The sequence below is a fragment of the Ursus maritimus genome, unplaced genomic scaffold (genome assembly GCF_017311325.1).
Source record: "Ursus maritimus isolate PB19 unplaced genomic scaffold, ASM1731132v1 scaffold_17, whole genome shotgun sequence".
Lineage (NCBI taxonomy): Eukaryota > Metazoa > Chordata > Mammalia > Carnivora > Ursidae > Ursus > Ursus maritimus.
This window is the reverse complement of record NW_024424119.1, coordinates 33,379,081-33,451,169: the sequence shown is the minus strand read 5'-3', so window position 1 is coordinate 33,451,169 and position 72,089 is coordinate 33,379,081. Positions and strand designations below refer to the sequence as shown.

At 35.4% G+C, this 72,089-nt stretch overlaps 3 protein-coding genes across 4 annotated transcripts in view; all 3 read right to left on the bottom strand.

Annotated features, from left to right (window-relative positions):
* Positions 1-11,613, bottom strand: part of NIPSNAP3A (nipsnap homolog 3A) — an 18,675-nt gene extending 7,062 nt beyond the window's left edge. The window contains exons 1-4 of one of the 2 annotated variants that reach the window (XM_008707899.2): positions 11,411-11,609; positions 8,000-8,210; positions 6,003-6,161; positions 4,339-4,488 (exon numbers count right to left, since the gene is read on the bottom strand). In XM_008707899.2, coding sequence (XP_008706121.1) covers positions 4,339-4,488; positions 6,003-6,161; positions 8,000-8,210; positions 11,411-11,470 — 580 coding nt within the window. In that variant the 5' untranslated portion in view covers positions 11,471-11,609. Of the gene's footprint in view, positions 1-4,338; positions 4,489-6,002; positions 6,162-7,999; positions 8,211-11,410 lie in introns of both variants that reach the window. The other variant, XM_040631671.1, reaches the window with a different exon arrangement.
* A 22,983-nt stretch (positions 11,614-34,596) lies between these two features.
* LOC103678537 (olfactory receptor 13D1) lies at positions 34,597-35,532 on the bottom strand. Its single transcript, XM_008707900.2, has one exon. It carries the CDS (start codon positions 35,530-35,532, stop codon positions 34,597-34,599), a length of 936 nt encoding a protein of 311 aa, XP_008706122.2.
* A 15,775-nt stretch (positions 35,533-51,307) lies between these two features.
* Positions 51,308-52,420, bottom strand: LOC103678640 (olfactory receptor 13D1-like). Its single transcript, XM_008708032.2, is given in 2 exon segments — positions 51,308-51,328; positions 51,330-52,420. Coding segments are annotated over 2 exon segments (945 nt in total). The 5' UTR covers positions 52,254-52,420.
* Positions 52,421-72,089: the final 19,669 nt, after the last annotated feature.

The following is a 72,089-nucleotide window of genomic DNA, read 5'->3' as shown; positions in this document are numbered from 1 at the left end:
CAACATTAAGAAATCTGTTGCATTTCTATACACAAATAATGAAGTAGCAGAAAGAGAAATTAAGAAAACAATCCCATTTTCAATTATATAAAAAATAATAAAATACCTAGGAATAAACTTAACCAAGGAGGTGAAAGACCTGAATGCTGAAAACTATAAAACACTGATGAAAGAAGTTGATGATGACACAAACAAATGGAAAGATATTCCATGCTCATGGATTGGGAGAACCAATATTTTTAAAATGTCCATACTACCTACCCAAGGCAATCTACAGATTTAATGCAAGCCTATCAAAACACCAACAGCATTTTTCACAGGACTAGAACAAATAATCCTAAAATTTGTATGGAAGCACAAAAGACCCTGAATAGCCAAAGTAATCTTGAAAAAGAAGAACAAGACTGGAGGCATCATAATCCCAAATTTCACGATATACTACAAATCTGTAGTAATAAAAACAGTATGGTACCAGCACAAAAACAGATGCATAGATCCATCATAGATCAACGGAACAGAACAGAGAGCCCAGAAATAAACTCGTATTTATATGGTCAATTAATCTTCAACAAAGGAGGCAAAAGAAAAAGACACTCTTCAATAAATGGTGCTAGGAAAAATGGCCAGCTACATGCAAAAGAATGAAACTGCACCACTTTCTTTCACCATACACAAAAATAAACTCAAAATGGATTAAAGACCAGAGGTACCTGGGTGGCTCAGTCAGTTAAGTGGCTGCCTCTAGCTCAGGTCATGATCCCAGGGTCCTGGGATTGAGCCAAGCATCGGGCTCCCTGCTCAGTAGGGAGCCTGCTTTTGCCCCTCCCCTTTGCTCATGTGCGTGCTCTCTCTCTCTCTCTCGCTCTTTCCCACTCTCTGTCTTAAATAAATAAAATCTTTTAAAAAATGGATTAAAGACCTAATTGTGGGACCTGAAACCATAACTCCTAGAAGAAAACACCAGCAGTAATTTCTCTGACATTAGCCGTAGCAACATCTTTCTTGATATGTCTCCTAAGGCAAGGGAAACAGCAGAAATAAACTATTGGGACTACATCAAAATAAAAAGTTTCTGGGGTGTGCGGGTGGTTCAGTTGGTTAAGTGTCTGCCTTCTGTTCAGGTCATGATCCCAGAGTCCTGAGATGGAGCCCCATGTCAGGCTTCCTGCTCAGCAGGGAGTCTGCTGCTCCCTCTCCCTCTGCCTCTTCTCTGGCTTGTGCTCTCTCTTTCTCTCTCTCACTCTTGCTCTCAAATAAATAAAATCTTTAAGAAAATGAAAAAAAATAAAAAACCTCTGCACAGCAGAGGAAACCATCATTAATACTAAAGGACAATCTACTGAATAGGAGAAGATATTTGTAAATGATATATCTGATAAAATATATAAAGAACCTATATAACTGAACACCCAAAAAACAAATAATCCAATTAAAAAATGGGCAGAAGACATGAATAGACATTTCTCCAAACAAGGCATACAGATGGCCAACAGACACATGAAAAGATGCTCAACATCACTCATCATCATCAAAACAAATCTAAACCACAATGAGATATCACTTCAAATCTGTCAGGATGGCTAAAATTAAAAAAACACAGGAAACAGCAAGTGTTGGCAAGGATGTGGAGAAAAAGAAACCCTCATGTGCTGTTGGTGTGAATGCACACTGGTGCAGCCACTCTGGAAAACAGTATGGAGGTTCCTCAAAAAATTAAAAATAGAATTACCATAGGATCCAGTAATTCCACTACTGGATATTTACCCAAAGAATATGAAAACATGAATTTGAAAAGATATGCACCCGTATGTTTACTGCAGCATTAATTATAGTAGTCAAGCTATGGAAGCAACCCAAGTTCCATTGATAGATGAATGCATAAAGAAGTTGTGGTATATATATATAACGGAATATTACTCAGCCATAAAAAAGAATGAAATCTTGCCATTTGCAACATATGGATGGATATAATACTAATGGATATAATGCTAAGCAAAATAAGTCAATCGGAGAAAGACAAATACCACATGATTGCACTCATAATGGAATTTAAGAAACAGAACAGACAAAGAAAAAAAGAGACAAAGAGCCCTGACTCTTAAATATAGAGAACTGTTGGTTGCCAGGGGGGAGGTGAGTGGAAAGATGGGTAAAATAGGTGAGGGGAATTAAGAGTACACTTATCATGATGAGTACTGAGTAATCTATAGAACTGCTGACGCACTATATTGTATTCCTGAAACTAATTTAACACTGTATGTTACTTATACTGAAATTTAAAAAAATGAAAAATTAAAAAAATGTCAAATATAACAGGTAAGCCTTTTTATTTATATTGCCAATTTTTTGAGGGAAAATGAAGCAGATATGAACCCAAAAGTTTAACTCATTTTTCTCTGACCTAATACCATATCTATATAATGTATCCTTATCAGGTAAAAACTGGCATCTCATTGTTTTAATCTGAATCTTCTTTAATACATTTTTAGTAGTCATCTGTGTCTACCTTTGTAGAAGTATTTATTATTTATTTATTTTTTGCTTTTTGATTTCATTTTAGGTATTTTGGGAGGCACGAGGTTTGACCTTTGTATAATAAAATCATCAGTTTATTCTCTTTTCCCTTCATAGTTTCTTCATTTGCTTTTTGGCTTAGAAATATTGTTTCCATATACATTATTAATTAAATTCATCTGTACTTTGTTTTAGTAATTGTATGAATTCAATTTTTTAACTGAAATCCATAATCCATCTTGATTTTATTTTAGCATATTGTATAAGATAGGCATCTAATATTTTTTTCTCCTCTTCATATATTTTCCAAATTGAATATACATCTATTACATATATATTAGTAGAGGTTGGCTTCCTGAGCCATGATTAGCTCAGTTTTGGATATGTCAGGTCTGAGATGTCCATTGGACATACAGTGGAGAAGATGAAGAGGCAACCAGATAGTACAAGTCCTTCAAATATTTATGAGCTGTTCTTAGTCATTTATCCTTTCAGGTAAACATTACAAACATTTTTCAGAGTTTGCCACAAGAAAACTCTCTGAAATTCTGACTGGAGTATCTTTCAACTTTAAAAATTAAAGATCCCAAATAGGTATTTTATTAAATTAATAAACCACATGCTTATATCATATATATATTACATATACTTAGTGGAAAATTGGTAATTTTTTTTCTTTGGGCTTGTCCATGTTTTTAATATTTATAATAACTACATATTACTTTTTCACCCCTAAACAATCTTTCTAGCCCAAGTAATGTTATTTAAAAAAAAAAAAAATCACAGAGACATCTGAATGGTGCAGTTAAGTGTCTGACTCTTGGTTTCTGTTCAGGTCATCTCAGGGTCTTGAGACTGAGCCCTTCATTGGACTCCACACTCAGTGTGGAGTCTGCTTAAGACCCGCTCTCCCTCCACCCCTCTCCATCATTCTCTCTCGTGCATGTGTGCTTTCTCTCTCTCTCTAAAAATAAATAAATTTTTTTAAAAAATTCAAGAAGCACAAACTTCTAGTTGCAAGATAAATAAGTTTTGGGGCTGTAATATACAACATGATGACTACAGTTAACAATTCTATATTGTATACTTGAAAGCTAAAAGAGAGTAGATCTTAAAAGTTCTTATCATAAGGAGAAATAATTTGTAACTGTGAGGTGATGGATGTTAACTAAACTTATTGTGGTGATCATTTCACAACATATAAATATATCAAATCATTATGTTGTATACCCTAAACTTCTATGTCGATTTTATCTCAATAAAACTGGGAAAAAAGGAAAAAAAAATCATTAAAAGTACATTAGGAGGAAAATAAGGTGATGAAAGAAATAGGTGACTTTTTCAGGTTCCTTCCAGTATTTAAAATTTTATCATTTTGATGTATCAGGGAAAAGAACAGTTTAGTATTTAAAAAACTTTATGAGGTGAATAACATTCTTTTTTAAAAAAATATTTTTATTTATTTGAGAGACAGAGATAGTGACAGAGATAGCGAGAGAGAGCACGAGCAGGGAGGAGCGGGAGAAGCAGGCTCCCAGTTGAGCAAGGAGCCCTATGCGGGGCTCGATCACAGGAGCCCAGGATCATGACCCGAGCTGAAGACAGACACTTAACCGACTGAGCCACCCAGGCCTCCCAGGTGAATAAAGTTCTAAATAAGATGTAAAACAGGTTTGCTCAACCCTTAAAATTACAAAGCTAAAACTTGGACAATAAAAAATAAAATATACTCCATAATAAGAACAGAGACAAACTGATCAAAGGAACTTAATGTGGATCACCCATATATTTTGCAATTTCATAAGAAGAAATAGACAACTGTACCTCTGTTGAGCACTCCATATTCTGCATGGAACACTCCAACTAGTTTTGTGTAGCCTCGATTGATATGAGCATGAACTGCCCTTTTAAATGGGTCACCCCACAGAGCTGGCCCACCAGGTTTCATCTGAAAAGTAGCAAGTTCATAGATTCCTAGAATAGGGAGAAAAATAACTATTTTATAGAACACATTCAAGCAATTTCTAATCAAGTTCAGTTTGCTTCCAGTGGAAGGCTAACTATATATATAGATTTTGAGGATCATACCCACATACATGTTTATGTAGACATATTTACTAATAATTTGCATTGTTTTTCTTTGCTTTTATGTTTAAAAAGTCCTTGTCCCAGTTTAAGGGTCAGTTGTTAAATTTATCATACAGAACAAACAAAAATGGATGGAATCTATAGTTAAGGTATTATCTAAGCTATTTTTAGAATATAAAATTTGTCAGTAAAAGTTAGTGAGAATTTATGATGCAATAGTACTTTTTAGTTGCCTGAGTCATATTTTTATAAAAGAAATGAATAAAGGACGTATTTCCAGTCTCTTACAGTTCTATTCTTCTTACCAATTTCTACCAATTTATCTCTCTCTATAATTTCCCCTGTAAGATTCCATTTCCAACAGGAACAGCAAGCAAATAATGAACCTGAAGTGACTGTCTCCGAGTTCTGAGGAAAAAAATAATTCTAAAAGAGATGGTTTTATTACTCCTAAATATCCAGGTAAATATTTGGAAAGCATTTTACCTTCTGGATGGAAGTATAGACCAGGTGAAGAGAAGGAAACCAGGGGACAAGTAGATTTAGAAAGTGAAAGAAAAACATGCAAAGTTACTGAAGAATCATGAATAACACAGAGGAAAAGAACTAAGATTTGATACTTTCTGAGAAGCCAACTAGTTCATTTAGTTAGTGCTGAAAGCTGAGGGGGAGCTAAGAGGGTAAGTTTCTAAAGACTTTTCAAATCTCTTATAATCTAAAACACACTACAAAGTTGGGAATAATGGGGGAAATAAGACAACATTTAAATTAGTTTGCTTTTGCTAATCTGACCTTTGTTTAAAACTGGACTGAGGTAATAATTTCTTTAAGTCAGCAAGAAGTGAAATCAGCAAGAAGACAAATCTTTAGGAATTACTTTCAAACTGAGAAATAAGAAAGAGGAAGACATGAAAGTTAAGACTATAGTAAAGCAGCTTTGCAGTGCAGTTAACTCATTCCTAGTCAGTTTTATAAGCAAATATATACTTAAGATTTAAGATTAGTTGTAGTTTATGGAAAAATACTTTTATATTTAAAAGTTTATGTTATTTTAAAATTATGACAAAGTATCACATAGCATCCCTCACCTACCCACAGATGTGTTCTCTGCTCCCAAGGCCCAACTTCTCAACCTTTACTGACCATGTTAATGTTTTCTATAATATAGCTAAGCTTTAAGAATCAATAAGATACCAATATGGAAAAACACTTCATTATTTAATGGTCATTTCTTAAAAAGACAAGCTAAGAGCACAATCTATTTTTATCTGAACAATTAACATATGTTCCTATATTAAACAAAGATTAACTTCTTTTCCATTAGAATTTGAGTTTTTATAGCTTAAAATCTTTAATGTTTTCTCTATCGGAATCAAAAGTGACTAAGGGGGAGGACTTACCTTCTTTTGGAGGCTTTTCTGGTTTGCACCATGGCACCAAATAAGTAATCTCACTCTCTTGTTTATCAATAAGAGCCAAATTTGGAATGAGGTATTGTTCTTGCCATTCCTTATCTTTGGCCAATGCTTTCCGAACTTCAGTTCGATGAGCAAAATTATCTATGGGAAAAGGAGTAAGAAAACCAAAAATTACTGATTTAAGATCACCTGTGTTTCTTCTGTTTCATTCAGTTCACCATGTGTTCATCAAGGGCACAGAAGGACACTGTATTATATCACTAGAGATAACATACAGATGTGACATCTGTCTCCCAAGTTTCTCGTGGCCTGAAAGGGCAGTAGAAATGTAAACAACTAATGCTAATGTCATGTAGTGGGCTTTACAGACTCTACCACTTAGTAGGCAGTTAGGTTAACTCATGTTAAGGTATTAAATCTTTCTGTGCCTATTTCTTAATCTGTAAAATGGGGATAATGATATAGTATCTCCCTCTAGTGTTGTTAAGATTAAATGAATTAGTAAACAAGAGGAGCTTACAACAGTGTTTGGCACCTCCTTAGAACTCAAAACACATTAACTAGTCTTATTAATTTAATCGAGGCATTTAAATTATAGTGGCAGTTTAGGGTATTTTTCTATGGTGGTCGTGGTGATGGGTGATCAGGTCAAGATACACCTTGAATTACATTTAACGTAAATGAAATTAAGATGCACTTTGACAGCTATTGCTTTGAACCAAGAGCTTCCAAAGAAATAGTGCTGATTCTCTTATTGTCATCCCTTCTTTTTTACTCAGTACTATTTCTCTTCTCTGTTTCCCAAACAAGTACATATATTTGTTAACATATGGGCCTAGTACTACATTTAACTATTAAGGCCTCATAAGACTAATGGTAAAATAGTTTTCTATGGTTTATGCTGAGGATAAGGAATAATATCTATCCTAGAGCTTAAGTAAGTTTTATCAGGACTGTACAAGCAGTTTTTTGTTTTTGTTTTTTTTACTGAGATACAATTCAGTTGGTGGTGCATTAAAGCATAAATTGTGTCTTAATGGGGTTTGTTCTACTACAGTTGGGAAGACCCCTAAACTGTGGACATGCTAAGTATAGAATGAGCACTTTTCACATTAAAGTATTTTATGACTATTAACTTTGGAAACAGATGACCAAATACTAAATGAAATTATTAAAAGCTTTTGGATATCATGATGTACTACTGTGGACTTCAGGATAATTAGACAATGGAGTAACAAACATTCTTGGGATTCCAGTAACCATACTCCTTCCTCTACTAAACCAGGGGTGGATCAGTTTCAATATGGGAAGAACTCTAATTCCTTTTCCTTTACTTCCCTAAACTAGTATAATGACAGTGAATTCCTTGAAACTCTGGGGTATAGAAATAAAATAAAAGTGGTCCAAAACCTAACAGATTTATTATATCCTACAGAAGGGTGAAGCCTTCAAAGTTTACTATCATCTCCTATTACCTTCTATTTCACTAAAGTCCCTAGACATTTGAATAATTTCTGTTGAAACACTGATATCCCCTATAGCTTCAAAAAAAAATTCTACTTTGCTTTTATGATCTTAAGCCACTCGGGTTCTTGCAATCACTGCTTTAAATTTTTTATAAACCATCTTTACAAAAAGCTATTCTTAACTTTCCCTAAGAATTAGAGTGTGGTTCATAATTTTATGACTTGAAATCTGAGATGCCATTTTCTCACTGTCACATTCTCATATGCTAATAAAAGGTTCCAGCAATGAGTTACTATAGGTATACCACTGGGAGGCACAATCCCTTAATTTATTTTTTAGTATTGCTATTTAAAAGTTTTACTTCACCTGTATGTATTTATAATAATATGTATGTATTTATAGTACTATAGATCCAAGAACTAAGTCACTAAGTCGTGGGTAACATCTATCAGAATGAAAATCTGTACTGAATACTTAAGCTGATGACTCATACTTAAGCTGATGACTCATACCATACTTCCAAATATGAAACACTTTATTCATTCTGCCTCCAAATTCTACACTCCAGTATCCAACCAATTCAGAGTGAGCTGTCCGAAGATGAATGTTTTTCTTAGTATTTTCCAGGAACTCATTCATCTTTGAGGGCTTAAGATAATAGGTACGAAATTCATAGAGTGTTCCATCGTATTGTCTGGGGCCTGTAGCAAAGGATGAGCACACCTGAAGAAAGATAAGGCAAATTTAAATATTTTGGGAAGGTAGGGTTTATAATATTATGTTACAACCAAATCTGAATCTGGAAACAAGGGACAGTCAGTAGACTAACAATCTGTACTTCTGTGGTCCTTTCTCCATAGATAATTTGTTTAGAGAGATCAGTAAAGTGAACTACTTTTAAGTATTACAAATATATAGATACTATGTCCTTGTAGGTTGTCTACCTCTAGTTGCTTTTCCATGAGAACGTTCTTCTAAGAAGCCATTGGGGCAATTTCTTTACCCAAAAACTACAATTAGGATCCTAATAAGTTTTGCAAATAGTTTAATTATCCCTTATTTAGTCAATATTCCATCTTTAGTCAATATTATGTTATAATTAAACATTTAAAACAATTTTATAAAATATACAGTATTTTGGCTGGCACAATGAAAATGTGTTTACTAGCAGAAAATTCTTTTTTTTCTTTCCTTTCTCTCTCTCTTTTCTCTCTCTCTCTCTCTTTCTGGGTTCTTGAAATAATGGAAATTGCTGGTCAGGTCAAAGTATTTCCTAAATCCAATGAAGTAGACCACTGGTCAAAAAATAGGATAGAGGGGCACTGGGGTGGCTCAGTTGGTTAAGCACTGAATTCTTGATTGCCACTGAGGTCATGATCTAAGGGTTATAAGATCCCTGCCTCTAGCTCTGTGCTGAGCATGGAGCTTGCTTAAGATTCTCACTCTCCCTCTCTCTGCCCCTGCTCACTGTACTCTCGCTCTTAAAAAAAAAAAAAAAAAAAAAAGGATAGGAATTTAATGTAATAGGAAACTATAACCTATCCAATTGCATTGTAATATAGTCATAGAATGTGTAAAGCTAGAAAAAGGAAAAAAAGTCAATGAGTCACAATTGTCTGAGTCATTGTTTTGTTTTGTTTTTTTAAGATTTTATTTATTCACTTATTTGAGAGAAGAGTGCACATGAGCCAGAGGTGGGGGGTGAGAGTGGGGGTGGTAGTGCGGAGGAGCAGAGGGAGAAAAGAAGACTCCATGCTAAGGGTGGGAGCCAGAGGTGGGGTTAGATCCCAGGACCCTGAGATCATGACCTGAGTTGAAACCAAGAGTTGGACACTTTAGCTGCCTGAGCCACCCAGGTACTCTTGAGTCATTATGTTTTTAATTATAGATGCAGTCTGAAGAAGGGCATTTAACCCACCCAGTTATACCATGTTAATGGAAATGCTTTTTAAGAACCATTAGTTCCTTTTGTAATAGTCATATATTCACTATGCAAATTTTTAATTTGGTTCTCTGAGTGAACTGAACTTTCAGTGGGAAATGCTTTGCCAGAGATTATCCTCTGTGTGTTTATATGTGTATATATCCACACAAATACAGGTACATAAACACAGACACAGTCATATGGTATTCTAGTTTACAAATCCATCTTACATAAGTTTGGTTAGCATGTGCACATTTCCTAAAGCTGATTACACCAGCATAATCTATTATAACAGTTTTCATACCTGTAAAGCTATAGATGAATTTTGGGCTTATGCTGACTACCTGATACAACAAATCAAAAGCAGTAGACTTCTTGCTCTGACGTATATATATATACATATATATATATATATATTTTTACAAAGCACCATAGTATATGTATTTTACTTGTGTGTAAGGCTGAATTATAATCATCTATCTTGAGCTCATCCCGTTCATGTCTATGATGAGTTATATTCTTATTGTCTGACTGACATTTGCCATTAAAAACAATTGCAGCTGCCCCTACGTTTGGCAGACATTCTTTTTTGTGCCTTTTTACTACTCTAATAACAAAATGCTATGCAAATGAAAACTGCCTAATATTATAGCTTAAAAATATTATAAATAAAATATAAATGTATAAAAAATAGGCCAATGGGGTACTTGCGACAATTGCTTTTGTTTTTCAAGTATTTTGTATTTGGAGAACAAAGTAAGTGATCACAGGCACACAGTTTTATTGTTTTTTGCAGAAACGTACAAGAGGAAAGCTCAGGGAGAGGTTAAGAGCAATGAAGCAATGAGATGTGTATGTGTGTGTGTGGGAAGGGGTGAGGTGATTTTTGTTGAGGGACACTAGAACTATGCAACCACAGTACAGGACCAGTATGCTAGGGAAGGAAACATGAGTGCTTCAGGCTCCCTGATCTCCAAAAAAAGGCTCATTTTGCGCAGCACTGACTTCCAATTCACTTATGAGAACTGGCTGACATTTAATAATCAAAGTTCAGAATAAAGTTGTAAGGAATAACTCTTGGCCCTGCCCCACTAGAGTGAGAATCAGTTAAGATTAAAGACTGGATCGCTAATCTTGAGTAACAGGCCATTGCTGGTTCCTCAGTCTTCAGCAGAAAGTCAGTCTCTAGAGTAGTTTCATCCCCTTCCACTTGTGACCTTCCAGAAAAGTACAAGCTAAATAGCAAAGGAAAAAAATCTGTAGATTCACAGAATAGGCCAAGTCCCGACAGTGAATCACAAAAATCTATTGTGTGTTTTTCTCATCTAAGGTTAAACGTGTTTGTTAACATCCTGCTTGCCAGGAGGTTCGTGGCCCTGCCTGGCTGAGACACCGCCCGCAGGACGCTCCACCACCAGGGCCCTGCCCTCCTCTTCAAGGTTCTCTGCAAAATGCTCGGAAGTTGTGTACATTTTGTTTAAACGGTGGAGGCCGGTTTTTTCGCCAGCCTTTGGCTGACCTACTTCTCCTGTACCTTTTGTCTGGAGGGGGCGGTGCTTGTCAAACGACAAAATCAATAGGAAAGGTTCGACTAGCAAGGACCAGGCACTGGCCCCAACGTGGCAAACGCAGGGGCTGGAGCTTCAGGGGTGTCCTAAGGGCCGCCTGGCACCTAGGCCAGAAAAACCGTGTTCGCAGTTGCTCCCGAATTGTCCGGGAGGCGACACTGGCCACCGGACCTCCTCCGAGCTGCGCCCCGCTTCCTCCCGCGCGTCGTGGGATGCCCCGCCTCCGGGGCCTGGGACAGCCACTACAACCTCCCCGGTGGCTCCACGCCCGCAATCTGCACAGGCGAACCGGCTGGGCGCATGCGCGGCACTCGCGGCACTCGCGTCTCTGCGAGCAAGTACGGTAGCGCATGCGCGGGGCCGCGAGCTCCACGCTGACGCCCGCTCCCCTCCCCCAGGGCACGGCTTGGGCGCTTCTCCGCGGCCGGTACCTGAGGCGCGAGCGTCCGCGCAGCCAAAGCCCTAGTCAGGCCGCTTCGGAAGACGAGCATGGCGCAGCTTCGAGCGCTGGGAAGGACAGCCAGCCGGTACTCTTTCTTAGATTCCTCCCGTTAGGGCTTACCCTCCTGGAAAAGAGCAGCGACCGGACTCCTGGCGGACGCAGTCTGGGGCGGGACTCAGCTGCGTCAGCTCCGCCTCTGGTGCCGAGAAGTGCGGTGGCACCGCCCCGACCGCTCGCGTGCTCCGTGGCCCAGCCCCGGGCGCGTTCGGCGGCACGTGCTTTTTGGTCCTCGGTTGTTTCCTCAGACATTCCTAACCAAAAGTCAGAGGGGACACTGGAATTGGCTGAAGCCGGAGATCGTTCCTTTTGCACTTTTCTGAGCCCATCACCTTGTCTCCACGCGCTGTTGCGCACAGTCCTGAAGAGTTCGTGTGCAGAATGCGTGTGTTTGTCCTTTTAAGGGAGTAAGATGCGAACACGCGTAATGCTGTGCATTTAAAATCGTGGAGGTTTTTGCCGTGGTTAATCTTTAGTCGGGGTGATTTACGTAAAGACCAGGGAGCCTTCACTTTTCCTCATGAAGTACGTCCTCTTTCCCTAATCGCCACCCCAGCATAACCTCATAAGGCTTCTAATAATTTACGTTGTACTTCCCAGGAGCTCCCAAGAATGAGGGTGCTGAACCAGACGTGAAAAAGTGAAAGTTCAACATACACTGTTTAAAACTAGATAATTCTGTAAACCTGAAAAGCAGAACAGCTGACGTTATGATCTAGTCAGTCAGTAGTCCCTGTCTCTGGTTATTGGTCACCAAAGTAACACCTTCAGCATTTCATGCTGTTTCTTTTAATGCCTGTTTGTAGGCATTTTCTGCTATTTCTTTATTTTTTTTTTCAGTTATAGATAGTATCTATTGACTTTTATGCAAGAGGATTTAAGTCTCTATGTACCAGTCCATCAAAATAATTTTCCTTCCAGCGTTTAATGCTTACATTAAAAATAGTTATTTGATTTCATTAATTTACATTATCTACATTATGTTAACATTCTTGTTAATAATTACATTATTGCAAACAATGTCATATTACATTATTAGGACTAAGGAATTAGTTGTACTTTGTGCAAAGAGTTTTCAATGATCTATTCAGCAGAAAGTAGATTTTTAAAAATTGTAATTCCAGAGGGGATGAGTCAGTTTTTCTGGATGATGGGCATCAATTTCTAACTCATGTAGACAAAACAAAGCATCATCTGTACCCAGACTGGATCTTTAATGTTTAAATTTATTTTCTTAGCCTTTATCCCCTCTGGAATTAACAACTCTTTCACTTGTTCGACCCATATTTGTTAAATTTCTTTTATGTTTCAAGCACATTTGCAGTAACTGGGGTACAGAGTTGAACAAAAGCGAGAGTTCTTGTCCTCTTAGAACTTGAAGGTTAGGGGAAACAAAGAAATGAAGAGAAAATATGTCAGAGATTAATCAATACTATGAGGAAGAACAAAGTAAGTTCTGAAGAACAGAAAGTGTTGGAGGGAGGTAGCAGAGACTGTTAGCTGTTTATCATTATCCATTCTCCTTCTGTCCCCCTTTTTAAAAAATTTGCAGTAGAAACTGTGCAGCTTGGTGCAGGCATGTGACTGAGTCCTGGCCAGTGCCTTTATTTAGTGCATTTATGACTTTACTGTAAGTGATCTTAAGCAGTGTAGGAGGGGTGGTTCTCCTTTTTGGCCCTTTCTTATTTCTGCATGCTGAAATGTGGATATAATGGGAAAAGCTCTTGGATTGTGTGGTAGAAGCCACAAGCTGGAGATGGTAGAACAAGAGAGGAGAAGCCTAGGTTCTGTCACCAGGGAACACCATGCTAGGATCTGTGGACTGCCTATCTCTGGACTTATTTTACAAGAGAAATCATCTTCTAGTTTAAGCTACTGTTATATGGCTTAAACCTATAACTGTCATCAATAGGAGGGTGACTTTTATTTTTCTCTCATTTGTTTCTATTATTTTCTTTATACCTATCACTTACTAATCACCAAAGTCTTTGCCTAAAGTATACATTTTTTTCCTTCAATGTGATTAAAGCTATTAATCAGCTTGTCAGTTTCATCTAATGGAGTTATCTTTTGGAAATTCTTTGTTCTCTTGCTCCGCTGTGGACTAGTTGTTCTCTAAGGTGGCATGGTAGTACTTCTGGGATCCCCTTTCACTTACATCCTGGGAAATATCATTTGCCTCGTTTTGGATCTCCTGTTTTCAGGATATTGTCTTTTTTTTTCCCCTCCTGATTTTAGGAGAGGGTACATGGGAGTTAAACTTTTGAGAACTTCATCTCTAAAACTGTTTTTATTTTATCAACCCTCTTAATTTATAGTTTGGTTGGGTATGAAATTCTACATTGGCAATAATTTTTTCCTCATATTTTTAAAGTAATGCATCATTGCATTATAGCTTCTAGTGAAAAATTTATGCTACTCTGATTTCTGATTTTTTGGTATGTGACTTGATTCTCTCTGGAAGTTTTTATGTTTTTCTCGTTCTTCCTGATTTTCTGAAATTTCACAGTAATGTGCCTTGCAATAGATGGTTTTTTTGTTTTTGTTTTTTTAATTTATTATTTCAGTAGACCCTCTCCAATTTGGATACTCTTAAGTTATGAAAAATTTTTTGTTTCATGACCTTTGTCTATCAGCTTATATTTGGAGTGAGACAAAAAAATTTTGAAAGCTATATGAGTATGGGTAGGTCTTGTTAAGTAATGGGCTTTACTGTAATGTGACCTGCCTGGACCTTCAGTGGACTTCCCTCACCTCAACTGTTATTGTCTGTGAGTTATTTCTCTTGTCTAGTAAGATTTCCCCTGAAAAGAAACTTTCAGCGTCCCATCTGTGCGATATAATCTTTATTGCCAGGTTCCTGAAGTTGAGGAGAGAAGGCGGCCAGAGATCTCAATATTGGTAGTATCTTTCAGGAATATATTAATTAGCATAGGCAAATTTGCTTTTACAAATTAATACCAAAAGTGTATTATGACTCAAACTTATTTTTTGTAAGAATCCAAAGTGAGTTTTCCTAGTATATGGGCAGTTCTTCTATACATGTTGAATTAAGGACACAGATTTCCTTCAATTTGTGGTTTTGCCATTCACTAGAACCTCATCATTAATTGCTTCTAGTCAGCAAAAAGATAGAACCCCCAAGAAGATCTAAAAGGAAATGCTTACAACACAGGAGTAAAATTCACAGCTATAACTTAGAGATAGATGAACATTGTTAAGTGGTATCACGTGCCTAGGATAATCTCCTATTCAGTTTCTCACAGGCTTTGATTATCCTCAAAGTGCTGTAAGTTAAACGTTATCTACCTTTATAAGTGAGAAAGGTAAGACTCAGATTAAATAATTTCCCGAGATTCACTGCTGCTAAGTGGCTCAGCCAGGGTTTAAAGGCAGATTGTAAAACAAATCCAGTCTACCATTCATCTTTATTTATTTTTTATTTTTTTATATATATTTATTTTATGTTATTGCCTCATGATAAGTGTACTCTTTAATCCCCACCACTTATTTCACTCATCCCCCCATCCACCTCTCTTCTGGTAAGCATCAGTTTTTTCTTTATAGTTAAGAGTCTGTTTCTTGTTTTGTCTCTTTCTCTCTTTTCCTTTGCTTATTTGTTTTGCTTAAATTCCTCATATGAGTGAGATCATATGGTATTTGTCTTTCTCTGACTAACTTATTTCACTTAGCATTATCCTCTCTAGCTCCATCCATGTCATTGCAAATAGCAAGGTTTCATTCTTTCTATGGCTAAATTATATTCCATTATGTATATATACCACATCTTTATCCATTCATCTATCAATGGACACTTCACTGCTTCCACAATTTGGCTATTGTAAATAATGGTGCCATAAACATATGGTGTATATATCCCCTTGAATTAGTGTTTTTGTATTTTGGGGGGGTAAATACCCAGTAGTGTGATTACTGGATTGTAGGATAGTCCTATTTTTAATTTTTTGAGGAACCTCCATACTGTTTTCTATGTTGGCTGCACCAGTTTGCAATCCTACCAGCAGTGCAAAGGGTTCCTTTTTCCCCACACTCTTGCCAACACTTGTTGTTCCTTCTGTTTTTTATTTTAGTCATTCTAACAGGTGTGGGGTGATATATCATTGGGGTTTAGATTTGCATTTTCCTCCTGATGAGTGATGTTGATCATCTTTTCATGTGTCTGTTGGCTATCTGGATGTCTTCTTTGGAGAAATGTCTGTTCAAGTCTTCTGCCCATTTTTTAATTGGAGAATTTATCTTCTGGGTGTTGAGTTGTATAAGTTCTTTATATATTTTGGATACTAACCCTTTATTGGATATGCCATTTCCAAATATGTTCTCCCATTCAGTAGGTTGTCTTTTGGTTTTGTTGATAGTTTCTTTCACTGAGAGCTTTTTGTTTTGATATAGTCCCAACAGTTTATTTTTGGTTCTATGTCCCTTGCCTTACGGGACCTATATAGAGAAATGTTGCTATGGCCAATGTCAGAGAATTACTGCCTGTGCTCTCTTCAAGGATTTTTATGGTTTCGGTTCTCATATTTAGATCTTTAATCCGTTGAGTTTATTTTTGCGTATAGTGAAAGAAAGTGGTTCAGCTTCATTCTTCTCACGTGTCTGTCCAATTTTCCCAACACCATTTGTTGAAGAGACTCTTTCTCCCATTGTATATTCTTTCCTCCTTTGTCGAAGATTAATTGACCATATAATTGTGGGTTTATTTCTGTATTTTGTATTCTATTTCATTGATCTATGTGTCTATTTTTATGCCAATATCATTCTGTTTTAATTACTGCTGTTTTGTAATATAACTTGAAATATTCAATTGTGATAACTCCAGTTTTATTTTTGGTTTTCAAGATTTCTTTGGCTATCCAGGTCCTTTGTAATTCCATACAAATTTTAGGATTGTTTGTTCTAGTTCTATAAAAAATGCTGTTGGTATTTTGATAGGGATTGCCTTAAATCTGTAGATTGTTTTGGGTAACATATACATTTTAACAATATTTGTTCTTCCAACCCTTGAGCATGGAATGTCTTTCCATTTCTTTTTATTGTCTTGAATTTCTTTCATCAGTGTTTTATAGTTTTCAGAGTACAAGTCTTTCACCTCTTTAATTATGTTTATTCCTAGATATTTTATTATTCTTGGTACAAATATAAATGGGAATATTTTCTTAATTCCACTTTCTGCTGCTTCATTATTAATGTATAGGAGTGCAACAGATTTCTGTACATTGGTTTTGTGTCCTGCCACTTTACTGTATTCATTTATCAGTTCTAGTAGGTTTTTGTTTGTTTCGGCGGAGTCTTTAGGGTTTTCTATATATAGTATCATGTCATCTGGAAATTATGAGAGTTTTATTCTTCCTTACCAATTTGGATGACTTTTATTTGTTTTAGTTGTCCAATTGCTGTGGCTAGGACTTCTAGTTTTATGTTGAATCAAGTGGTGAGAGTGGACATTCTTATCTTGTTCCTGACCATAGAGGAAAAGTTCTCAGTTTTTCCTCATTAAGGATGATGTTAGCTGTGGGTTTTTCGTAAGTGCCCTTTATTATGTTGAGATATATTCCCTCTAAACTTAATTTGTTGAGGGTTTTTATCATGAATGGTTGTTGTATTTGTCAAATGCTTTTTTGTGTCTGTTGAAATGATCATGTGATTTTTATTCTTTCTATTATTAATGTGACATATCACATTGATTGTTTTGCAAATATTGAACCACCTTTGCATCCTGGGGATAAATCCTACTTGATGATGGTTTATGATTGTTTTAATGTATTGTTGGATTCAGTTTGCTCATAATTTGTTGAGGATTTTATCACCTATATTCATGACAAATTTTGTCCTGTAGTACCCTTTTTTTTTGTGGTGTCTTTATCTAGATTTGGTCAGGGTGATACTAGCCTCATAGATTGAATTCATAAGTTTTCCTTCCTCTTCTATATTTTGGAGTAGTTTGAGAAGAAGAGGCATTAACTCTTCTTTGAATATTTGGTAGAATTCGCCTGTGAAGCTGTCTGGTCCTGGACTTTTGTTTTTTGGGAGTTTTTTATTTGCTGATTCAATTTCATTGCTGGTAATTGGTCTGTTCAAATTTTCTGTTTCTTTCTACTTTATTTTTGGTAGGTTATATATTTCTAGGAATTTGTTCATTTTATCTTCATTGTCCAATTTGTTGGCATATAGATTTTCATACTATTCTCTTAGGATTGTTCATATTTCTGTGGTGTTGTCATTTCTCCTCTTTCATTAGTGATTTTATGTATTTGGGTCCTTTTTCTCTCTCTTTCTCTCTCTCTCTCTTTTTATGAGTCTGGCTAGAGATTTGTAAATTTTGACCTTTTTAAGAACCAGCTCTTGATTTCTTCAGTCTGTTCTATAGTTTTTTGGTTTTTGTTTTTGGGTTTTTTTTGCTTCTATATCATTTATTTCTGCTCTAATCTTTATTATTTGCTTCCTTTTGCTGGGTTTCTGGTTTGTTTTTCTTTTCCTAGCTTCGTTAGGTGTCAGGTTAGGTTGTTTATTTGATTTTTCTTGTTTCTTGAGTCAGGCCTGTATTGCTATAACTTCTATCTTAGCACGACTTTTGCTGCATCCCAAAGGTTTTGGACTGTTGTGATTTCATTTTCATTTGTTTCTATGTAATTTTTTATTTCTTCTTTGATTTCTTGGTTAACCCATTCATTGTTTAGTAGTATGTTATTGAACTTCCATAGCATTGTGGTCAGATAAAATTAAAGGTGTGACTTTGATTTTTTTTAATTTGTTGAGATTACCATTTTTTAAATTTTTATTTTTTTAAAGAGGTATTTATTCATTTGAGAGAGAGTGTGTGATCTGGGGGAAGGGCAGAGAGAGAGGGAGAGAGAATCTCAAGCAGACACCCCACTAAGCACAGAGCCTGATAGGGGGCTTGATCTCACAACCCTGAGATCATGACCTGAGCTGAAATCACAAGTTGGCCACTGAACCTACTGAGCCACCCAGGCACCCCAGTACAAAAGTATATTTAATATATCTTTAATGCATCTACATTTTAAAGAAAATAATAAAATGAGCATCTGTGCCCCTACCACCAAGCTTAGGGAATAAAATATTTCCAGCAACTTAGAAGCTCAATACATGTTCTTTCCTGGTACCATTTTCTCTATAACACCCTCCCAGATCTCCTTGAATTAACCATGATCTCAAATTGTGTGTTAATCATTATATTGATGTCTTTAAAATTTACATTTGTAAATAATACTATAGAAGATATTGTTTTGCTTTGTCTATTTTAAACATTTCTTTAAATGGAATCAGATTTTTAAAAAATTTTGTTACATAATTCTTAGCTTTAACTTTAGGCTTTTGAAAATCACCCATGTTAATATAGTTGTAGTAATTAATTTCTGTGCTCTTCCATTCCTTAATTTATGTGTCCATCTGACTATATGAACAAAGCTGTTTTTTCTTTGTAGATGTTTCCTGGTTCCAATGGAAGTATTTTTTCAGGGCAGGCATTCTAAACCTTTTTTGTGTCTTAAAACCCTTTGGAAATCTTGTGTCTATAGTCTCCAGATGTTTTTATTAATTTTTTTATTTTTTAAAGATTTTATTTGTTTATTTGACACAGAGAGAGAGAGAAGGAGAGAGAGAGAGAGAGAACAAGCAGGAAGAGCGGCAGGCAGAGGGAGATGGAGAAGCAGGCCCCCTACAGAGCAGGTCGCTCAGATGCTGGGCTTGATCCCAGGACCCCAGGACCATGACCTGAGCCAAAGGCAAACACTTAATTGACTGAACCACCCAGGAGCACCCTCCAAATGTTTTTAAATGTATAACAAATGAATAGGGTTACAAAGAAAATAAAGTATAAATTACAAAAAAAAGATACAAAGAAAACAAACTTACACAGTGTTATATGTCAATTATATCTCAAAAAAACTGGAAAACAAAAAGCAAATCTTCAAAAAGAAGTAGACATAGTTCTTTATTAGGGTACTAAATAGTAAGATCTATCAGTAGATATGAAATATAATTTTGAATTAGTGATAAGCATATAAGAAATTTTGATCTGTTAATGGAATTTGACAATATCTGATTTTTATTGGTTACAAAGTCTATCTTGCTAACGTGACTTGTACAAAAAATACTGTGATTTGTTGCTTACATTCATATTCAAAGGAAATGCTTATTTTCAGTTAGAAGTTGGTGACATTAAAGATGTAACTTTTTTTTCATCCAAGTTATCAGGCCCTCTGAATTCTATACCTAGACCCTTTGGGGATCTGTGTACTGGAGGTTATGAACCATTGCTCTAGTTTATATAATCTAGGAATAAAATTGCTGGATCATAAGATATGCACATATTTAGCTTTACCAAACAGTGCCAAACTGTCTTATAAATTTATACCCTTAACCACAGTGTATGAGGTTTTTCTGACCAGTTTTTTTTTTTTTTTAAGATTTTTTATTTATTTATTCGACAGAGATAGAGACAGCCAGCGAGAGAGGGAACACAAGCAGGGGGAGTGGGAGAGGAAGAAGCAGGCTCATAGCAGAAGAGCCTGATGTGGGGCTCGATCCCAGATTGCCGGGATCACGCCCTGAGCCGAAGGCAGACGCTTAACCGCTGTGCCACCCAGGAGCCCCTTTCTGACCAGTTTTTAATTATTGCTCATTTGGTTTAATGGGTATTAAGATGCAGTTTTGCATCTCACGTAATAAATAGGTATCAGTTTAAGGGTGGAAGAAATTATATGAGGTGGCAAAGGCAACAGTCCACTTGATCGTATTCCTGCATGGTTTTGTCCAAAGGTCCAGCTCATGCAGATCTGCAGAAGGAAGCAACAGAGGTGGAACCAATGCTGTCCCAACTGAGTAGGGAGGAAGGCAGGAGCTCTACATGTAAACTCCAGATGCTTGTATTTGGTGACATTCCTGGTAAGTACTTTTCTTTGTACTATTATATTCTGAGGCCACTAGATGGTGGTATAGACTACTTTTTACTTCATTAAAAGCTCAAATTGTGCAATTTTTGTTGTAATTTTTGAGTTCCGTAACAAAATATAGAGTGGAGTTAATTTACAATTCTTCTTTTTTTCCATATGGGATTATGTATTGGAGAGAAAAACTTTAGTGCAGATGAATTACCATCATAACTTTTGTTAATTGCTTTATTATTAATATAAATAAGTGGTAATAATGTGTCAATTAAATTTTCAAAATGTTCCTTAAGAAGTATTCTACTCATATCAGTGAATATTATTAAGCACCTCTTGTGTGTTGAGCATTGGATTAGATGCTGTGGGGAAGAAGAAAGACTGGATGCCTTTTCTTAAGTTTATGAACATGTCTTGATATTTCTGTATCAGCCTCTTTGCTGCTAGTCTTCTTAGAATAAGAAGGAGGAAAGATTTGCAAGCAGCTCAATATTAAATATAGTATGAATTTATTTAATGTTTCTATTGATAAAGTGAATTGTTTTTATTACTGAAACATAAAAATGTGAGTTTACTATATACCCATTATATATTCCTTTTTAAATATATTAATGGACTTAGTGTTTTGCATTTGAAAGTGAATTCTAGTACCAATGATATTTTAAAACCTCTTATTAATAAATGCAATTATTTTCTAAAATAGGCTTTGCAAGTCTATTGCTTTGAATAATCCTTGTGCCAAATGTAGTTGGGGAGAAATGTTATGAAGGAAGTATTTATGGATCTTTTGCTGTATGTTTTAGATTTTTATTACTGAATATGGCTGGTTTCTTTCCTTGGTGTAAGTTGAACCCCCTTTTAGCTTTAGGCATTTGTGGCACTTAGTTTGTGACACGTCTTTTTTTCATGAAGTTCCTCTTCCAAGTGAACACCCATTATCTAGTGCTCTCCGATGTATTTCTCTTCACCTCCACAAGTTGTCATAGTTTCTTACTAGCTGAATATTAATTTACTTTTTGATCTGTTTTGGCTTTGCTTGACTATCATTGATTGTTTTTGTAGAATCTTTATAATTTTTTTATGTTTCATTTATCCTCAATATTGTGTTAAGGGCCAGAGCATTAATGCAAGGGTCTTGCAGGCTGTGTCCAAACACTGGGGGCATGTTTTCTCTTCTGTCCCTTGTTAAGTCCTTCAGGATATGGTTTAGGATTTTCCCAAAGTCAGTTCATGATCTAAGTTCAAATGTCCCTCTATCTCTTAAGAAGGTTGGCAGACACGTAGTTTATGGGAAATCAGCTCTATTCAGATTGAAATTCCCTCTGAAAAACATCCTAAGTTGACTTCTCAAGGTAGCTTAATAGTACTCCTAGAAACAGGCTTATTATTCAAGATGATTTTCTTTTTATATAAAGACACTGAATATTAAAAAAAAAAATACAGTTCCCAGTTTTCCTACTCCCTTGGAGTCATCTGAAACTCCCCCTCAGCACAAAATAAAAACTGAAAATAGTGAAAAGTTAGAACTTTACATGCTGCCTCAGTATAAGTTTTATTCATAGTTTTTTTTTTTTTAATTAAATAATGGTCTTGAGCCTATAACTGTTTTGGAGTGAGACATGGTAGATTCATGTTACTAGAGTCTTCTTTATGAGCCCCTAATGGGAACTAGGGCCTCATTTGATTGTTTAATCCTCATTCCTATTTAGCTGCTTTTCTCATTTTTTAAGAGGTTTTAGTAAATATTTACTTAAAATTTTCTAGTCATATATCCCATTCCTACCTCTCTTTCAGAGAATGTGAGTGATACCTGTTTCCCAGATAAGAACATCAGGTTCTGATGAGTCTGATATCACATAGGAGCTGTCATGTATGTTATGCTTTCTACTGAATTCTTTATTACTCTCTTTCATTTTATTTTGTGACATTGATATTTCCATTGTACAGAGTAAAACAAAAGCAGCAAAAAGAAGCTCAAAGAAGCTGCTGAAGGTCAACAAAATGATTAGTTTAGAGCTGGTTCATTTTACTTGCTCTCCTATAATCCTGCGTTAGAAGTATCGATACCATAATGTAGTTATTCTTTCCCATGTTGATATTTAGATGTTTCAGTATGTTTATTTTATAAGTTATGCTTCAGTGAGTAACTGTAAATATCTCCTTGGGAATATACCTGTAAGTGGAATTAATGAGTCAACTTCACACTTCTTATAGTATGGATTTATACTCCCATGTCAGTGATTGGGATTTCCTCTTTGTATTCTTGATAATTTTTGTAGAAGTTTAATGTTCGCTTATCTTTTGGCAGAGAAATGTCTCATTGATTTAATTTATATTTTTCTGATTTCATGTGAATTGAGCATCTTTTCTTTTCTTCTTCTTCTTTTTTTTTTAAAGATTTTATTTATTTTAGAGACAGAGTGAGTGAGTGTGAGTCAGGGAGAAGTAGAGGTAGAGGGAGAGAGAATCTCAACTGGACTCTGTGCTGAGCTCAGAGCCCACGTGGGGCTCAATCTCACAACCCTGAGATCATGACCTGAGCCGAAATCAAGAGTCAACCACTTAACAGACTGAGCCACCCAGCCATCTCTGAATTGAGCATCTTTTTCGTAATTTTATAGGTTATACTGCTTTCCTTTTCTTTGAGGTCCTTGTTTATACCCTTTGCCCAATTATCTGTTACATTGCTCATTTTTTTCTTATTAATGTGATAGCTTTTTTTTTTTAATACTCTGGATGCTAATCCTTTTTTGGTGCATTTGTTACTGATACAGTCTTCCATTAGTGCTTTTATTTAAACCTTTTAATGATGCATTTTTGCCATATAGATTATAATCTTGAATTATTAGTCCTTTGTTTTCTGCCTCTTTTTTTTTGATCATTTAGGATCTACTTGTCCTATCACAGTACATAAAGACATCCTAAAGATATCCTGTATCTTATATTTTCCTCTCGATGTACAGTTTTACTTTTGATATTTGATCAGTCTCAAATTATTTTGGTAACACTGTGAGGTGAAGGTTTAATTATTTTTTCAATATTAGTAGTCCATTACCAAAGTATAATTTATTAAATGCTTCCTTTGTTCCCTACCGATTTGTAATACCAACTTATATCAAGTATCATTTATTTAGTATATAAACTTTCACACATGCCTGGGCTATTTCTGAATTCTCTACCCTACTTCATTGATATATTTATCTTTTTCTGAACCAGTACTATGCTATCTGAATTACTGTAGCTTTATCATCCATTTGACATTTGGTAAGTAAATATGTCATTCTTATTTTAACATCATTTTGGCTACTCTTAGCTTTCACTGTTCAATTTGAATTTGGGGGTAAACCAGAAATTTTTAAAAAATTCCCATTTCATTTTGGAGAAATTTACACTAAATTTATGGAAAAATTTGGGATGAATTAATATATTTATTTTTGAATTTCATAACATGAACAAAATATAGCTCCCCAGTTTGTGGGAAGTGTTCTAGGTGCTTTAGTGAAGATTTATACTTTTCTTTACAAATGCCTTATACAGCTTTTATAGATTTATTCATGGACACTTTATACTTTTGTTGGTTACTGTGAGATGCTTTTTAAAGTGCATTTTCTAAACAGTTGTAACTGCTCTAAAAAATGCTTTTGAATTTTATATGTTGATCATGTATTTAGCAGCCTTGCTATAGCCTTAGTTTAAATTTTAAGGTTTTTTTAAAATAATTTTTTCCCTCACTTCCTATGTAAACAACCTTATTTTTGGACAATAATGACAATTTCGTTTCTCCTTTTCTAATCTAACCTCTTCTCCTTTTCTTCCTCCTGAAGGGGTTCAGAACAAGTCTCCCCAAAATGTGCCACTTTGTCATGTGGACAATTTTTAATTGAAGGCATTTGAGATCCTGAGGGCTCAAGAGAAATTTTTGCCCCTCTCTTAACTATGTAGAAGAATCTAAATTATGAGTCTTTCCCAGAACAAGAATTATTATCAGAGATGAATTTTATCTGAGTGACTTATCTGTGTGGCAGGGCAAACATCTAATTACCAAACATCTGCCCTTTTTATTGCCCACTTCCCCTTTGAAGTCCTAGGCCCCTATCCCATTCCTTGGCTCAGAATGGCATATATACGTAATTTTATTTTTCCGCCTTTGAACCTCTCATATATGTGGAGTTCCTGTATGTATGAAATTAAATTTTATTTTCTTTTATTAACCTGTTTCATGTCAGTTTAATTCTCAGACCAGCTGGAAGAATCTTTGAAGGGTTGAGGAAAATTTTTCCTCCCGCATTCCTCTTCCTCTTTCCCTTTCTTATTTCTTTCTTTCCTATTTTCCTTTCTTCTTTCCTTCCTTCTTATTTTTCTCTCCTTCTTTCCTTTCTCTCTCCTCTCCTTTCTTCCCCCCCTTCCTCCCTCCTTCTCCCTTACCCAATTCCTCTTCTCTTTCCCTCTCTCTGTCTTGTGCTGCATAGGATTTTTGTATGATGTTGAATTTGGAACTTCAAAGGGAAAAGGGAATTTGCTAGTTATAAGTTTTTGAGAAATACCCTTTATCAAGTTAAAGAAGTTTTCTTCTGTTTTAGTTTGCCAAGTTTTCTAAAAAATGTATGAATGCCTTTTGAATTTGATGAAAAGCTTTTCCTACATTTACTAAAATAATCGTTTGTTTTTATCCTTTAATTGCTATTGTGATGAATTACATTAAAATATTTTCTAATGTTAAGACATTCTTGCATTCCTGAGATAAACCCTACTTGGATGTTCAGCATCATTATTTTGTACATTGTTAGATTCTGTTTGCTACTATTTTATTTGTAATTTTTCTGTTTATGTTTATAAGTAAGATTGGCTCATAATTTTTTTCTTTCTTATACTGTCCTTGTTCGGTTTTTGTTTCAGTGTTTTATCAAGCTTATAAAAAGAGAAGACCTTCCAACCACCTTTTTATATTTTATGAAACAATTTCTTTATGGTAGGGGTTACCTGTTCTTGAAAAATGTATTAGAACTAAGCAGGGAAATTGTTTGGGCCTGGTAAAATTTTAAACTACTGATTCAGTCTTCACCTATCTTTAGATTGTTCCATTTTCCCTTTATATAACTCTTTGAATTGGATTCTTAGTGTATTAATTTTCAATCTTTCTTATTTTCCAGTACATGTATTCAAGATGGTAAATCCATTCATTCCACCAATTTTGATAATCATATTATTATCATAAGTTATAAATATGTTGAAGTTTCTGTCATGATTCTTTTTGACCTATCAGTTATTAAAAGTATTAAAAGTTTGACCTATCAGTTATTAAAAGTTTCAATGTTTCCACATTTAAAAGACATTTTTGGACTTTCTCTTTTCAATATTTTATTTTTTTATTATTTTATTTTATTTAATTTTTATTTCATCTCCTCTTCTCTCATTTATGCTTAGTAAACATACAGAGAGTTTCATGTGTACAACATAGTGATTCGACAATTCCGTACATCAGCTGGTGCTCATCACAAGTGCACTCCTTAATCCCCATCAACTATTTCACCCATCCCCTCCCCTCCCGTCTCCTCTCTCCCCTCTCCCGTCTCCTCTCTCCTCTCCTCTCCTCCCCTCTCCTCTCTCCTCTCCCCTCTCCTCTCCTCTCCTCTCCTCTCCTCTCCTCTCCTCTCCTCTGGTAACCATCAGTTTGTTCTCTGTATTTGAATCTGGTTCTTGATTTGTCTGTCTCTTTTTTTCCCCTTTGCTTGTTTTTTTTCTTCTTAAATTTACATATGAGTGAAATCATATGGTATTTGTCTTTCATTGACTGACTTATTTCACTTAGTATTATACTCTTATATATTCCATCCATGTCATTGCAAATGGCAAGATTTCATTCTTTTTTATGGATGAATAATATTCTGGTGTGTGTGTGTGTGTGTGTTTGTGTTTGTTTGTGTGTGTGTATACACACATACCACATCTTCTTTATCCATTCATCTATCAGTAGACACTTGGGCTGCTTCCATTGTTTGGCTATTGTAAATGATGCTGCCATAAACACGGTGCATGTATCCCTTTGAATTCATGTTTTTGTATTTTTGGGGGGTAAATACCCAGTAGTGCGAATAAGAGATTGTAGGGTAGTTCTATTTTTAACTTTCTGAGGAACCTCCATAGTATTTTCTACATTGGCCGCACCAGTTTGCATTCCCACCAAGAGTGGACAGTGATTCCTTTTCCTCCACATTCTTGCCAATACTTGTTTCTTGTGTTTTTTATTTTAGCCATTCTAACTAGTGTGAGGTAGTACCTCATTATGGTTTTGATTTGCATGCCCTGATGATGAGCACCTTTTCATGTGTCTGTTGGCCATCTGTATGTCTTCTTTGGAGAAATGTTTGTTCATTTCTTCTGCTCATTTTTAAATTGGATTATTTGGATTTTTTTGGGTGTTGTGTAGGTTCTTTATATATTTGGATACTAACCCTTTATTGGATACGTCATTTGCAAATATCTTCTCCCATTTGGTAGGTTGTCATTTAGTTTTGCTGATTGTTTACCTTGCTGTGCCTGTGATTTTTATTTTGATGTAGTTCCAATAGTTTATTTTTGCTTTTATTTCCTTTACCTCAGGAGACCTATCTAGAAAAATGTTGTTATAGCCAACGTCAGAGAAATGCTTGCCTGTGCTCTCTTCTAGAATTTTTATGGTTTCAAGTCTCACATTTAGGTTTTTAATCCATTTTGAGTTTATTTTTGTGTATGGTGTAAGAAAGTGGATCAGTTTCATTCTTTTACATGTACCTGTCCAGTTTTCCCAACATCATTTGTTGAAGAGACTGTCTTCCTACTGTATATTCTTTCCTCCTTTGTTGAAAATTAATTGACCATATAATTGTGGGTTTATTTCTGGCTCTTCTGTTCTGTCCCATTGATCTGTATGTCTGTTTTTGTGCCAGTACCATACTATTTTGATTACTACAGCTTTGTAGTAGAACTTCAAGTCTGGAATTTTGATACCTCCAGCTAGTTTTTCTTTTTTCGATACTGATTTCTAATGTTGCATTATGGCCATGGGTTGTTGTTTGAATGATATTAATTGCCTGGTATTTGTTGAGACTGCTTCTTTTTCTAATGCATCATAAGTTTTATAAACATATTGTATTTAAAAACATTCTCTACTGTTTGAGGGTGGAGTGACACAGACACATTTGTATGATTACTATAATTTTTAAGGTGTTTGTTTAACTTAACATAATCTCTACTTAATATCTCTACAATCCTCCTGATAATACCAAGGGCCTTAAAATGTTGATCTTTTATTTCTAACCCCTCCTATTATCTTCCGTATTATTTGTTTCATTTTTACCTTGTTTTTAAGTCCCCCAATTGCAATTGCTATCTCTTGCTGTCTTTCGCTTTCACTCTCTTTTACAGTGACAGTTTGGATTCACTCACAAAGTGGATTTGCCACTTTCTTTATTTCCTATTGTTTTTTTTAATTCCATTCCTTTTATCTAGGGACAATTCCTTTCTTTTCTGTGGAAAAATCTCTTCATTTTTTCCAAAACTGTCTTTATTCTCAAAAGGTAGTTTAATTTAATACAGAATTCTGGGTTTTCAGTTATTTTGCTTGAACAATTTGAAGATATATTTCATTGACTTTGGGCCTCTATTCTCACTGATGTCAGTTTTAGTCTACTCTTAATTTTGAAGCATTTGAGAAAAATAAATGTCTCATGACATTAAGATATAGTAAGATCATCATTAAAAATAGAGTCTGTTTCATCTTGAAAAACTTCAATAAATATTCTATGTGGAAAGCATCATGACATTCTTAGACAAATTTCCGTAGTTCCTTTCTGACACTCATTTTACTCATTTTATGCTTAATTATAAACATGCTTATATATTTATTGTATATTAATTTTAAAAAGTGTTTTCCTTGTAAATATCACACATTTTAAAAATACTAATTCAAAATGACTTTTCATAAGTTAGATTTTGAAATTTAAGTGCACCTGGTGAGTCATACTATAAAAATCTAAACTGTATTATACACACAAAAGAACAGAGAAGAAGATATCTTTTGCATCATCTATACAGAGAACCTTATTCTGGGATTATCGGTTTCCTTTTTGTACTGTAAAAAACGTACATTTTGGATTTCCTAATTTGACATCTTAGAAAATTAAAAACCCAGTGAAAAAGAGACAAATACCAAAATAATTATATAAAGGACAAGGCAAAATAGATTTTAAGGGAGTACTCGTGCTCTGTATTTCTTAGGTTTATACTAGCCTAGGAAATTTTACATTTTAAAACTACTTGTCTTACTATAATGGTTAGATCATTAGAATGTGCAGATGTATACGTCGTGTGCAAAACCGCATTATGTTTCAGTAGGTATGACATTAGTATTTGCCTTAAATTTATTTTCTAAGATGTCAAATTTTTTTGGCTTATGTTCCTGAATTTTAATCTACTGTATGAAAAATTAAGGACATTAAACACAGAGATATCTAAATTTACAGGCATTTATTTCTTTATGAAAACACAATTTCGTTCTGAATCAAGATCAGTATGATAAATAGTTCTTATAATTGTTTTGACTGGTTTGTTTCAGTAGTTTCTTTCATTTGTTCAGTCACTGACTTGTGCACTTACACTGTCTTTCAAAATGCTATGAAATTTAAACCTTTTGTTGAGAAGTGTAACATTTATTTTCAATAGTCCTTTTGTCACTAATACCAGTAGTGTGTATTACATCAAGTAATGTCTCATTTTCCATTTTTAAATAATCTTATACATTACCGCATGCACATTAACATATTCAGTAATCACCAGAATCATTATTATAATGCAACCACTATTAATGTATGTTGTCTTTAACATACAGTGCCTCACATTTATAATCAATGTTTGTCTCACATCTGGTATGAATATGAGCAGCATAGAAGAGAAATAGCTCGTCATTGTTTGAATGAACTTCAACTTAATTTTTAGTAAAGTTCCATTTAAAAAAAAATGTCCTGGAAAATGTGAGTGATTATGTACCTTGGTCATTTTAAGAATAGTAATGTTACAAGATATATAGGTGATTATTATGTGAATATACAGGAATGGCATTTAAAACTTTATGGCCCTAATCATATTGAAAAGGTGTAATTGCAGAATAAATGGTAGAAAGAACTAAATTTCTTTTGCTAAGGTCTGTGCAATCTGACTTTCTTGAGGAACTAGTAGTTCTCTCAGAAATAGCCAAAACACATGAAGGAATGTGACAATAACACATCATACCAGAAATGTTTGCTGTTTCCTTTTTCCTTATTGCCTTAGGGCCTGATTCTGGTAATTCTTCTGATATATTTCTTTTCTTCCTCTTCTTTTTCCTCTCCTTGTATCCATCCCCAAGGAATAGCAACTGAAACCCTGACAAGAGTTCAGTATAGGAAATTAAATTTCATAGGGACCATTAAAATTTATTTTTAATTTCTCTCTTGTAATAGTTGTAAATAACTTATTAAAAAGTTTTGCCTTTTTAAAATAGTGGAACTTTTTCCTAAGTTAATTTTAAGAGAATTTATAATGGTACTGTTTTTTATCCAGTTTCTACCCTTGCCTCATTCATTGATACATGTATTCAAGAGCTGTATTCTAACAGGATTTGTATAATTTTTTCCCACCATTGAATTATGAAAAATTTCAAACATAAAGCAAAACTGAAACAATTTTACTTTGAACATCATACATTTATTAAGTAGATTTTATCACCAACATTTTATTAAATTTATATCTAAGTGTCTGTTCATCTTTCTATTCCCCCATTAAATCAATGTCATTTTTGGATGCATTTCAGAATAAACTGTAGACATCATTACCCTTTTTCCTAAATACTTCAGCACGTGTATCATTAGGTAGAGTTTAAACCTATCTGTGTTTACAGTTCTCTTTTAATTTAAAATTTATGTACATTAAAATCATGAATCTTAATGTGATATTCATAGTTTTGACATATGCATGCCTGTCACTCAAATTCCTATCAAGACATAGAACATAAATGTAACTTTAGAAAATTTCCCTCATGCCCCAAACCAGTAGATACTCAGTTTAATCCCTCTCCCACATAGGCAGCCACTGCTCTGATTTAAAAAATACCACTGATTAATTTTTACCTGTTCTAGAACTTCGGTATATACTTTTCTAGAAACAACACTCTGGCTGCTGTGCAGAGAATAGATTGTAGGAAAACAAAAGTAGAACAGGGATGTGATTCAGAAAGCCATTGTAGTAGCTTAGGTGAGATGATGGTAGTTTGAACTAGAGTGGTAGCAATAGATGTGGTCAGATTCAGGGTAAATTTTGAAGATAGGGTTGGTAGGATTTGGTGGTGGATTGGATGTGGGTGTATGGCATTGCCAGTTCCTGAGATGTGGAAGATAAGGAGAAATAGTTTGGGGATAGGAAAAATCAAGATTTCTGTTTTGAACGTACTATATTTGAAATGCCTATTAGATTAGATCTCAGGACATATATAGGAGTCAGTATTGTACATATCAGTATCTTTTCATTTTTGTCATTATCAAGCTATAAGCTCGTTAAACTAATTAAGGGATTATATGTATGTACAGTGGTTACATGGACTCATGATTTATTACAGTCAAACTTCTGATGTCTAGAACGAACAAAACCATATATATGACAGATGGAATATTATTTTAGCCAGGATTATTGTTAGTTGTATGTATCACACATAACAGTATACTGCCCGTATTATATGAAAATTCTATTTTAAAAACTAATAGACTTTATACAAAAAGCAAAATCCAAAATATCAATGTATTGATTGAAGCCCACTCTGTTAATATTTGTGGGACTAGTAAGACAAATAACTCACAGGTTCTGCTTCTAATGACATTTCAGTAACAACCAATATATTGTGTACATAATCAAAGGGAATATATCTTCACATAATAAATACCCCAAAGTTGAAATAGATTGCTATAGGAATATAACTTGGTAGAAGAGGTAGAATCTTGTCAGCACAGTAATAAAAGGCTTTAATTCATAGAAACTTTTTTGAGGGGCACTTTTAATTTTTATAGATAGGTTAAAATGAGGACAATATTAGATGGAGATAATGGCATCAGCAAAGATGCCGAGGCAGCAGTCATGAGGATTAGTTAGGCAATGGCGAATAGGCTTGTTTACCTTCAGCATGAGAAGACAATCGCACATTCATTCATTCATGAATTTATAAATGCTGAATGCATGCCTCTTGTAGGCAATGAGTCCGTAAAATAAATATTACTCATATCTTGCCCTCAGGGAACCCACAGTCTATTAGAAGAGACAGACATGTCCGGGAAAAGCTAAGGGGAGAGTATATTATTCATTGCATGGTATTAGTCAAGCACTGAATAAGACATTTTGTTTTTTTATTTTTCTTATTCAATACTCATAAAACCTTCTGAATAATAGTTCCACTATTTAGAGACTGAAGTCCACATTTTATGTCAGGACAAATGGAGAATCTGATAGATTAAATTTATAATCTTAGTAAATTGGAGAATTAAAAGTTTGTAAAAGCCCTATGTTTTTTTGCTTATTTTTAACTATGCCACATTGAATAAATAAAATACACCGTAATAAGAAGTATAATAGAAGTGCACTTAAAAATCTATGGAAGAATGGAAGACGAAGGGGAAGAAACTGCTTCTTCCTGGAGGAGCTGATAAAGTGGTAAAAAAGTGGCATTTGTGAAACATGATGAAAATAAGAGGTGACATAAGTAGGACAAAAATTCTTGGGAATTTTAACAACTGTTTGCACATAACTTAGACCCCTATTTCTTACTTCTTTCAAAACCCACCTTTCTCCAAGTCCCTTGTCCTAGGAGGACAGACTCTTGTTTTACTTAAAGAGGCTATTGTGATCAAGGAAGGGTGAGATGGGGGGAAAAGACAGGGAGACTGGGTTTTAGGAAGTGGTAGAGGTAGATACCCAAGAGCAGTTGTGGGCTGTAATGCAAATGGAACTTTTATTAGATTGCTGTGGTTTTGGAAGTTTTTAAGAAATTTGAATAGGGAATGTTAAAAGTACTTTAGATTGTTGGATTCTATTTCTTTGTTAAGAATGAACTATGTGGATTCCAGATTGTAATAATACTTCTAATACTAATAATAGAAGGCAGGCAGTGGTTGGATTATTTCTTTCTTTGGGTTTTTGTTGAAAGTGTATTGATATATTTTCACAAACAGAACATATCACTCAAGGTATATTGTATATTGGGATTCAGTATTTCTAAATCATTGCTGTTTTTTAAAAACTTCCTGAAGATCTTTTCTTGTAGCTCTAAGAGTAGAAGCTGCAATCTGCTTTTGGGGTAAGCTCACTCTCCATTTTGAGAAGGACCATGCTGAGAAGTGCTTTGAGTTACACATCCATTCATTTTTATTGAGAGAAGTACTGATTCTTATGGAGGACGGAAATGAATAGAAACTATCAATCTTGTAGCAGGACAGGAGCTAAAGAGGAAAATGGACTTTAGAGGGCCCATATGAAGGGGGATGGCTAATAGATACCAAGAAAACTAATATTTAATACTGATTTATTTTTCATAGTAATCATAGTCCCTTTATGTTATGTTCAAGCCTAAATAAAGGTGTTAAACATAGTGGTCTTTTGAATGTGGATATTTAGGAGATTTATGTTTATTCTTTGTGGGCAAAATGAGAGCTTAAACAACACAGAGGTATACAAGATTACCAGAGAGGAATGATAAAGAAATTTAGAATAGTCCGACATAAAATGAAAACCACAAACTAGGAAAATGTAAATACTCCTCAAAAATTATTCGGTAGGGGGGGGCGCCTGGGTGGCACAACGGTTAAGCGTCTGCCTTCGGCTCAGGGTGTGATCCTGGCATTATGGGATCGAGCCCCACATCAGGCTCCTCTGCTATGAGCCTGCTTCTTCCTCTCCCACTCCCCCTGCTTGTGTTCCCTCTCTCGCTGGGTGTCTCTATCTCTGTCGAATAAATAAATAAAATCTTAAAAAAAAAAATTATTCGGTAGGTGACTGAAATGCCTGTAGGCACACGGAATAGAAATTAGATTATTTAGTTGTTAAAGGAAGGAGAGCCCCTGAAGGCTGGAGAACTTGGGACCGTTTAGGGAACATATCCTCATGTATTTTGCCTCAAAAATATGAGTGAAAAGAAGGAGTACAAACAAATGCTTTAGTTAAGACTGTATGATTGCAAGTGATGAAAATCCAACTCAAAATTAGCTTTTTATAAAAAGGTAATTTATTGACTCATATATCTAAAAAGAATAATTGTGAACTGACTTTAGGCACAGCTGGATCAAGGACTTAAAATAGCAGGATCACACGAGCACGCGCGCGCGCGCACACACACACACACACACACACACCCACACCCCCACCACTCTCCCTTCTTCTCTCAGTACCTCTTTCTCTCTCAGATAGGCTCCCTGCTCTTATTGACAGAGATTGGCCCAGGCTCACATTTTACCAGTTTAGCAACCTTAGCAGGAAGAGTGCCTCTTTTCTAGACTGAGACAGCGTTCTTGGATTGAGTTTGATTAGCCTGGCAGGGCTCACCTGCTGTGCTGAATGAATCACTAACTAGAGGAATTTGCTTTTGTTTGAAGCTGTACCACTATTTCCAGAGGGTAGGGTCAGCGCCATCCAGCACACATAGACTCAGAGGGTGGCACTACTGAATGCCAAAAGAAAAAGTGCATTCTTTTACCAGAATAAAGGATACTAGACAACAAAATAATAGATGTTCAGTTCAAAGTGACTGAGAAAGGAGACCAGGAAAACAGAAGGAAAGTAGAGAAACAAAGTAGATGGAGAGGGAGAAACGAAAAGGAGGAGGAGGAAATGGGGAAGAGAAGAGAGAAAAACAAGGAAGAGAGAGAGAGAAGAGAGGAGAGAGCTTTATCTTGAGGAAAAGCCATGTGCCCTGTATGGGACCAAATGGCAGAGCTGCATACAACCTGGAAACTGCAGACTAGACACTATTCAGAAGGCTTACGTGAGAATTCTGTCTTGAAAAGAATGTAAGTCCTGTATTTGGACTTACGAACAGATAGGTTCTCTTAACATTGGGTTCAGTGACTTCATCTGTGAACACAAAAGATCTGATTAGGTCTCACACTGAGGACATCACAGGCCTTAAGACCATTTATATTTTTCATAGATGCAGGTATCTGCTCAGGACTTTTTTCACAGCCTCTTTCACCTCCTTATTCCTCAAGCTGTAGATGATGGGGTTCAGCATCGGGGTTACGACTCCATAAGACAGTCCAATGATTTCATCAGATGCTTTTGTGTCCTTTGACTTGGGCTTCATGTACATAAAAAGAGCTGAACCATAGAATAATATAACCACAGTCAGGTGGGCTGAACAGGTAGAAAAAGCTTTCTTTCTCCCTTCAGCAGAATTAATTCTCAGAATGGAAGAGAGGATAAAAACATAGGAGATGAGAATTAACAGCAGAGGAATCACCAATAAAACAATACTTGCCACTGTCATGATAAGCACATTCATGGAAATATCTGAACATATGAGTTTAAGAAGGGCCAGGATCTCACAGGTAAGATGGTCGATGACATTATTCCCACAAAACGGCAATATCATTGTCAGGGCTGTTTGCACTAAGGAATTCAGACAGCCTATGATCCAGGACCAAGCAGCCATGTGCACATAAAGCACTCTGTTCATGATGATGGGGTACCTCAGTGGGTTGCAGATGGCCACGTACCGATCATAGGCCATCACAGCCAGGAGGACACACTCAGTGGAGCCCAACCCAAGGGAGACAACCATCTGCAGAGCACAGCCAATGAAGGATATGGATTTTGTCTCGGATCTAAATATGATGAGCATTGGAGGAATGGACGATGATGTATAACAGATGTCCAGGAATGAGAGATTCCCAAGGAAGAAGTACATGGGGGTGTGGAGGCGAGAATCCAGTATGCTGATGATAATGAGGAGGCTGTTTCCCAGCAGAATTATCACATACATGATGAGGCAGAGCATGAACAGGAAAAGCTGGAGCTCTGGGTATTGGGAAAGTCCCACCAGAAAGAATTCAGTCATAGCTGAATAATTCCCCATCTTCATGTGTCCATGTCACTGTAAGCGTTGAGAAAAGGATATGATTCGGGAAATAAATTTCAGGTGTAGATTTATCAAATCACTTTCACTTCCATTACTTTGTTGTATTCTTAGCCTCTGGAATCAGCAAGGATAGGGATATTACATTAATTTTATTAATGATGAAACAGGAACTGAGAGATCAGCACTACTGAGGCTCACACAGCAGTGAAAGCCGAGAATTATGCTGGAAAGTTTCAGGCCTCTAATGAATAAAATTTAGGGACAAACTGCTTTCAAATGTAGATACATAAGAATCTCTTTATTAATGAGTATTTTGAAATGTAACTGCATTCTAATAAAGCTGGATGTAATTTGAAATATGTATCTTCAGTACCTTGACACCTATCCTCGGTATGACTATTTTAAGTTACGTAAATTTTTGAGGCTCAGCTGCTAGTCTCAGCAAGTAAAATTGGGAGGGGCAGGGAAGCTATAACTCTTTGGCAGTTTGTTTTGAGAATTAAATTAGATAACATCTATAAAATAAGATGCATAGTAGGTGGTTCCAGCATGTCATCTAAAATTATAGGCGATATAGGGGCACATATACTGTAATGTGTAATAGGGGTCTCATTGTGAGTACTAGACTTTCAAAATTGATACCGGATGCAGAATGCTCATGATAGTTATTTTATGCTTTTAAGAAGCAAATAATTTATATGCTCTATAACATGTTCCAATGTGAAAAAGTTATGGGACACTTTACAAATTATTTTATCAAACTAAAATTGCCTTTCTACCCAGAACTCTTAAAACTATGATCAATCCCATTTATGAATGCATATGCAAAGAATAATAAGTATATCAAGCTACATACTAAAATGATGTCATTTATTTTTATTAATACATGAAATTCTAACTTAATGCTTGGAAATCTATCACTTTAATATACTAAACAGATAATAAAAATAAAATATTGTCATCTAACTAGATGCCCCAAAGCAATGATAGAACATAACATTCATTCTTGATAAAACCTCTTAGTAGTCTAGACCTCGGAGGATAAATCACTAAGATGGTAAATATTCTCTCTCTTAAACTGTTGGTCAGCGTAATTTCAAATGGTGAGATGCTGGACCTATTTCCCTAAAAGTCCTTCAAAGATGTATTATTATTATTATTATTATTATTATTATTATTATTATTACCACCTAACATTTTCCCCTAAAACATCCAATGATAGAATAGAAAAACAAGAATAAATGGCATTCCATGTAATATCATATGTCAAGTTCAGTCATGCTTTAATAGGTGCTATAATTTTTTTCTTCTAAGGTACTGACATTCTGGCATGTCATGATTATGGTATACATATGAGAAGATAAAATGTCACAAGTAGTATCACCAGTGTAAATTGTAGTCTTAGAGACGAGTAAGGATAAGGGACTGTGCTCATGATACAATATTACATGAAGAAAAACAAGTTTCTTAATAAAATAATATAAATGGTTACAACTAATATAAATGGTTACAAATATATATACATATTTGTATAGAAACTACTCCAAAATTTTAACTGTAGTTTCTTCTGATATGGGATTTGGGGCATTACTAATTTTCTCTCTACTCTTTATATTTTCCAGATAATTCTTTTTTTTTTTTTTTAAAGATTTTATTTTATTTATTCGACAGAGATAGAGACAGCCAGCGAGAGAGGGAACACAAGTAGGGGGAGTGGGAGAGGAAGAAGCAGGCTCATAGCAGAGGAGCCTGATGTGGGGCTCGATCCCATAACGCCAGGATCACGCCCTGAGCCGAAGGCAGACGCTTAACCGCTGTGCCACCCAGGTGCCCCTTCCAGATAATTCTTAATCTATATTTTATGGTTATAAATATCAGAAATAACATTTTCAAATTTTTCTTCAAAGGAGATAGTGGCTAAGACATCCAGAGATTCTGCCCCAGTTTTCTTTAAAACTCAAGTAGGAAATAAAATATGGACAGGAAATTGCAGAGGGACTTTATGTTTTTTTATATGACATAAACTAATGGCATTTAGTGTTCCAAGTTTAATTAGTCTCACACATACATCCACCATCAGCAGACATATTAACTCAAATATTGCAAAAGGATTCTAGAACTCACCATTTAAAATGTGACCAAACTTAGTGGTACAGATAGGATGCAGTATCTCACAAGAAAAAGAGGAGATATACCTGGTGGGTAGGAAGGAGCATGGGAAAACATCAGGAGCTTCTGTTACCTATGCTTTTTTCTTTCTGCCATAAAGGGTAGAATTCAGTTTCTTGTTCTCCAGGTTTTGTTCATCTCTTTCCAAAGTCTTGGTCATTAGATAGGTCCTTACCATTGGGCATCAACTATGGAAAGAAAGGAAACTCTGCTTGAGGACTCTGGATTGTGATGCATTTACTCTTCTTCTGCCCATGTTTACTAACAGAAGAGGGTAGTAGTTTGTAAAGCACAAGTACTCACCCATGCTCCCTGATTTTAACCCAATGAACTTTTCGAAGCAGAGCATGGCACACTCACCATGGAAGATTTCCTTCAGAAGAAATTTTCAGCACTGAATATTGCATTCTATATCCTGTATCCAATTTTTCCTACTGTTTATAAAGCACTTTTGTTCTGTATAATACAACATCTCTGGCAGGAGATCCTTAATGCTTGTCCAAGTAAATGGCCCTCTGGGAACTTTAAAAGGTGTTGATAAATAAGCAGTACTGGGTGAGTTAGAAATAGGTCCTCTTATCCTTTTTCAGTATGATCTTGAAAATTATCCTGAGTTCTGGTTTTGTTTTGTGCTTTACTAACATTGCTGTGTGGATACCAAATGCAGTTCTTCGTTGCTGGTAGCACAGCTGAAGCTTTAAGCTCTTATCTTGTAGGAGCCTCTGTCTGACCTGTAGACTCCCTTCTGGGGTTGATTAGAACATGCAATCTAATAATTTCTAGGGCTGTGCCATGGAAGCCTACTGTGTTCCAAGTCCTCTTGCACTTTTCTTCTTATTGCAAGTAAGTTCTATTTTAATTGAAAGAACAGTTGTCTTAGAGTCAGGGACCTAAAATACAGTCTTGGCTCTGGGGCGTAATAACCATACAAACCTTGAGTAAGACACTTAACATGAGCATGATATAAAATGGGGTAACAGTACTTATTTTGTAGAGTCATTGTAAGAATTAACATGATGTACTTGAAAGATCTTGGTACGGAGGGAGTGCACAATACGTGTTAGTTTAATCTGAACTCCCAGGCTACGATTTTTCATTTTCCATGGTAAAGAGAAACAACTAATTTAAAGTGATGTCCATAAGTATCCAAGATACTTTCTTCACCCACCAATTCCTCTTTCCCAAGATTTTCATTGTTTTATTAAAAACTTTTCAAATAAAATAAATGGTTTAGAATTCCTAACTCCCTTATCTTCTCTTTTCTAAAAAAAAAAAACTCTTCCCAACTCTGCTTAAGTCTACCTCATTTATGCATCAGCGTAGGATCCTCTAATTCTCCATTCACGATAGATACCATGGTTTATTGGGACTACAGTCTTCAAAACAAAGAAGCCATTTTAGACACAAGCATGGATCCCTCTATTCAGCATTCCTTTTCCCCAGTGTTTCACTAACTTTTTCTGACTACATACAAAAGTTACTGTTGCTATTCCTACTTAGATTTGTTAGAATCTTAACTATCTTCTCTAAGAGCTGTAGTCATTCTATTAGAACCCACAAGCAAGTATCCCACAGTTCAGGTGCCTGCTAGTTGTAAGGGGGCAGATCAAAAATAAAGCTTTCATCCCCAATGGAGATTCATGTTATAAATTTGTGTCAATAGTCAGTCAAGCTGCCACAAAAGTACTCTAACCTCTAGGCCCTAAACATTCCAGAGGGCACACCAGTGGCTCTGGTAGCCAATTTAATTAAATACTCCTTTGTTTTCTTCTAAGAGACTCTCTAATCCCAGAAGTGATTTAAAGTTGAACCCGTAAATCTTGCTGAAGATAATAACTTTTAGATACATTAGAGATAATGTCCAAAAGACTTTAATTGTACCTTACTTATTAAAAAGCAATTTTCTTTCCTCTTTGAGTTAATTTTTCCCCTAATTATAGAAATGATACCTATTCACTGTGGAAAATTTGGGAAATAAAGAAAAGCCTAATGGATAAAATGAAAGTCACCCTAATTTCAGATATAACTGTTGGTATTTTGGTTATTTTTATGTATGTACTGAATATAGTGAAAACTTGAGAGCACAGCGCATTTCCTGCTTTAAAACTTGATGCTTAAATATATATAGTTATTTTATTAGACATTTTTAATGAATATCATAGTTTTTTATATAGTGCACAGATGGAAGGGGAACACATGAAACAAGTGGAAATGAAATTGTTTCCTGTTAGATTCTTAGCAGTTTTCCACTTTTTTTTTCTTTTTGGCTTTTTGAAGGTAATAACAGTGTTGGAGGACCAGAAACAGAGCTTCCTTCGCTGTCTGTTCTTTTTTTTTTTTTTTTTTTTTTTTTTTTTTTTTTTTAAAGAGAGACACAGGCAACACAAGCAGGGGGAGTGGGAAAAGAAGAAGCAGGCTCCCAGCGGAGGAGGGCGCCTGATGCGGGACTCGATCCCAGGACCTTGGGATCAGGTACTGAGCCAAAGGCAGATGCTTAATGACTGAACAACCCAGGCACCCCCAGGTTTTAGTATTTTAATTCTCCCTACATTTATCTTCTTCCAGCACTTCCACAATTGTATAGGCTTTAGTTAGGAGAACACTCACTTTAGCAAGGAGACTTCAGCTCATCTAGAATAATTACACCATGAAATAAGGGGATGAAACACATAATTTTAAAAGAGGAGCAATCAGTTCTGTTTCAATTATATAGCATGTGGTTCATTTTTCCTTGGATGTTATATAGTTGTGGATTTTGTTTTATTTTTTTAATTTAGGTATTTAATTTTTCTCAAATTTATTTTGGGTACAGTGTGGGGTAGAGTTTTAATATTTTTTCAGTATAATTAGTTCAGTACCCGGGCACCGTTTATTTAATAGTTCATCCATTTTCTCCTGATTAATAATGCTATTTTATATCAAATGCCACTTCATTTGGGATATAAATTAACTTCCATATATAGTTAAGGTATTTCTGGATTCTCTGCTCTGTTCGTTTGATAGACTTGTCTTTACCTGAACCAATACCACACTATCTGATGTACTGTAGCTTTATGATCATTCTTGATGTCTCGTATAATGAGTCTGAATTTCTTATTCTACAGCATAGTTTTGGCTATTCTTGGCTCTTCATTCTTCCATGAATTTTAGGATCAACTTGGCAAATGTAAAAATCCTATTTCATTTTGTTTGGAATGACACTGAATTTTTAAAAATTGGGGCAAATGAATATATTTATTTTTAAATTTCCTAACATGAACAGTATAGAGCTTCACAATTTACTTGGATTTTCTATTGTGTCTTTTAACAATTTGATATTTTATATTAATTTTATTATTTAATTTAAAATATTTTAGAATTTTTATCAGAATCTATTTTTAACCTATTATTTAATAACATGTTTTCTAATTTCAGATTCAAAAGACATTTTGGGGGTGATTATATTTTCAATATTTATTTCTAATGTTTTTTTATTGTGGCTGGAGTTGAGATTTGAATATTACTCTGGTGTTTATTGAGACTTGCTTCCTTTCCTAATGTGTTAGTTTTCATATATTTCATTTGGATTTAAAAATATCCTCTCCTATCTTAATTCAAAGTTTCATATAAGTGTGTGTGTGTGTATGTGTTTTATTGCTTCACTTATTAGTTTAAGGCAGATATTGAATTATCTCTTTTTTATTGTAGATTTATCTTTTTCTTGTAATTCTGTCAGTATCCATATGTGTTTATATTGAAGCTGTGTGGTAAGACAGATAAGTTTCAGGACTATTTTTTCTTTCTGATATATTCTCTGGTAATGCTTTCTGTCTCAGGGTCCTTCTAGCCTGATTTAATAGAAACAGCAGCTTACTTTTGTTGGTGTTGATATGGTGCATCTTTTCCCATCATGTTAATTTCCAACTTTCTATTTACATTTTAGGAATTTCTCTTGTAGATAGAAAATCACTGAGTTAGTTGCATTTTCTGCTGGGATGAAAGGTGAAGTTTCACACTAGAAAACAGGTGTATGTCATTCTGCACAATATTAGTTGACACCTTCCAACCAGGGCCTTTGTAACGTTTAATGTGAATACTTATGCTTTTGATTTTTTTATCCTCATTTGGTGTTTGTTTTTAATCTGCTATGCTTTTGAAATTCTCTTTCTCCTTTTTTTGAATAATTTTCATGCCTTCTATTGAATTGATGAAATTTTCTTTGCTGTCTTTTATTAACAAATTTGGAAGTTCTGTATCTTATTTCTGTTGTTTTTATGAGTTCCCTTACCTTTTTAATGATGCTTGTTTAACTTAACATAGTCTCTACTTAATATCTCTGCAATCCTTCTGAGTAGTATAAGGACTTTAAAATGTTTATCTTTGATTTTTGATTCCTCAATTATCTTCCATGTTGTTGATGTTTAAAATGTCATTTTTACTTTGTATTTAAGTTCCTCAAATTGTTGCTTTTTTTTTTTTTTAAGAAACTAGGGACAATTTGGATTTACCTACATATCTACTAATTTCTTTGTTTACTATGATTTTTTTCATTCCACACCTTTCAATTGAATATAATTTTTTCTCTGTGGGGTGGTGCTACATGCGGTAAGATCTCTCAGTCTTTGTCTAAAAGTATCTTTATTTTGCCTTTTCTCTGGAAAGGTAGTTTAGTTTGGTGCAGACTAAGGTTTTTAGTTATTTTCTATGAACAATTTGAAGATATTATTCCATTTCTTTGGGCTTTTTTTCTCATTGATGGCATATACTCCATTAAGAGAAGTCTGTTTTACATTAGTTTTAAATAACAGTGAATATTCTCAGTAATGGCATCATGCCATTCTTGACTAACATCCATGGTTGCCTATTGGGCACTGACTTTACCCTTATAACTTCTTTAATATAAACATGTATATACGTTTATCAAATACTGATTTTACAAAATTATTGGCCTTATTTTAAAAATTATTACAGATCTGTTAAATATGGATTTAAATATACTTTTTACATGTGTTAGAATTTGAGATATAAGTGTGCCTACTAATTATAACATAAAATCTAGACTGCATGGCATACTCAAAAGAAAAAATAATGCTTTGAAATTTGAAACTTTGGATCAGAGAAATAAAATTTGTATTCAGTAATCCCTTCATCACTAATACCAGTAGTCTTTATAATGTTGACCAAAGTCTCATTCCCTTTTAGAAACAAACTTATGCTTTTAGCATATATACTCAGTTGAATCTTTATTAAAATGCTACTACTATTTATGTTATATTATCTCTAATCTTTAATTTCTGATATTTATAGTCATTATTCCTTCTACACCTGGTGTGAAAATATCAGTAGCATAAGGGAAAAAAGTTCATTTTTCATCCAGTTTATAGTTTACATTGTTTGAGTGGAACTTCAACCTCTTAATATTTATTCAAGTTTCAGTTTAGAAATGGCTCTGGGAAATGTGAGTGTTTATACAACTTGGTTGTTTTAAGAATGTTACAATGTTTAGCAGTGTTATAAGATTTAGAGATAATTTTTCTTGTGGATGTATAGCAGTTTTCAACTGTGGTGATTTTGCCCCTTTGAGACCTGTGGTAGATTCCAGAGACACTATTGGCTGTCACGTTTGAGAGGGTGAGGGGAGGGAGGGCAGTGCTGCTGGCATCTAATGTGTAGAGGCAAGGGGTACTGCTAAACATCGTATAATGTATAGGATAGCTTTCCATGATGGGACATTACCCAGGCCAGAATATCAATAGTGCCAAGACTGAGAAACTTTGGTACAGAGGAATGCCATTTTCAAAAACCTCTTTATGGACTTAGTTAGGGTATGGAAGAAGAGGAATTAAAGAGTAAAGGCTGTAGAACCAAATTCCTTTTGTTAGGGTCTATACAATCTGACATGCACTGGGGAACTAGTAGTCCCTTAGAAGTAGCTAAAAACAGGAGAAATAATCATGCAGACAAAACATCCTGCCAAAGAAGTTTGCTGTTTTTTTCTTTTTTCTCATTATCTTTGATTCTGAGTTTTATAAATTTCTGATATATTTCTTTTCTTCCCTGTCCTTTCATTCTCTCTATCCCCTAGGGATAACAATTAAAACTCTGACTACAGATCATATAGAAAATTAAGTTTCACAGGGACTGTTAAAATTTGTTTTAAATTTCTCTCTTGTAAGAGTTATAAATAACCTGCTAACAAATTTTGCCTTTTTAAAGTAGTATTATTTTTTCCTAAATGAAATTTAAGGGAACTTATAAGGACATCATGTTTAATTTGTTCTCTATCTTTGAATCAGTAGGCATCTATATTGTATCATTCATTCAAGAGCTATGCCCCTGATAAGTTTTGTGTAAAATTTTTCCAACGTTTTATTATGAAAATTTTCAACCATAAGGAAGGATTGAAAGAATTTTAAAGTGAACACTCATTTATCCACTGACTAGATAATTAAGATTTTTTAAAAAAGATTCTATTTATTTGTCAGAGAGAGAGACATACACACAGAGTACAAGTAGGGGGAGTTGGCAGGCAGAGGGAGTGGCAGACAGAAGGAAGCAGAGGGAGAAGCAGGCTCCCCTCCGAGCAAGGAGCCTGATGCAGGACTCGATCCTAGGACCCTGGGATCATGATCTGAGCCAAAGGCAGACACTTAACCACTGAGCTACCCAGGCATCCCTACCATTAATATTTTACTATACTTACTTACTGTATCTATGATCTATTCTTCTCTATATTTCTCAATCTATCTTACATTTTATGCATTTCAAAGCACTTTGCAGACTTTAATACACTTCTCCCTCAGTATACATATCATTAATGAGTTTATTGTTAACTAGAATTAAGTTTTTAGTTGCAGTTTTTATTTCTATTTAAAGTTTATATAAATGCACAAACAAGTAAAATGTACTGTTTTGTCAAATGCATACAGCTGTGTCATCTAAACTATCAAGATAAAGAACATTAGTATAACCTTAGAAGAGTTCCCTAATGCCTCTTCCAGTCTTTCCCTGTCTCAACTCTGCCAAAGTAGCTACCTTTCTGATATTTTAATACCATTGATTAGTTTTATCCTTATTAGAACTTTAGTATGTACTCTTTATTGTTTAAAGTAAAATCCTTTTTTCTCCCCTGGGTTTTCAATTATTTTGCACATTCAAATAGGTGTACATAATTAATGTATACAACATGAGAGCTTGGAGGTGAGTGTACACTCATAACACCTTCATTACATTGTGTGCCACAAACCTGCCTGTCACCTCCAAAAGTTTCTTCCTACCCTCTTATTTATTAATAAGAACACTTAACATAAAATCTACCCTCTTAGAAAAATTTAAAGTAAACAATAATTTAAAGTATTGTTAACTGTTGGTACTATGTTGTACAGTAGGTCTCTAGAACTTATTCATCTTGTCTAACCAAAACTTTGTACCCTTTGACTAATACCTTCCTGATTTCTTCTCCCTCCATGCCCTGGTAACCACCATCCCATTCTCTGTTTCTGAGTTTGACTATGACCTCTGTAACTAGATGGAGGGGGATGTGAGGCAAGAGGATATAGTAATTAGGATTTATATGGATATAAGTGGTAAAGGCTAATTAAAATTAGTCTTACAGAAAATAATTTGATTCATATAAATAAGTTATACAGAGGTGTGTCTGATTTTAGTCATTGTTGGTTTCAAGAGTTAGAATGGCATCCTTAGGCATATTCTCTATCTCTGCTCTACTTTCTTTCTCAGTCTGTCCCACATTTTGACAAGGAAGACCAGCAGGAGCTCTAGGTTTATAATTCTAACCATTTAGAGATCATTACAGAAAGAATAATTTTTTTTTTTTCTGACACCAGGGCAGCACTTTTAGGATTGTGTCTGATTAGCCTGATTCAGGTCACTTAATAAACCATACCAATCACTATGATTAAAGGAATAAACTTAAAAAAAGTTAATTCATCTTTGGCAAGTCCTATTTCCATGCTTACCCCTGTTTTCAGAGGGTTGGGACATCCCCACCCTGTACAATATGAACTGAGAGTTGGGGACTGTTGGTCTCCTAAAGAAAAATATACATAATTTTTCTACATATTGTTCAGGTCTATAAATTCTATAGCATTATTATGCAGGATGTTGCATAACAAAAACAACAGATATCCACTTCAAAGACACTGAGAAAGGAGAGAAAGAAAAGAGAAGGAAGAAGAAAGGAAATATATGGAGGAGAGAGAAGAGGGGAAGTGGGAAAAGAAAGGGAGGAGAGAGAGAGATTGAGAATGAAAGATTGATTCATTTTGATGAACAGTATCATGACCTTCATGGGAACAATGAGCAGACCTGCTTAGAGCTGGAAACCCAGCAGATAGGCATTATTTAGAAGATTTACATGAGCATTTTATGCTGAAAAGAGTGGGAGTCCCATATTTGGTTTTGTAAATATACAAGCTATCATGACAGTAGGTTTTATATATTCATCTTGGAATACAAAAGACAAAATCTGGAGACTAGGGGGGAGGAGTCCAAGATGGCAGAGGAGTAGGAGTAGGAGACCTGTAAGCCAGCTACCGGAAAGTGATACAGCAGTGGAGTGCAAAATCAGAACTTTTAGAAGATAAATGAAGCAGAAGGAAGAATTAGTGATATAGAAGACAAAATAATGGAGAATAAAGAAGCTGAGAAAAAGAGATAACTACTGGATCATGAGGGAAGAATTTGAGAGATAAATGATACCATAAAGTGAAACAATATTAGAATAACTGGTATCCCAGAAGAAGAGGAAAGGGAGAGAGGGGCAGAAGGTATATTGGAGCAAATTATAGTGGAGAACTTCCCTAATCTGGGGAAGGAAACAGGCATCTGAGTCCAGGAGGCACAGAGAACCCTCCTCAAAATCAATAAAAATAGGTCAACACCCTGATGTAAAATAGTGAAACTTGCAAACCTCAGAGACAAAGAGAAAATTCTGAGAGGAGCTTGGGACAAGAGGTCTGTAACCTTCAAGGGTAGAAACATTAGACTGGCAGCAGACCTATCTACAGGGACCTGGCAGGCCAGAAAGGACTGCCTGAGAAAAATATGCAGCCAAGAATACTTTATCCAGCAAGGCTGTCATTCAAAATAGAAGGAGAGATAAAAAGCTTCCAGGACAAACAGAAACTAAAAGAATTTGTGATCGCTAAACCAGCCCTGCAAGAAATATTAAAGGGGATTCTTTAAGCGAAGAGAGAGCCCCAAAGTAACATAGACCAGAAAGGAACAGAGACAATATACACAAAAAGTGACTTTACAGGTAATACAATGGCACTAAATTAATATCTCTCAATAGTTACTCTAAATGCAAATGGGCTAAATGCCCCAATCAAAAGACATTAGGTATAAGATTGTATAAAAAAGTAAGACCCATCAATGTGCTGTCTGCAAAAGATTAATTTTAGACCCAAAGACACCTCTAGATTGAAAGTAAGGGGGTAGAAAATCATTTATCATGCTAATGGACATCAAAAGAAAGCTTGAGTGGCAGTCCTTATATCAGACAAATGAGATTTTAAACCAAAGACTGTAATAAGAGATGAGGAAGGATACTATATCAAAATTAAAGGGTCTAATGAGAAGTTCTAACAATTGTAAATATTTATTCCCCTAACATGGAAGCAGCCAATTATATAAACCAATTAATAACAAAATTAAAGAAACACATTGATAAGAATACAATAATAGTAGGGGATTTTAACATCCCACTCACTGCAATGGACAGATCATCTAAGCAGAAGATCAACGAGGAAACAATGGCTTTGAATGACACACTGGACCAGATGGACTTCACAGATCTATTCAGAGCATTCCATCCTAAAGCAACAAAATTCGCATTCTTCTCAAGTGCACATGGAACATTCTCCAGAATAGGTCACATACTGGGTCACAAATCAGGTCTCCGCCAGTACCAAACGATTAGGATCATTCCCTGCATATTTTCAGACTGCAATGCTTGGAAACTGGAACTCAATCACAAGAGGAAATTTGGAAAGAGCTCAAATACATGGAGGCTAAAGAGTATCCTACTAAAGAATGAATGGGTCAACCAGGATATTAAAGAAGAATTTTTAAAAATCATAGAAAGAAATGAAAATGAAAACACAACTGTTCAAAACCTTTGGAATACATCAAAGGCAGTTCTAAGAGGGAAGTATATAGCAAATACAAGCCTTTCTTAAGAAATAAGAAAGTCCTTAAATGCACAACCTAACCTTACACCTAAAGGAGATGGAGAAAGAACAGCAAATAAAGCCTAAACCCAGCAGGAGAAGAGAATTAATAAAGATTAGAGCAGAAATCAATGAAATAGAAACCAAAAGAACAGTAGAACAGATCAATAATACTAGGAAGTAGTTCTTGAAAGAATTAATAAGATCAATAAACCCCTGGCCAGACTTATCAAAAAGAAAAGAGAAAGGGCCCAAATAAAGAAAATCATGAATGAAAGAAGAGAGATCACAGCCAACACCAAAGAAATACAAGCAATTATAAGAACACATTATGAGCAACGGTGTGCCAACAAATTAGGCAATCTGGAAGAAATGGATGCATTCCTAAAGACACATAAACTACCAAAACTGAAACAGGAAGAAATTGAAAACCTGAACAGCCTGAAAACCAAAACCAGCAAGGAAATTGAAGTAGTAATAAAAAAATCTCCCAAAAAACAAGAGTCCAGGGCCGGATGGCTTCCCAGGGGGATTCTACCAAACATTTAAAGACGAGTTAATACCTATTCTTCTGAAGCTGTTTCAGAAAATAGAAATGGAAGGAAAACTTGCAGACTCTTTCTGTGAGGCCAGTGTTACCTTGATCCCAAAACCAGACAAAGACCCCACCAAGAAGGAGAATTACAGACCAATATCCTTGATGAACATGGATGCAAAAATTCTCACCAAGATACTAGCCAAAAGAATCCAACTGTACGTTAAAAGAATTATTCACCACGACTAAGTGGGATTTATTCCTGGGCTGCAAGGGTGATTCGACATCCACAAATCAGTGTGATACACTACATAAATAAAAGAAAGGGCAAGAACCATATGATCCTCTCAATAGATGCAGAAAAAGCATTTGACAAAGTATAGCATACTTTCTTGATTAAAACTCCTCACAGCGTAGGGATAGACGGACCATACCTCAGTATCATAAAAGCCATATACGAAAAGCCCACAGTGAATATCATTCTCAATGGGGAAAAACTGAGAGCTTTCCCCTAAATCAGGAACATGGCAGGGATGTCCACTCTAACCACTGCTGTTCAACATAGTACTAGAAGTTCTAGCCTCAGCAATCAGACAACAAAAAGAAATAAAAGGCATCAAACTGGCAAAGAAGTCAAACTCTCACTTTTTGTAGATGACATGATACTCTGTGGAAAACCCAAAAGAATCCATCCCAAAATTGCTAGAACTCATACAGGAATTCAGCAAAGTGGCAGGATATAAAATCAATGCACATGTATCAGTTGCATTTCCATACACTAACAATGAGACAAAAGAAAGAGAAATTAAAGAGTCAGTCCCATGTACGACTGCACCCAAAACCATAAGATACCTAGGAATACATCTAACCAAAGAAGCCAAGGATCTATACTTATAAAGATTTTTATTTATTTATTTATTTATTTGACAGAGATAGAGACAGCCAGTGAGAGAGGGAACACAAGCAGGGGGAGTGGGAGAGGAAGAAGCAGGCCCATAGAGGAGGAGCCTGACGTGGGGCTCGAACCCGGAACGCCGGGATCACGCCCTGAGCCGAAGGCAGACGCTTTAACCGCTGTGCCACCCAGGCGCCCCCAAGGATCTATACTTATGAAACTATAGAACACTCATGAAAAAAATGAGGAGACACAAAGAAATGGAAAAACATCCCTGTGCTCATGAATTGCAAGAACAAAGATTGTTAAAATGTCTATGCTACCTAGAGCAATCTCCACATTCCATGCAATCCCTATCAAAATACCATCAACTTTTTTCACAGACTGTAACAAATAATCCCAACATTTGTAGAGACCCAGAAAAGACCCCAAATAGCCAGAGGAATGTTGAAAAAGAAAACCAAAGCTGGTGGCATCACAATGCCAGACTTCGAGATCTATTACAAAGCTGTAAGCATCAAGATAGTATGGTACTGGCACAAAAATAGATACATAGATTAATGGAACAGAATAGAGAACCCAGAAATGGACCCTCAACTCTATGGTCAACTAATCTTTGACAAAGCAGGCAAGAATATCCAATGGCGGGGGGGGCGGGGAGACAGTATCTTCAACAAATGGTGTTGGGAAAATTGGACAGCCGCATGCAGAAGAGTGAAACTGGACCATTTCCTAACACCATACACAAAAATAGACTCAAATGGGTGAAAGATCTAAATGTGAGATAGGAATACACCAAAATTGTAGAGAACGCAGGCAGCAACCCCTGTGATCTTGGCCACAGCAACTTCTTGCTCAACATGTCTCCAAAAGCAAGGGAAACAAAGCAAAAATGAACTATTGGGACTTCATCAAGATAAAAAGCTTTTGCACAGCAAAGGGAACAGTCGACAAAACCAAAAGACAACCCACAGATTGGGAGAAGATATTTGCAAATGACAGATCTGATAAAGGGCTAGTATCTAAAATCTACTAAGTAATTAATAAACTCAACACCTACGGAATAATTCAATCAAGAAATGGGCAGGAGACATGAACAGACATTCCTCCTAAGAAGACATCTAATGGCCAACAGACACATGAAAAAATGCTCAGCATCATTCAGCATCAGGGAAATACAAATCAACAGCACTATGAGATACCACATCACACCTGTCAGGATGGCTAAAATTAACAAGTCAGGAAACAACAGATTTGGCAAGGATGCAAAGAAAGGGGAACCCTCTTATATTGTTGGTGGGAAGGCAAGCTGGTGCAGCCACTCTGGAAAACAGTATGGAGGTTCCTCAAAAAGTTGAAAATAGAGCTGCCCTACGACCCAGTAATTGCACTACTGGGTATTTACCCCAATGATACAAAAGTAGTGACCTGAAGGGGCGCCTCATCCCAATGTTTATAGCAGCGATGTCCACAATAGCCAAACTATGGAAAGAGCCTTGATGTCCATTGACAGATGAATGGATAAAGAAGATTCCATACAATGGAATACTACTTAGCTATCAAAAAATGAAATCTTACCATTTGCAATGATGTGGATGGAACTAGAGGGTATTATGCTAAGCGAAATAAGTTGGTCAGAGAAAGACAAATATCATACAATCTCACTCATATGTGGAATTTAAGAAACAAAACATTGGATCATAGGGGAAGAGAGGAAAAAATAAAACAAGACAAAGTCAGTGAGAGAGACAAACCGTAAGAGACTCTTAATCATAGGAAACAAACTGAGAGTTGCTAGAGGTGAGTGGTGAGGGGATGGTGTAACTGGGTGATGGGCATTAAGGAGTGCACATGATGTAATGAACACTGGGTATTGTGTAAGACTGATGAATCACTAACCTCTACATCTGAAACAAATAATGCATATGTTAGTTAATTGAATTAAAAAAAAAGACAAGATCTATTTACCCATTTAGGATATCACATGTCTTAAAGCCTTTCATGATTTCAATAAATGCAGGTGTCTCCTCAGAACTTTCTTCATGGCTTCATTCACTTCTTTATTCCTCAAACTGTAGATGATGGGGTTTAACATCGGGGTTATCACTCCATAAAACAGCCCGATGATCTCATCAGAAGTGTTTGTGTCCTTTGACTTGGGCTTCATGTACATGAAAAGGGCTGAACCATAGAATAATATAACCACAGTCAGGTGGGCTGAACAGGTAGAAAAAGCTTTCTTTCTCCCTTCAGCAGAGTTAATTCTCAGGATGGAAGAGAGGATAAAAACATAAGAGATGAAAATTAACAGTAGGGGAATCACCAGTATAATAATACTTACCATTGTCATGATAATCACATTGATGGTGATATCTGAGCAGATGAGTTTAAGAAGGGCCAGTAACTCACAGGTAATATGGTCGATAACGTTATTCCCACAAAACGGCAATATCATTGTCATGACTGTTTGCAATAGGGAGGTCAGATAGCCTATGATCCAGGACCAAGCAGCCATGTGCACATAAAGCACTCTGTTCATGATGATGGAGTACCTCAGTGGTTTGCAGATGGCCACGTACCGATCATAGGCCATCACAGCCAGGAGAACACACTCAGTGCAACCCAGCCCAAGGGAGACAACCATCTGCAGAGCACAGCCAATGAAGGAGATGGATTTTGTCTCAGAGCTAAATATGATGAGCATTGGAGGAATGGTCGATGATGTATAACAGATGTCCAGGAACGAGAGGTTCCCAAGGAAGAAGTACATGGGGGTGTGGAGGCGAGAATCCAGTATGCTGATGATAATGAGGAGGCTGTTTCCCAGCAGAATTATCACATACATGATGAGGCAGAGCATGAAAAGAAAAAACTGGAGCACTGGGTATTTGGAAAATCCCACCAGAATGAATTCGGTCACAGGCGAGTAATTCCCCATCTTCATGTGTTCCATGTTACTTTCAGTGTTTGGAAAAGGACGAGACTCAGGGAAATTTAAATTTATAATGTAGATTTTTAGTACATCTTTACTTCCAATATTGTATTTGATTTATCCTGAAACACTCCTAGGAATCAAAAGAGGAGGGATGTGGTATTTATTTTATTGGTGATGGATGGTAGTAAGGCTTTGAGAAATCCAAAACATCTGAGGATTACACAGTAACATAGTCAAGGCTATTAATACTCCAAAAATTCTACTGGAAAGTGCCAAATAAAATTTAGGACAAACTGCTTTCAGATGTAGATATGTAAGGGTGTCTTTATTAATGGAAAATTTTAAATTAGAGCTGTTTTCTGATGAAGCTGGTCTCTAAAAGATTATGTAGATCTAGCACCATATCATTTAACCTGGATATAACTTTAGTAAACTTCCTTTTTTCAGGATCTCAGCTCATAGTAAGCTGGGAAAAAACAATAATTATTCGTTAAGTTGTCATTAGAATCAATGTAGGTAAAATCTGTTAGGCATCTATAATAGTAGGTGGTTCCAACATGGCATATACATAATATGTAATTATATTTACCCTATGTAATATAGTAATATTAAATATATATATATATTTAATATATATACACACACACACACAAAGAAGAAGGAGGAATGGCTTTCTCTCTGTTCAAAAAAGGTACCAGATGAGGAAAGCCACTTCTCAGAATTTAGGTCAAAACAAGAGAAAACAGAAACAGTGAGTTTACCAGAACCACTGAATCAACATGCCAGGTGGGCCTATCTGAACTTCGCCAGTTACCTTTGCTTTCACTTTTGCCATTTCTTCTCCTATGGTGGTGTCAAGGGAGGTTTTGTTTCCTCATGATCTTCATCAGCAACCATACAAAAAACATTTTAACAGGAAAGTATCATCCGTGTAAAACAGTGTGCTTCCTATGCAAAACAACTTCAAGAAAAGTCCTCCAGCTCCTCCACCAATCACATTGTTACCCCTTGATTCTTCTGTAGAAATTCTGGAGGCACCACTAACACCCTAACTGCTCTGCAGAGGCCGGCTATTTCTTTCAGTCTCCCATAGTACTCTTCCTTATGCATTTTTTAAATTTAAAGATTTTATTTATTTATTTGAGAGAGAGAACTTGTGAGTGAGCATGAGAAGGGGGGAGGAGTAGAGGAAGAGGGAGAAGCAGGCTCCCCACTGAGGAGGGAGCCCAGCTAGGGGCTTAATCACAGGATTGGGATCATGACCTGAGGGGAAGGCAGACGCTTAATCGACTGAGCCACCTAGGCTCCCTTCTTCCTTATGATTTGTACATGTTGCTTTCTTAAGCTAGAAGGACCCCTCCTAACTTAGACATCATCTTTTCTAGGAAAACAATCTCACCTCCTGTTTTGAGGAGGATGCCCCTTGTCAGGACTGTCGTAGCACTCTGTACTTAATGTCTCTCATAGACTCCTTCATTTATTCATCTATACAGCTCAAACTCTGCCTAGTATACTATCATAGATAATAGAGATCCCATTATGAGAACTTGTTTTTGAAAATAGAAGCTGGATGCAGAATGCTTATGAGAGTAATTTTAAGCTTGTTTCAAGCTTAAAATATTGCTTAAAATTGCTAAAAATTGTTTGTTTTCCAAGAACAATGTCTGTGCAGTATGACATGTTTCAATGTGGAAAAAATATGGAACATTTTACAAAAACATTATATCAAACTAAAATAGCCTATTGATCCAAATTGTCAAGGATAGAAGAAAACTACGATCAATATTATTTATGCATATATATAAGAATCATAAATAAAGTACATCCAAACTGTATACTAAAGTGATATACTTTATTTCATGAATTAATGAAATTCCAAATTCATACCTGAAAATCTATCAATATAATACACTAAACAAATAGGCAAAAAATCAGAACACATGTTCATCTAATAACATGCCAGAAAACATTTGATAAAATACTGTACACATTCTTAGTAAAATCTCTTAGAAATCTAGATATGGGAGGATACATAATTAATATAATAAAGATCATCTCTATCAGATCATTGGGTCACATAATTCAAAATGGCGAAACTCTGGAGTGTATTTGTAAAAATTGTCAAAGATTGGTATTAGCACTATTATTATTATTTAACATTTTTTTCTTCTGAATGATCCACTGAATAGAAATAGTAAGAGAAATAAATGATATTTATTTATTGATATATTATTGCATGTCCTTTCATGTTTCAATTTCAATCAGCATTTGAACAGTTGCAGCAATTTTTTTTCTTTTAGGTTGCTGGAAGTCTGATTTGTGTTGATCATGGGTCATTCCATATTCATGAGATGACATACCTTCATATGTTATACAACCAATAAAAATTGTAATCTTGGAGAGGAGTAAAGGGAAAGGAAAATGCTCATGGTATAATGTTACATTAAAATAGGAAATTTCAGGGCACTATAAGTGATTATAATTTGTATATATGTGGCTGAAAAAAAGCCACAGCAAAATGTTAACTAGTTTTCTCTGAAATACATTTGGAAGCATTATTAATATTCTTAATTTTTCTTCATTTCCCAAATTTTCCCTCATTCTCTAAATTTTCATAACATGAAGAATATATATTATATGACTGTAGAAGTCAGAAGTATTTTAAAAATCTTCAACAATATACTAGCCAACTGAATCCAAAAAATACATTAAAAAAACCATTCACCACAATCAAGTGGAATTTATTCCCAGGATGCAAGGGTGTTTCAATAGTCACAAAACAATCAGTGTGATATATCACATCAATACAAGAAAGGATAAAAACCATATGATCATTTCAGCAGATGTAGAAAAAGCATTTGACAAAGTAAACATCCATTCATGATAAAAACCCTCAACAAAGTAGGTGTAGAGGGAACATATCTCAACATAGAAGAGGCCACTTATGAAAAACCCACAGCTAACATCATCCCTGATGGGGAAAAACAGAACTTTTCCCCTAAGGTCAGGAACAAGACAAGAATGTCCGCTCTTAACACTTTTATTCATACAGTACTTGAAGTCGTAACCAAGGCAATTAGACGACAAAAAATAAAAGGCATCCAAATTGGTAAAGAGCAAGTAAAACTTTCACTTTTTGCAGATGACATGATACTGTATTCAGAAAACCCTAAAGACTCTACCAAAAACTACTAGAATTGTGAAATGAATTCAGTAAAGTCACAGGATACAAAATCAGTATACAGAAATCTGTTGCATTTCTATACACTAATAATGAGGCACCAGAAAGAGAAATTAAGAAAATCCCATTTACAATTGCACCAAAAATAATAAAATACCTAGGAATAAACTTAACCAAAGAGGTGAAAGACCTATACTCTGGAAACTATAAAACACTGATGAAAGAAATCGAAGATGACACAAAGAAATGGGAAGACATTCCATGCTCATGGATTGGAAGAACAAATATTGTTAAAATGTCTATACTACCCAAAGTGATATACATATTTAATGCAATCCCTATCAAAATACCAACAGCATTTTTCACAGAGCTGGAACAAACAATCCTAAAATTTGTATGAAACTGCAAAAGACCCTGAATAGCCAAAGCAACATTGGAAAAAAAAAAAAGAAAGAAAGAAAGAAAGAAAGAAAGAAAGAAAAAGAAAAGAAAGCAAGCAAAGCTGGTCGCATCAGAATTCCGGACTTAAGGTTATTTTTTACAAGCTGTAGTCATCAAGACAGTACAGTACCAGCACAAAAATAGATACATAAATCAATAGAACAGAATAGAAAACCCAGAAGTGCACCCATAAATATATGGTTAATCAGTCTTTGACAAAGCATGAAAGAATATGCAATGGGAAAAATTCTCTTCAACAAATGGAATAAACTTAACCAAAGTCCGGTTGGAAAAACTGTACAGCTACATGCAAAAGAATGAAACTGGACCACTTTTTTTTATACCATACATGAAAATAACCCCCAAATAGATTAAAAATCTAAATGTGAGACAGGAAACCATAAAAATTCTAGAAGAGAGAACAGGCAGTAATTTCTGTGACATCAGCTGTAGCAACATTTTTTTAGATATGTCTCCTAAGGCAAGGGAAATAAAAACAAACATTTGTGAGTACAACAAAATTAAAAGCTTTTCCACAGTGAAGGAAGCAATCAGCAAAACTAAATAAAAATCTACCAAATGGGAGAAGATATTTGGAAATGGCATATCCAATAAAGGGTTAGTATCCAAAATATATAAAGAACCTAGACAACTCAACACTCCTAAAATTATACAATTTAAAAATGAGAAGATGTGAACAGACATTTCTCCAAAGAAGACATCCAGATGGCCAACAGACACATGAAAGAATGCTCAACATCACTCATCAGGAGGGGAATGCAAATCTAAACCACAATGAGATATTACCTCATACCAGTCAGAATGGCTAAAATAAAAAAAAATTATAAAATAAAAATAAAAAATAAGTGTTGTCAAGGATTGGAGAAAAATGAACCCTCATGCACTGTTGGTGGGAATGCAAACTGGTGCAGCCACTGCGGAAAACAGTAAGAACTTCCTGAAAAAATTAAAAATAGAACTATCCTATAATCCAGTAATTACACTACTGGGTATTTACCCCCCAAAATAAAAAAATACTAATTCAAAGGGATACATGCACCCCTATGTTTATTGCAGCATTATTTACAATAGCCAAATTATTGAAGCAGCCCAAGTGCCCACTGATAGATGAATGGATAAAGAAGATGTGAGACACACACACACACACACACACACACACACACACAGAGGAGTATTTTTCAGTCAAGAAAGAATGAAATCTTGACATTTGCAACAACATGGATAGAGCTATAGAGTATAGTGCTGAGTGAGAAGTCAGAGAAAGACAAATACCATATGCTCTCACTCAAATGTGGAACTTAAGCAACAAAACAAATAAGCAAAGGAAAATAAAAAAGAAAAACCAAGATATAGACTCTTAACTATGGAGAACAAACTGATGGTTACCATAGGGGAGGTAGGAGGAGGGGTGGGTGACATAGGTGATGGGGATAAAAGAGTAATATCATGAGCACTGAGTAATGTATAGAATTGTTGACTCACTATATTGCACCCCTGAAACTAATAGAACACTATGTTAACTATTCTGGAATTAAATAATAACAAAAAATCAGAAGTATTTTAAAGTATTCCTTTTAAGGAAACTGTGGCAAGGATTTAAGGAATTCTGTCCTCAGTTTTCATTAATACCCAAGAAAGGGTAAGAACAGTTAATGGATATTGGAGAGAAATTTTCTGTTGATTTATTACACAGACTGACTTAAGGCCGTTTAATGTTTTGATTTCAAGCAATCACTTCACAAATATATGCACCCTGAGCAGACACACTGAAACAGTTCCAATTCTTGGAATAGGATTCTCGAGGTTACCAGTTAGAATGGTCCAGGTGGGCAGTATAGATAGGATGTACCTTATGAGGCACCCAAGTATATCACATGGTGAAAAGATAAGACAGAGGAGAGACCCAATGTGAGGAGTGTGGGGGATATTAGTGATTACTATTACCTCAGCTGCTTTATTTCTACGAAAAGAAGTAAATTTTCAGTTTCTTTCCTGGCTGTTTTTTGTCAGTCTCTCTCCAAACGGTCTGTCCTTAGATTGATGCCTGTCTTCAGAGATCACCTGTAGAAGGAAAGCAAACTCTGCTTGAGGACTTGGATCACGAAGCATTCACCCTTTTCCCCATGTTTACCAAGGGAAAAGAGTGGAAGCTTGTAAAGCACATGTACTCACCCAGACTTCCTGATTTTAACTTGAAGAACCTCTTTGAAACAGGCTGTGCCTCATTCCCCTCAGAAGGAAACCAAATGCGCTATTGTGTTCAGCTCCTGCTTCAGCTAGTTTCCCCTCCTGTTTATGAAACAACATATTCTTCATGATATCAGACATCCCTGGTGCTAGATCTCCAGTGCTTATCCAAATAGAGAGCAGCCTCAGAGTTGCCGATAATGAGCAATAGTGCTATAGTTAGAGCAAGGCTTCTTTTCATTTCCTATATGGTGTTGAGAATTATCCTGGGTTTTCTCATTTTCATTTCTGTGTGGAAACAAAGAACACTTCTTTGTTGCTGGGAGCTTCAATGAGCTGGGCTCTCTGCTGGGATTAATTCACCCAGCTCATCCTCTTCGTGCTCTGACCATCTGTAGGGCTATATAGTACAGTGCATAGCCCTCTGTCTCTGGAAGCCTACTATGTCCCAGTCCTCTTACTCCTGTGTCCCCTTAGCTGCTGCTGAAGAGACACACTACGTGTTATTGGAAAGTACTTGGCTTGAAGGACCTAAACTTCAATCTTGGCTCTTTGGCATATTGGGTCTGTAAATCTTGTGCAAAACATTATCTCACAGCATGATGTGTCATTTAAAATGGGGTGATGATACCTATTTTTAGAGTTGTTTTGCGGATTAATGTAACATACTTGAAAGTCACTGGGATAGATTGATAATGCGTAGCACAAGTTAGTTACTCTAAATGCCTAGGATGGTATTCTTTCATTTTCCATGGTAAGGGAAACTGACATCTAAAATGATGTTCATGTATATCCATGATATTTTCTTCATCCAATAATTCCTTAATTTTTGCATTGTCTTATTCAGCACTTTTAAAATAAAATAAATTATTCATAATTCCCAGTTTCCATTCACCTTTTCCTTTCTGGAAATACCTCTTCTCACCTTTGTCCTAATGTTCCCCATTAAATCTTCATTAAAGGATTTTCATCTTCTCTATCTACAGTAGATAGCATGGCTAATTGGGATTTCAGTTTCAAAGCAAGGAAAACACTCTCCTTTGTTTTTCATCAGTGTTTCACTAACTTCTTGTGACAATTTGCTGCTCTTCCTCAATGAATTGACTTCTTAGTTTTCTTTTTAGAGCTAAAGCCAACTATAACCTATGCCGAGTATTCCATAATCACACACAACTATTAGTAGTGGTGAGGGAGAGGGAAAAGCATCATGTTATAAATGTACATGCAATAGTAAATTAATATGTCACATAAGTACTTTCCTACCTCTGGGCCCTAAATATTTATTTCCAGGGGCCCCACCAGTGGTTCTGGTAACCAATTTAAATCCTCCTTTGTTTTCTTCTAAGAGACTTTGTAATCCCAGAAGTGATTTCTTTAATAATATAGAAGGTAGTAACTTTTAGGTACATTAGGGATGATGTTTCAAGAACTGATTATACTTAACTTAATAAACAATAATTTTTCTCTAAATTTTACTTCCCTGATTATATGGATATTATATACTCAGTATAAAATTTGAGAAGTCCAGAAAATCCAAAGGGAGAAATGAGTCATTCATAATTATAGAACAAATACTAATATTTTGACATATTATCTATTCATTTACTATATTTATGTACATCAGATCATGCCACATTTCTTGATTTATTATTTTTTTTATTAATTAACAATATAGTTTATGTATTTCCTATTTTAGGCGGTTTTAATGAATTTCGTAATATCTTTAATTGATAAATAGGAAAAATATGTAAGAAGTGGAAATTAAACAGTTTTTTTTTCTAGAATCTCAGTGATTTTTCACTTTCTTGGCTTTTAGAAGGGATGACAAGGTTGGAGGACTGGGAGCAGATTCCCTTCATTTTATTCCGTGTGAGGAAAAGGGATGCACAGCCTACCATTGCTTCCCAAATGTCCCTTCAACTTCACTTAGTTCCTAACAACTTTCTGGCCCTTGACCCTGCTGTGTACTTCCAGGTTTTAGTGTTTTAACTCTATATACACTTCTGTTCTTCCAGCACTCCAGAACTGTGTAGGCCTTAGTTAGAAGAACATAATTCTATTCATATTTTAAGATTCAAATATGTGCCAGGACCTTTGCTAAAGTTTGATGCCAAATATATTCACTCCGTGTTGTGGGGGTACATAAAAAAATGAAAAAGACTCTACCTCTTGATGGAGGGAGTAGCAAAGTTTCAGAGCTTGTTAGAATAGAACTCTCTGCAACTCTTTTTGGACATTGAATTTTTTTTTTAAAGATTTTATTATTTGTTAGAGAGAGAGAGCAAGAGCGTACAAGCAATGGGGAACAGCAGGCAGAGGGAGAAGCAGGCTCCCTGCTGAGCAAGGAGCCCGATATGGGACTTGATCCCAGAACCCTGGGATCATGATCTGAGCCGAAGGCAGCTGCTTAACCAACTGAGCCACCCAGGTGTCCCTGGATATTGAATTTGCCACAAGTATTGGTGTTTTGTTTTAGTGGGCAGTGATTTTGCAGTACTCAGATTTCAAACTTGCCTTCTCTGAGGTGGGCAGACACTGTAATCTCTGCTCAGGTATTTAAGGCTTAGCTCTTTATGTATAGTTTAGGGATCAGCCAGTATTTGGGCAGAGCTTATGCAGAAATCTGGGGCTCCCATTCTTTAACTGTCTCTTTTCTTCTAAATTTTTAGCTGCTGTGATCTTCCCAAACTCTCTTCTTGTTTCTTCAAGTCAATGAGATTGTGTTTTCCATCTGAATTTTATTTTATTTTTTTTAAAGATTTTATTTATTTATTTGACAGAGATAGAGACAGCCAGTGAGAGAGGGAACACAGGCAGGGGGAGTGGGAGAGGAAGAAGCAGGCTCATAGCGCAGGAGCCTGATGTGGGGCTCGATCCCATAACGCCGGGATCACGCCCTGAGCCGAAGGCAGACGCTTAACCACTGTGCCACCCAGGCGCCCCTTCCATCTGAATTTTAGTTATCCTGTAGTAATGGTGACTTTGTCCTTTCCTTACCTTAAAATCACTAAAAGGGAAACTCACCTAGTGCTGTTTGTTCTTACAAGTGTTGGCTGCCCCCATTCATTGTCTGGGTGCTGTTGGCCACTTCAGAAAGGTATTTTTTGTTTTGTTTTGTTTTGTGTGTATTTATTTTTTACATCTTTAAAATTTTTTCTTGCATTCCAGTTAATATACAGTGCAATATTAATTTCAGGTGTATAATTTAGTGATTCAACACTTACATACAACACCCAGTGCTTATCACAACAAGTGTACTCCTTAATCTCCATCACCTATTTCCCCCATCCTCCCACCCACCTCCCTTCTGGTAACCATGTTTGTTCTCTATGGTTAAAGAGTCTGTTTCTTGGTTTTCCTCTCTTTTCCACCTATGCTTGTTTTGTTTCTTAAATTACACATATGCGTGAAATCACAGGATATTTGTCTTTCTCTGACTGATTTCACTTAGCATTATATTCTCTAGCTCCATCCATGTCTTTGCAAATGGCAAGATTTCATTCTTCTTTATGGTGGAGTAATATTCCAGTGTGTGTGTGTGTGTGTGTGTGTGTGTGTGTGTGTATCACATCTTCATTATTGTAGTAAGAACATTTAACATGAGATCTAACCCTTCTTGACAAAATTCTATGTGTACACCACCATATCATTAGCTATAGGACCAATGTCATACCACAGATTACTAGAACTTACTCATTTTGAATATCTGAAATTTTACCTGTGGAGTAATAACTCCCCATTTACTCTTCCCGTCAACCCCTTAGCAACCACCATTCTACTCTCTGCTTCTATGAGATTGACTATTTTAGATTCATCATGGACTCAGAGAGTATTTGTCCTTTATGACCAGTTTATTTCACTTAGCATAAGGTTCTCAAAATTTATCCATGTTGTCGCATTTGGCAAGATTTCCTTCATTTTTAAGGCTGACTAATATTCCATTGTATGTATATATCACATTTTCTTTGACCATTCATCCATCCATTGACATTAATGTTGTTTCATCACCTTGGCTATTGTGAATAATACTACAATGAACATGGGGGATCACATATCTCTTTGAGATCCTGGTTTCAGGAAGTTGTAAAAAATTTTTTTGCCAGGAGTTTATGGTTGATCCAAGTATTGTGATTATTAGAACATTCTATTTCATAGAATATGTGCATTCTATTTCATATTTTATGTATTATTTACACATCTATGTTATAAGTGAAATAAAACAAAAAGTTGTATTTTTTGTACTGTCTTTTTCTGGTTTTGAGATAAAAATATAAAGGATGGGGTAGGTTTTGCTCTAGTTTTTGCTAAATAACTTGAATTAAGATGAGGATTATCTATAGCTTGAAAGTTTGGTAAACTCATATGTAAAACTGTCCCCAGGAACTACTAAATTGCATTTAGAAGTTAGTGAAAATAAAGATGTATTTTTTCCCATCTAAGTTACCAGTCCCCTTGAATTTTATTCATAGGTATCCTATGGGGTTAGGAACCACTGCTAGAGAGTATATGTAGGAGAGGAATTTCTGTGTCATAGTCTATACACATATTCATCTTTTTAAAATAATGCTTAGTTTTAATTTTAACAGTTTTTAAAAGTTTAATGGTTTCTTTTATTTTGGGATATACATTAATCTTCACTAATTTTCCAAATTTGTACCCTATTAGAAGTGCATGAGAGTTTCTTTTGCACAATGTTCTTGTCAATACTTAGTATTGGCCAATTTTTAAATTATTAACAATCCAGTCTGATTAGTTTGGAGAAGTATTCTTTAAGTTTCACATAACAGTAGATATTATTTGAAGGGTTTTGGAAATTATATAGGGTAGACATATGAAACACTGCCTGAAGATGTTTCTGTTTGGTTTTGTCACAAGATTAGATTCATGCAAATCTGTAAAAGGAAGCAAATAGGTGGAGCCAAATGTTGGCCCAATAGAGTAGTGCGGGAAGTAACTACATGTATAAACTCTACATGTTTATGTTGGTCTCTCCCTGTGCAGGTACTTTCAAGAGTCCTTTGTAAACATTGCTGAAGGAATCATATTTTCTGTTATATGCTGAGGCCACTAGATGGTAGCACAGACTAGCTTTTTCTTCATACTTTGGGTGCAAACCTGTAAGTGGAATTATGGGATCAACTCCAGTGGTCTAGCCTGTTTTCTCTACAAAACGTTAATTCATACTCCCAGTTGCAATGAATTCGATTTTGTGTTTCTCCATTTTATTTTCATAATTTATTATTTAACTATGTTTTATGTGGGCAATGTCACATAAATACTTCATTTCTCTGATTACTTGTGATTTGATTATCCTTTCATATTTTTATTGATATTGGATTTAGGTCTTTTCATCCATTTAGAGGTTTATCTTTGTGTATGGTGTTGAGAGAGTGGTCAAGTTTCATTCTTTTGCATGTAGCTGCCATTTTCCCAGCACCATTTATGAAAGACTGTCTTTTTCCACTGGATGTTTTTTCCTGCTTTTCAAAGATTAGTTCCCATAGAGCTGAGGGGTCCATTTCTGGGTTCTCTATTCTGTTCCATTGGTCTATGTGTCTGTTTTTGTGCCAGCACCATGCTGCCTTTGATCACACTTTGTATTTTAACGAAATCTGGCATTGTGATGACCCCGCTGTTTTTCCTCTTCAACAATTCCTTGGCGATTCGGGGCCTTTTCTGTTTCCATACAAATTTAAGGGCTATTTGTTCCATTTCTTTGAAAAATGTCATTGTTATTTTGATCGGGATAGCATTGAAAGTGTAGAATGCTCGGGGTAGCATGGACATTTTAACTATGTTAATTCTTCCGATCCATGAGCATGGAATATTTTTCCATATTTTTGTGTCTTCTTCAATGTCTTTCAAGAGTGATTTATAGTTTCTAGAATATAGGTCCTTTACGTCTCTGGTTAAGTTAATTCCAAGGTAACATATGATTTTTGGTGCTATTGTAAATGGAATGGATTCCCTAATTTCTCTTTCTTCAGTCTCATTGTTTGTATATAGAAATGCAACTGATTTCTGAGCATTGATTTTGTATCCCGCCACATTACTGAATTGCTCTATAACTTCTAATAGTTTGGGAGTGGATTCTTTTGGGTTTTCCACATAGAGTATCGTTTCATCTGCGAAGAGAGACATTTTGACTTCTTCCTTGCCGATTTGGATACCTTTTATCCCTTTTTGTTGTCTGATTGCTGTTGCAAGGACTTCTAGTACTATGTTGAATAATAATGGTGAGAGTGGGCATCCTTGTCGTGTTCCTGATCTTAAGGGAAAGGCTTCCAGCTTTTCCCCATTGAGAATGATATTTGCTGTAGGCTTTTCATAGATGGTTTTTATGAGATTGAGGAATGTACCTCTATCCCTACACTCTGAAGGGTTTTAATCAGGAAAGGATGCTGTATTTTGTCAAATGCTTTTTTTGCATCTATTGAGAGAATCATGATTTTTGGCTTTTTTCTTCTGGGTAAAATCTAAGACACTGATCGATTTGCGAATGTTGAACCACCCTTGCATCCTAGGGATGAATCCCACTTGGTCATGATGGATAATCCTTTTAATGTACTGTTGGATTCTGTTAGCAAGGATCTTGTTGAGAATTTTGGCGTCCATATATTCATTAGGGAAATCGGTCTGTAATTCTCCTTTTTGATGGGGTCTTTGCCTGGTTTGGGGATCAAGGTAATATTGGCTTCATAGAATGAGTTTGGTAGCTTTTGTTCTGTTTCTATTTTTTGAAATAGCTTTAGGAGAATAGGTAATATTTCTTCTTTGAATGTTTGGTAGAATTCCGTGGGAAAACCATAAGGTCCTGGTGTTTTGTTTTTTGGAAGGTTTTTAATCACTGTTTCAATCTCTTCATAATTAATTGGCCTGTTTAAAAAATCAATTTCTTCCTGTTTCAGTCTTGGTAGTTTATAGGTTTCCAGGAAGGCCTCCATCTCTTCCAGATTGCTTAATTTATTGGCATAAAGCTGTTAATAAGAGTTTCTAATAATCCTTCCAATTTCATTGGTGTTGGTTGTGACCTCTCCCTTTTCATTCATAATTTTATTAATTTGGGTCCTTTTTCTATTCTTTTGGATAAGTCTTGCCAGTTTGTCAATTTTATTTACTCTTTCAAAGAACCAGCTTCTAGTTCTGTTGATCTGCTCTAGTGTGCTCCTGGTTTCTAATTCATTGATCTCTGCTCTAATCTTCATCAACTGCTTTCTCGTGCGTGGATTAGGCCTGTCCCTCTGTTGCTGTTCCAGCTTCTTGAGGTGAGAATATAAAAACTGCATTTTAGATTTTTCTATTCTTTTGAGTGAGGCTTGGATGGCTATGTATTTTCCTGTTAGGACTGCCTTTGCAGTATCCCATAGGTTTTGGACCATTGTGTTTTCATTCTCATTGGTCTCCATAAATTGTTTAAACTGATTTTTGATTTCCTGGTTTATCGAATCATTCTTGAGCAGGATGGTTCTTAGTCTCCAAGTGTGTGAGTTTCTTCCAAATTTTTCCTTGTGGTTGAGTTCCAAGTTCAAAGTGTTGTGGGATGGGGATGGGCACACTGTGAGCTGGTATTTCCAGGCTTTATTCTTTGACGGCTTTCCCTGGCGGTTTGCTGTGCCTCTTCTGAGAGTCAGAGCAGCAGTAGCCGAATCTCAGCCTCTGTCTCAGAACAGAGGGATCACAGACCATTCTCCACTTATGTTCTGGCCACTTTAAGTCTCTTTCTGTTGGTGCTGCTCAACCCTGCAGCGTCCCTGGATGTGCGCCCCACAGCTGGCGTCCCAGCCCTCACTTCCAGGGCTGGCGCGTCTCTGTCCTTTGTGTTTCTAACACCGCCAGCCACCAGCCACCCCCACGTGCTCTGAAGCTCTGGCCCTCAGATTGTTCGCAAATGTTTCCCGGCTCACGGTCTCAGTCTGCTCTCTCGTGGTGCCGTCCGGAGTCCACCTGCTCCCCGTGCAGGTGGCTACCACTTCCCAGCGCCCGAACACGGCGGCTCCCTCCCCCTTCCATTTATTTTCCGATATATGTGCTCAGTTTCACGGCTCCCCGCTTCGTACCTCAATACTCGTTGCTGGAGATGTTCATTTTTAGAGATCCAGATGTATCTTTCTGTATCTCAGGCTGATTCCGTGGATGTTCAGGATGGTCTGGTACCTATCCAGCTTGACACATGGGACCAGCTGAAAAAGGGGTCCCCTACTCCTCTGCTATCTTAACTCCAGAACTTGCTATTTTTTTTAATTGGATGTCTATGTTTTGTAGAAACATATTCTGGACTCTAATCATTTTGTGTGTGTGTGTGTGTGTGTGTACTATAGATAAATTCTCCCATTTATATCTAATATTTAAACTTTCTTAATGGTGTCTTTTGTCATACAGAACGTTTAATTTCAAGAAGGCTGAATTTCTCTTTTTCTCTTTTTGTTTTTTAGCTTGTTTAAAAAATATTTTTATTGCCTGTATGTCATAAAGATACTCTTACATAATTTTCTATAAGCGTTCTAAAATTTTGCTTGTTAGAATTTGGCTATTAAATCTTTTTCAGATTTCTGTGTGGCAGAGTGTAAAGGTAGACATCTATATAATTATCTTTTTTGTCAGTATGAATAATCAGTAATCAAACATGATTTATCAAATAGTGCATTTGCTATGTACTGATTTACAATGCCTTATCAGTTATCAAACCCACTGATAATATCTGTTATCAAACTCTTACAGATGCCTAGGATGTTTCTGGATTTTGTATTCTATTCTATTGATTTGTTTGTCTTTCTGTCTTCACCAATACCACATTATCTACATACTTACAACTTTATAATCAGTCTTGATATGTGATATAGTGGTTACCATCTTCTTACTCTTATTCTGCAATATTTTCTTGGTAACTACTGAACTTTTATTCTTTTATGTAAATTTTAGGATCAACTTAATGATATCCAAAGAGGGGAAAGAAACTCATCCCATTAGACTTTTGAGAGAATTACATTAAATTTAGAAAGAATATTGGGGATAAATATTTTTTGGTTTCATAACTATGTATAAAATATAGTTTCCTGTTTATTTAGGCTTCCTATTTTTTTTAAAAGATTTATTTGAGAGAGGAGAGAGAGAGAGAGAGAAAGCATGGGCAGGGTGAGGGGCAGAGGGAGAAAGAGACTCTTAAGCAGACTCCCCGCTGAGTGTAGAGCCCGGTGTGGTGCTCGATCTCATGACCCTGAGACCGTGATTTCAAGAGCTGAAATCAAGAGTCAGGTGCCCCATATCTATTTTGGTTTTTTATAAAGATTTATAAGTTTCCTCATAAAGTACTTGTGGTATTTTTATTAGATTTATTCATAGGCACTTGACATATATGTTGCTATTGTGAGATTCTTTTTAAAAATATGTATTTAAATTTTTTTAATTATACTTTTAAAAAATTTGAGTATAATTGACATACAATGTTACATTATTTTCAGGTGTACACCATAGTGATTCAACTCCTCTATATAAAATATGTATATTTTTAACCAGTGATTGGTATAAGGAACACAATTGAGTTTTTAAATATTGATCTTTAGACTCAGCAACCATTATTAATTCAAATAATTTGTTTATAACATTTCTTCATTTTGTATTAGACAGTTATATTGACTGGGAAAGTGATAAGTTCATTTCTTCCTTTGTAAACTTTATATATTCTATTTTTTATTCTTTATAAAATTGAACTCTAGTCCAATGTTGATAGAAGAGGCAAAATTTTAAAATCTCATTCTGAACATTAAAAGTAATATGTTTAATATTTCCTCATTAACTGATATTTGCTGTGAGATTTTGATAGGTATCATTTATCAGGTTGAAGAACTTCTGTTCTAATTTGCTAAGATTCTTTTAAAATTATAAATGCATATTGAATTTATCAAATGCTATTTCTGCATTTACTGAAATGGGCGTTTTTTTCCCCTTTTATTGATATCGTGAGTTATGTTACCATGTTTTATGTTAAAACTTCCTTGGCTCCTCGGATAAATTTTGTGTTTTGTTTCACTTTATACTAGGCTTAAAACACTAGTTTGTGTGAAGCTCTTCTTTTTTATTTTATTTTTTTAAGATTTTATTTATTTGAGAGAGAGAAAAAGAGAAAGCACAAGAGGGGGGCAGTGGCAGAGGGAGAGGGAGAAGCAGACTCCCTGTTGAAGAGGGAGCCCGACAATGTGGGGCTTGATCCCAGGACCCTGAGATCATGACCTGAGCCAAAGGCAGAGGCTTAACCAACTGAGTCAAATGAGCCAGTTTTCTGAAACAAATGGATAGGATTGTTTTTCTGTTTTAAAAAATTTTTTAGAATTTTCTAGGGAAACTGTTTTGTTCTGGTATCTTTCTAAGCAACTATTTTAGTACTTCCTTGTCTTTAGTATTTTTTTCCGTTCTTCATTTTTTCGTAATGTTTGAATTGAATGCTTAGTGCATTAATTTTCAATCTTTATTTTCATGTTTATATTGAAGATTGAAATATCTATTTATTTATGCCTATATGTTTCCTTCTAGAGTTAAATTACATTAACTGGTTCTAAATATTTTGTAACTTCCATCATGATTTCTTTTTTAGCCAATGAATTATTTAAAAGCACATTTCAAAATTTCTAAATATAAAATATTTGGGGGGTTATTTTTTTGTTACTGATAACTAATTCTATCATGTTTTAACTAGAAATTGTGATTGAGTGTTTTTAATTTTTTAATATTCATTAAGAGTTGCTTTGTATTACCAATGTGTGTTCTCTAGTGTTTGAATATAGAATCGTATAGATCTTAACATATTCTCTAATTTATATATCAGAATATGTATCTTCTTTTGTATTTATATATTTTAATTAAGCTTAATAACTATAGAATTCAAATCTTCTATTTTCACATTTTTATACTTATCAGTTTGAGAGAGGTGTATATTAAAATCACTTAACTGTTATTAAGTGTCTTCACAAAATTTGTGTCTTTAATTCTGGAGATTTTTTTTTTTTTTATTTCGAAGCTGTTTGTATGACTAAACTAAGATTATTTTTTCCTTCTGATCTTTCTGCTATTATGATTTTTGCTTTAAGGCCTATTTTGTCAACTCTAAGCCAAGAACTTCATTTTGGTTGGTGTTTGTCTGGCATGACTTTTTTCACTCCATTGCTTTCAACCTCCTTTTGTCAAGTTTTAGATGTTTTCCTTATAAATAAAATACAATGGGATTAATGAGAATCCAATCTGAGAATCTTTGTCTTCTAACTGGTATGTTTTTAACATAATTATACCTATTGTGATGGATACTAATGTGTTTGAATATATATCCTTAATCTTATTTTCCTTATTTGTTGTTTTCTATCTACTATACTCTTTTATTTGTTGCTTTTTCTCCCAACTTTCCTGACTTCTGTTAGATTGTGAACTTTTCTTTATTTTCTTGAGTGGTCTGAAAATTGGATATCTTGTTTCTGTTGTTTTGTATTAACCCTTATTTTTATTTATTTATTTTAAAAAGGGGTCGGGCAGATGGCATGGAGCCTGACAGGGGCTAGACATGGGGCTCTATCTGACCACCCTGAAATTATGACCTGAACTGAGACCAAGAGTAGGGTGCTCAACCAACTGAGCCACCCAGGCACCCTAACACTTATTTTTAAAGATGTTTGCTTAACATTGCAAAGTCTAAACCTAACTAACATACTTCAGTCTTCGTGAACAGCCACAAGGATCTTAGAACATTTACTTCTGATCCCGAGCCTCTCTTATCATCTTCTGTATTTTGGGTTCTAGAACTTTTTTTCCATGACCTTGTTTTTAAATTTGTATTTTTTGCCTTTTTAAATTAAAGGCAATATTTTTATAAGTTTATTCATGTATTTATTAATTCTTCGTTGACTATTGCTTTTCACTTTTTTCCCACTCTTTCCATCTAGATTGAATTTTCTTCTTCCTTAGGTACATTCTTTAATAGTTCACTCAATAGGGGCATCTGGGTGGCCCAGTTGTTTAAGCACCAGACTCTTGATTTTGGCTAAGGTCATGATCTTGAGATCCTGGGATCAAGCTCTGCGTGGGCTCTGCGCTCAGCGGGGAGTCTGCTTCAGGATTCTCTCTCTCCCTCAACCCCTCCTCACTGCTCGCATGCACATGTGTGCATGTGCTCTCTCTCTCTCTCAAATAAATAAGTAAATCTTTAAAAAATAGTTCATTTAATAGCTTCTATGAATGATAAAAAAAAAATCATTTAGCCTTTGTCTGGAAAGTTATTTGCCTTAGTCCTAAAAGATAATTTAGCTACTTTATAGTTTACACTCATTTCACTTCAGAAATTTGAAAATATGATTCCATTTTCATCTGAATTCTACTTTCTTGATGCCATTTCTATTTTATTCATTGATACATATAACAAATTACTCTTAAAATATAATAGGATTGCTTATTATTAAAAACAGACCATGCTTCCTGTTTTAAAAACTATAGTAAATGCTCTTTGTGTAAAATATTACAACTTCTTTTTAGATCACTTCCGTGTTTTATTACTGCTATCAGCTTTTCTAACATATTTTGCTTTATTATAAATATTAGTCCTCATTTTTTTAATGTTGATGAAAAACCCTCTATTTTTTTTTTTTTTTTAAGATTTTATTTATTTATTCGACAGGATAGAGACAGCCAGCGAGAGAGGGAACACAAGCAGGGGGAGTGGGAGAGGAAGAAGCAGGCTCATAGTGGAGGAGCCTGACGTGGGGCTCGATCCCGTAACGCCGGGATCACGCCCTGACCCGAAGGCAGACGCTTAACCGCTGTGCCACCCAGGCGCCCCAAAACCCTCTATGTTTTAAAATGTAAAGTGTTATTGTTCCTGCCAAGTCATAAAATAAGGTATAGATATGATATGTATGTATGGTACACACATACATTCATATAGGAAAAGCAGGAAGAGGTCTTCCATAGCAACTATACAAAGAACCATAGTCTGTGGTTTATGCTCTTTATTTTGTAAAAGGCAAGTGAAAGAAAATTCTGCATTTCATGTTTTGAAAACAGAGATGATATTAAGAGAAAATACTAACAAGTTATATACTTATTGAAAGATAATGTAACTCTGCACACACCATACTCTTGTGTCATTATACTTAGAATTTATTATGATTTATTTCATCATTGTACTTAACATAGCTGGTAAGACAAGGCAGTCAAATTCCCTACCTTAATCTGATGCTAGAAAACACAGAGCATAAGAACTTTCTTAAAATTTTCTCTTCTTTTACATGATTATTTTGTCACTTGTCTCTCTTCTCTTCTATAATTTGCTTTTGCCTCATGTTCCTGAATTTTAATCTCAACTAGTATGCTGGCCTTTGTTTTGATTAATAACTATTTGCCATGAAGGCAGAATTTAATTTTTAACAAAAATTAATATGATGAACGTTCTCTTTGTTTGTCGTTTAAGTATAGTCTTGTTAGCCTACTTCGATAACTTGTTTCATCACTGCCCTGAACACTGACGCGTTGGTTTATTGTACCATTCAAAATCCTTTGAAAATTAAGTCTTTTAGATTTGATGCATTAAATTTATATTCAATAGCTCTTTCTCACTAATCACAGTAGTGTTAATTATATTGGCCAAAGTCCTAATTTTTTTCTTTAAAAAACCAATAATACACATTGTGCCTACGTATTAACATTGATATCCTGTAATCAACTCAGTCATTGTCACGATGTAACTACTATTAATTTAGATAGTCTCTAATCAATAATATCTCATAATTTAATCATTTTTAAATCCCATATCTTTGTAAGAATATGAGTAACATAGAGAAAGATTTCCTTCTTTCATTCAGGTTATAGTTTAATTTCTTTGGGTTGAACTTCAAACCCTTCATTCTCATTACACTTCCATATTAGAATAGGTCCTGAGAAATGTTAGTAATTATGTAATTTAGTTGTTTGAGGAGCAGTGTTACAATATATATAGGTGATTATCATGTGAAGGTAGAGGAATGGCGTTATCAAAAGTATCTTCATGGCCT

What these genes read in the sequence shown, in the direction of transcription:
- LOC103678537 (XM_008707900.2), bottom strand. Translation starts at nt 35,532, where the DNA reads ATGAAGATGGGGAATTATTCAGCTATGACTGAATTCTTTCTGGTGGGA.